Source organism: Chiloscyllium plagiosum, unplaced genomic scaffold (genome assembly GCF_037043375.1).
Source record: "Chiloscyllium plagiosum isolate Xiang-an unplaced genomic scaffold, Cpla_swu_hap1 HiC_scaffold_48, whole genome shotgun sequence".
NCBI lineage: Eukaryota > Metazoa > Chordata > Chondrichthyes > Orectolobiformes > Hemiscylliidae > Chiloscyllium > Chiloscyllium plagiosum.
Genome location: NW_028270186.1, coordinates 51,960,527 through 52,032,615, shown reverse-complemented (window position 1 = coordinate 52,032,615; position 72,089 = coordinate 51,960,527). Strand labels below are relative to the sequence as shown.

Sequence of the window (72,089 nt, the reverse complement as noted above, 5' to 3'; positions counted from 1 at the left end):
GGAGTCGATAGGTGGGAAAAAAGATGGCCAGTTAGGGCGGTTCAAGAGAGCAGTGCTGGGTCGAACGGTTGGATCTGGGAGAGGTTGGTGGAGGGGAGATTTGAAATTTGGTGAAGTCAACGTTGATGTACAGTTTGAGGGTTCCAGCTGTCCTACCACCGATAGGTGTCCTATCACCCTCCTGTCCGCCTATCACCATCACACCCCACCTGCATCTACCTATCGCCTTCCAAGCTCTCTTCCACCCAGCTCCACTCCCACCCTCAAATTTATTTCTCAACCTCCTTCCCCCTCCCTTACCTCCCACTTCCTGATGAAGGATTTATGCCTGAAACGTTTATTCTCCGGCCATCGGATGCTGCTGATGTGCTGTGCTTTTCCAACCCCACACTTTTCAACTCTGATCTCCAGCATCTGCAATCCTCACTTTCTCTCGGCCGCTAATAGTAAGAGATGAAAGTATTTTCACTCTTTCTGGCATGTTAATCAAGAGCGTGATAATTTGTAGAATGGGGACATAAATTAAGCATTCCCTTGTGTAACATCAGGATGCAGTGCCAAATCAAGATTAGGGAAGTAACAGTGACAGTGAGTAACAGAGTGTCAGTTCTCGGAATACAGTTTGTTCTTGGGAACGATTTAGCAGGAGGCGAGGTGGGAGACGCACCCCTTGTGGTGAAGAAGACAACGGAAGATTAGGGAATTGAGGTGTTGAAAGAAAAGTACCCAGGAATTTTTCCAGAGTGTGTAGTAACAAGATCCCACTTTCAAAAGTTACAGCAGGAAGGAAAAACGAAAGAAACAGGCAAATGGGTTGACGCTTAGTGAACTGACACCCTGTTTGATGTAACGGTACAGAAAAAAAACTGAACAGGCAGAGGATCAGGCAGAGGTGTTTAGTCCTGAAAGGCTAATGGACTTACAACAGATATATACGCGTTATTGACTTAAAGATAGAATCCTAAAATTAAAATGGAGACCCCAATAGGTTAGTGCAGAAGGGAAATGGGACGAAGTGCACCACGTAGTGTTATCTGTAGCATACAATGTTATGGCTAGCACATATACTAATTGCAGGCGGTCACTTAGGTGTACAGAAGACTCAGGCTAAAGTACAGAAGCATTTCTAGTGGCCTGGAATGCACAAGGATGTGTTTTTTTTTTGTACATGACATACATACCAAATGGTAGGTAAGTAACAGGCAGTAATAAAACCAGCACCTTTCTTGCCAATTACTGCATTCGAAGAACATTTCACGTGGGTTATGATTAATTGTGTAGCTCCCCTTCCTAAAATAGAAGTGGAAAACTATATTTACTGACAATAATGAATGTGTCTACCAGATCTCCAGAAGCAATTCCATTATGGAATGTTAAGATAAAAAATGAGATGGAGGGGTTGGTAGCTTTCTTTACTCGCTGTGGGCTAGGCAGTAAGATTCAGTCAGACCAATGATCTCATTTTACCGCTCAGCTGTTTATGAAGTCATGGATAGGTTCAGGATAAGCAGTTTAAATCAAGTGCGTCAGAACCTGAATCCCAGGGAGCCTTGGAAAGTTAGCACCAGACGCTGAAGACCATGTTAACAGCGTACTGTTAGGGTTACCCGAATGATTGGAATAAAGGTGTCCCATTATATTGTTTGCCATTAGAGATGCCCCAAATAAATCTCCTCAGTTTACTTCCTCTGAGTTAATATTCGTTTGTGAAGTGAGAGGACCTTTGAAATTAATAAAATATAAATTGACAGGACTGAAGTCGGAAATCTCACACTTGGATTCTGTGTGTGAGGTGAAGGAGAGAGTGAATGGAGTAGGTGAGTTAGCTAAATAGTATCTGAAGAGCACAACATAGAGTGAAGCAGGTGGCAGATAAATACTTTGAAACTTTGAGGACTTCCCGTGCGAATGACGTATTAGTATTGCCACCAGTGGTAAGAAATCTCTTCAAAGCCAGGTTTAGTGGCCCCTTTCAAATTTAAAAAAAAATGTGGAGCCAGTTAAGTTATCTAGTAAAGACACTGGAGATGACAGAAAAACTTAATCGAGTATTTCATTTGGATGAATAATGCACCAGCCAAATTTAAGACTCAGGAAAAGAGCTGTGGCCAGATGAACAAATTGTGCAGTTTATCTGTATGATGTAGTGATCTTTAGCAAGTGATCAAGAATGATTATGTTTCGCACTGGCCTGACAATATTTCAATGTGTATATGACAAACAAATTATCGGAGATGGTTGTGGACAATGACAAATCTCTCGCATTTTTTGGAACAGTTAAAGAGCAGAATATGAGACTATTTCATTGGAGTCTTACCTGACCGACTTTAAACTTACAAAATGTACATGCTGTGGCTCCTACAATGTGATAGCAGATGTGCTATCGCGGATTTAAAGGAAAAAGTGTGGATAAGATTTACCTTATTCCAGTGTTATAATGGTGTGCAGAATTAATATGAATGTTATAACTGAGATTAATACTTTCGTATTTCATATAATTGGGATTAAGAATTAGAGGAAAAGAAATGTAGCCATCTTTTCATTCTGCTGGTTCACTTTATTTCCAGAAGCGGGGAGTTGTTATGAAGCCAAAAACATGTATGGACACTTTAAAACAGAACGGGTTTTGCCGAATAGAAATTAAATCCACAGATGCCAGCTAAAGGTCAAACTGTTTCACATGTCACCATTAGCTGAGATATGGATACCTGAGTTATGGTTGCTGTTTTGACAGCCATTCAAACGCAACCAAAGAGTTTAAATAACGCTCAGGAAACCAGAAGCCAACAGAATTTGAATATTATTATTTGGACACCTGGTAAGCAACCAAATTATGAGAATTGCTATATCATGGGGAGTATGCAAACCTAGCATTTTGAACACTGGTGGGAAAGCTCCTGCCATCCAACAGCAGAGCAACTGCTGTAGAGCAGGAGTGCGAACTGGCCATCTCAAACACTCTCTATCAAAGACACATGTTCATGTAAACCTACTTGCAATATAAAAAGACCCAGGGAGATCATCAGCTGATAGAGTGAACACAGCAGGGAAGATAGAAACTATATAGTCTTGAGATTGTAATGTTTAATATGTGGGCTGTTGGAACAGCATATTTTTACAGAGTTGGAGTCAGATAGAAAGTAGCTAGGAAAAGAGGGGTTGTATTTGTGAATAGTTGCTGTTTAGTGTTCACTATTAAAGTTAAGAAACAAACTTGTTAAGTTTTGTTAAAATAGTGGAATATAGGAGATCTGTGTCGCTCATATTTTAACAGATTACGAGGTGAGGCGAGCTTTTCTGGGTGTTTGGCTTTAATTAACAGAGGGGTTCATCTCCACCTTATAAATGTCCATTCACTTTAGCCCCATTTCTCTGCAGTTGGCCCATATCCTTCCAGTCCTTTCCTATCGACATATTTATCCAAATGCATTGAAATGTTGTTAATGTAGCCCCCCAACCACGTCTGCTGGCAGCTCATCCATGTACCAGCCTCTGTGTAAAGAAGTGGCCCCTCAGGTTCCCTTTTATTCCTTCCCCTCTAACCTTAAACTGATCCCCTCTAATCCTCGATTCTGTAAACCTTGGAAAAAGTCTGAGAGCATTAACCCTATCCATACACCTCGTGATTTTATGCAGCTGTATAAGGACTCTCTCAGTCTCCTACACTCTAAAGAAAATGTCCTAGCTTGTCCAACCTCTCCCTATAACTCAGACCACTGGGTCCTGGCAACGTCTTTGTAAATTTCTTCTGCACTCTTTCTAATTTAATAACAACCTCCCTATAACAAGGGTACAAAAACTGAACACAATACTCCAAATGCGGCCTTACTAAAGTTCTGTGTAACTTCAACATAAGTTCACAACTTCTATACTCAATGTCCTGCCTGATGAAGGCCAATGTGCCAAAAGCCTTCTTCACTACCCTGTCTACCTGTGACTCCACTCTCAGAGAACCGTGCAACTGAACACCAAGGTCTCTGTGCCCACTGCACCCCTTAATCCCTCCGATTCACCGTGAAACCCCTACCTTGATTTGAGTTTCCGAAATGCAAGACCTCACACTTCTATATTAAATTCCATTTTCCATTTCTCGGCCCACCTCCCCACCTGATTAAAGTCCTGCAGCAATTTTTGATAAACTTCCTCACTGGTCCTGCAACCACTTATTTTAGTGTCATCTGCAAACTTACTAATCCTGCCTTGTACATTCTCAACCAAATCATAGATAACAAACAGCAATGGACACAGCCTCGAGTCTGACAAGCATCCTTCCACTAAACCCTCTGCTTCCTACCATCAATCCAACAGTGTATCCGATTGGCCAGTTCCCCAAGCATTCCACGTGATGGAAACTTCCAGAGCAGCCTGCTGTGTGGAACCTTATCAAAGACCTTACTGAAATCCATCGAGACCCTACGTCTCCCGCTCTGTCCTCGTAAACATTCTCGGTCACTTCATCAAAGAACTCTAACAAATTTGGGAAGCATGATCTCCCACTCACAAGTCTACGCTGACAGCTCTGAATCAAACCCTGTGTAAGTAATGGGTGCAGTCAATGGAATGCTGTCCCTCATTGTAAGATGATTCGAGTATGTAATTAAAGCCATCTTCCTTGCTGAGACAGCATTAGGGGCACTCTCTACAGATTTGATCTCCTTTGTAAGGAATGATCTCCTTCCCACAGATACAGATGGTGGTATCATGAGGGTAGAGTGAAGTACCTGAGAGTTTAATCTGCAGAGCTGTGAAATACGAAGAAATGCTGATGCTGAAACATGAGGTGTCGCAGGTGTATTTCCAAAAGACACATTGATAGGGTGAGAAATTCAATACTTTACCCAGGATTGATTGGTGTGATTTATTGTCACATGTACCTCAGTACAGGGAAACACTTTATTTATGAGCAGTGGAGGCAGATCATAGTAAGCATGGCCAGACAGATCATAGGGTGGAAATAGTCTTGGACAGAGTAAGGCATACAGGATACACTGCACAAGACAAGCACTCAACAAGATCAACAAGAGCAAGATCAGCATTATTTGAACATAGAGAGTCGATTCATCAGTTGACCGAGACTTTCCTAATAGTTTATATGTCTAAATTAACTCTCCCCATGTTATTGTGCAGTCGGCGTGTGAGCCCGTACTGAACGTCAGGTTGCATACAATCCCCAACAGCAGCTACAATACCTTCGATCTGAGCAGGTAGCCATTCCCACCAGCTTCCGCCCTACATAGAGAACACCAGGCTGGCTTCTCGGAGATGGAAGGTGCTTTCTTGAGACTTCACACAAGACATATGGCTTCCCTCCTCAACACTAGAAAACCACGTTAAAGTCCCACGTGTTTATCATGAGCAACGGAGCCAGGAGGACCAACGTGGAGCAGTCTTTCTGTGCACTACTGTGCCTCTGCTCCACTTGTTCATCATGTTGGAGCATCAATCTGGAGACAGCGAGGACTGCCGATGCTGGAGATTGTCGTAGAGAGTATAATGCTGGAAACGTACAGCAGTTCAGGCAGCTCCGAGGAGCAGGAGAATCCACGTTTTGGACATAAGCCATTCATCAGGAATCAGCATCAATTACCTCATTCTGTCCCTTTGCAAGAGCGTTGAGGGGGTACGGCCTCGTACTGTCCCTGTGTAAGTGACTCAAGGAGCTGAATGGCCTCCTCCTGTTCCTTTGTAACTGACTTTAGAGGCTGAATGACCTCTTCCTGTTCCTGTGTAAGAGACTGAAGGAGCTGAATGGCCTCACCCTGTTGCTGTGGAAGTGGCTTTAGGGGCCGAATGGCCTCCTCCTGTTCCCGTGTAAGAGACTCCTGGGGCTGAATGGCCTCCTCCTGTTCCTGGATAAGTGACTTTAGGGGCCGAATGGCCTCCTCCTGTTCCCGTGTAAGAGACTCCAGGGGCTGAATGGCCTCCTCCTGTTCCTGGATAAGTGACTTTAGGGGCTGGATGGCCTCCTTCTGTTCCTGTGAAAGAGACTGAAGGAGCTGAATGGCCTCATCCTGTTGCTGTGGAAGTGGCTTTAGGGGCTGAATGGCCTCCTCCTGTTCCTGTATACAAGACTGAACGGACTGAATGGCTTCTTTTCCGATTGGACAGGACCAAGAGCTTGATTGGGTTACCCCGGTTCCTGTTTGACAGCTCGATGTGCTGACAAGTGTGATGATGCTGCAGGCCTTGAGAGGTTATTTTGTCCTGGTTTCTTTTCAGAGAGAGATTGAATGTTCATTACCAAACTGGTTAGTGAAGGCCACTGAGTAAACAGCTAGGGAGGTCTTGGGTTAATTTTAATGCAGCCTGAATGGATGTGGCCAGCTCTCACAAATTACGATCTCTGGGTTTTGGTTTCTAAGTAGCATCAGAAACTATTGGGGTCTCCACAGAGTTGGAAGCTTCAGTGACTATCTCCAGGCTGCTACCATCTCTGAATTGTCTCTTGGTGCTGTTTTTAATTCCTGGATTGGAGAAATATTTGGGACAATCTGTGTCTGAATTTTCCTTTCTGCCAGGGGCTGTGTTTATGGGATTTTCCTATATTGGAACAGTTCATTAGTAATAGTTCCTGGATTTGTTATTCTGTTAACTTGTCCAATAGAATTACGTTTTTCTAAATTCCTCTTTCTTTGCTTTCATTTTATTTTTAGTGTTTCAATAAATAGTGTTTAGCTTCACACCGAGTAGTTTGACCTATCACATTGCATCTGGAACAGTCACGTTATATTCCCTTTAAAATAAAAATAAATAGAGTCTAGGTTACCGCCTTCAAATATTTTCGAGGGGCTCTCGTGTGGTCCATCACACTAGACTCCTTCTCTTCCTGAGTACTATGCTAGAGGCACTGAATGGGCTGTCCCTGTTCTTCTCCAATCGTGTCAATGGGCTGAATGGCTTCCTCATATTCCTGTGAAACCAGCGTGAGGTGCTGAATGAACTCTTATTTTACTGTGGCAATGTGCAGTGTCAGGCAGTGCTGGTAGATGAATGTTACGGACCATTTAACAGCACAAGTCTCAATGGAGTCTGGGTCTTGCTGCACATGGACACAGACTAGTTCAGAAGCTGACGGGGATACAAAATGTTCTGAACATTGTGGAATCTTCAGTGACAATCCCCACTTCTGATCTTATGGTGGGGAGTGTGGGGGCGGGGAGATATTGATGAAGCAGCTGAAGCTGTTTGTGAAGAGGAAGCTACCCTGAGGATCTCCCACAGAGCTGACCCAGGACTGAGATGATGAACATCTTCCTTTGTGCCATGTTTGACTCCCAACACTGAAGAGTTTTCTCTGTTTCTCATTACGTCCAGTTTTGTTAAGCTCCTTGATGTCAGCAGACGTCAACCACTGCCTTGATATCAGGGCCAGTCATTTTTACCTGAACCCCTGTCTCAACCTCTTTTGTTCATATCAATAAGCCATGATATAGGAGCAGCAAGTGTTTTCTTCAAACAGGTGGTATTGAATGTCAGGATTTCTCTTCTCAAGAGTGGTGGGGAGCAAATGACTGAAAGTATTTGAAGAGGAGGTAGATGGATATTGATCTGTCAGAGAGTTGAGGGCAATAATGAATTGGGTATGAAAGAGGATTTGAGACAGAGAGCAGATCAGTCATGATCTTAGTGAAGGGCAAAGCAGGCTTGGGGAGTGAACGACCTGTTCCTGTTTCTGATTTTCTCACATTCTGTTCTTGGAAAGTTAGTGGGTGTTATTTTCATGAATGTCTGTTATGGAATGTTGCAGGCAGGGAGACGAGAGGGTTTTGTGCGCCATCTCTGGGTAAGATATCGCGGCTGTATTCTCAGTGATTCTGGGTCTAAACATGACCAACAAATGAAGCACAAGTTGCAAAGAGGGGAAGCTCTGTAAAGAGAGATGAGGGGCCTCTTTCATATCCGTGCCTGGATTTTCCAACAGCATTTCCCAAATCACTTCAAAGCGTGTGTGACAGTCTTGAGAGGCTGAATGGTCTCCTCCGTTTCTGTACAACAGGTTATAGGAGTAAGTGGCCTCCAACCTCTCCTATCTAGCAGGTATGCGGGGCTGGATGGAATACAGAAACATGGGACTGAGGAGCAGGAGTGGGACATTAGATACTTTGAGCCTTTTCCACCACGCACTAAGATTGTGGACTCAGCCCCACATTCCTGTCTGTATACTATTACCCGTGACTCACTTCCCTGTCAAATATTTAATTAAACAGCTTTCAATCCATGTGAACATAGAGGCACGATAAACTTCCAGTGAAGAGAATTCCCACTTGAAAGGTCCTTTCAGAATGTTTCGCCATCCCTCTTATAGAATCTGACAGTCATGCAGAACGGAAACAGACTCGTTAGTCCAATCTGATAACCCCGATCAGATATCAAATCTGCTCCAGTCCCATTTGCCAGCATTTGGCCAATATTCCTCCTCTTTCAGATACTTTTTAAATGTGCGATTGTAGCCGCCATCACCACTTCCTCTGACAGCACTTTCTGTACACACACCACTCTCTGTGTGAAACATTTACCTTCAGGTCCATTCTAAATTAATCGCCCTCTCATTTTCACACTATGCCCTCTTGTTCTGGACTCCCCTACCCTGGGAAGCAGAACGTGGCTGTTCAGAATATCTATGCCCCTGATGATTCTATAAACCTCTATCATGTCACCCTTCAGCTTCTGACACTCCAGGGGGAAACACCTTAACCTAGTCAACCTTTCCCTGAAACTCAAACCTCCAGTTCTGCAACTGAGTTGTACGCAGTATTGCCTCACCAACATCCTGTACAGATACAACATACCACCACAACTCCTATACTCAATGCTCTGACTGATTAAGGCAAATGTGCCAAATGTGTTCTGCACCACACTGTCGACCTGCGACCCCACTTTCAAGGAACAATGTACCTGCAGCCCTATGTCCCTTTGATTCACAACAGGACCCAGGACCTTACAATTAGGTGTATAATTTCTGCCCTGATTTGCCTTCCCAAAATGCAAAACTTCGTATTTATCTAAATTTAACTATATCTGTCACTCCCTGTCCCTTTGTCCCATCTAATTGTGGTCTCGTTGTACTCTGAGATAATATACTACACCACCTTTCTGATGTAATCTGTAACCTTACTAAATATGGCCCAAATATTCACATCTAAATCCTTTACATAAATGATGAAATGCAGTGAACTCAGTACTGATTCTTACTGCACACTGCTGCTCACAAGCCTCCAGTCTGAAAAATATCCCTCTTCCTTCAAGCCAATTGTGACTAGCTTCCTCTCTATCTCGTGTGACCGTACCTTACTCATCTGCCTACCAATTGGAATGTTGTGAACACCTTACTGAGGTCCATGTAGACAATGTCTACCAAACTGCCTTCATCAATCTTCTTTGTCACCTCTTCATAAAACTCAATCAAATTAGTGAGACATGATTTCCCATGGAGAAAGCCACGTCGACTACCCCGAACAGCCCTTGCCTTCCCAAACGTATGAGCTGAAAAATGTGTTGCTGGAAAAGCGCAGCAGGTCAGGCAGCATCCAAGGAGCAGGAGAATCTACGTTTCGGGCATAAGTATGCATGTAAATCCTTTCCCTCAGAATCCCCTCCAAGAAGTTACCCACCACTGACATCAGGCTCACCGGTCTAAAGTTCCCCAACTTTTCGGGTCATGTTTCCTTTTCAATTCCCACTGCTCCACTGCTCACAACAAATGTCAAATGTAACCAGGTCGGTGATATGGCCGATGATATCGGTCTCAGACTGGGTCAGGGTCAGTTTTAGCAACAAGTCAGGCTAGTTTCTTTAATCTGCTAAAATAGCACGTTTATGATCCAGAGCAATGTTACTCAAACTATGGTGGAAAGATGAATGGCAAACTGTTTGGAAATTGCAAATAAAAATCGATATTTCCCTTTCTAAAAACACTGACACACACACGCACACACACACACCAATTTCAAGTTGAACGCGCTTTGTCCATATATTATTGTAACTCATGACAAAAGGAAAAATTGAGAGAAGGTTGGTAAGGACGTGTTGTGCCGAAGGGCCTGTTTGCACACTGTAGGGATTCTATAAAAATAAGAATGGGAACGATGACTGTAGATTTTTTGTTTTAGCTCGCACACATTGCTGTCATGAGGAACAATGAAGGAGAGAGAGTGTAATCAGGCAGATTACATTTTCTCTCTCTCTGAGCTGAATCACACAGTAATGTCATCCTCTCCCAACATGTGAGGTCGCCTTGTACATTGTCCAAACTATGTCTCCATCACATTCCCTGTTCCATGTCGGTGCATCATTGTTGCTGTCATACACAGTGCCATATCCTTAGCAGAAAATGGTCTCGGTCGATTTGAAGATATGTTTATATGTCGCTGCATCATTAAAAAAAATAAAATGTTTCATGTATTCAGAATATTGTGTTAAAATGAATTCATTTTGCAACAAATGCAGACCTCTGGCTCAGAGGCAGGGACATTACCCACGACACTACTATATCCAGATTTTGGGTCATATTTTAAGTGTCAGCTTTCAGCTCGGTGTGGATTTATTATAATCAGGTTACCTTTCCTGAATTACACAAAACACTTTGTATTGTTAAACAAAGGCAAAATATTTGTCTCAACTAATAAAGGGCTTTTGCCCGAAACGTCGATTTTACTGCTTCTTGGATGCTGCCTGAACTGCTGTGCTCTTCCAGCATTACGAATCCAGAATCTGGTTTCCAGCATCTACAGTCATTGTATTAACTTTGTTGAGTGTACGTGCTGTGCCATCGAAGTTAACTATGAACAGCTTTAATCGTCATTATCTGTAGTCTGCAATATTAGGGAAAGAAATCCTGCAGACACAATCTGCACAATGAAGGGTCTCAAATAGATTTTCATTACTGAACACCAGAGACGGAAAAAGATCATAATTTCCGGTCCCAAAAAACCGATCAGTATTACCCAACTCTCACGTGTGACTGCCTTCTTCCTAAAACCATGACGTGATACCAGGCCGCTGATTACTGGCCAGCCTCTCCTCCCCACTGACTGTGTCTGCAATCTGTCCCTCCTCCCCCTAACCACAGAAGGCAAACCAAGCTCAGGGTCTTTGTGAAAATCAAGGCCGGAGTGTGCAGGCCTCCTGGAGAGGGGGAGGGAATTTTAAAATTAAATGGGGAAGGTGAGGTGGCAGTAATATCACTCACTGGGCTGAGGGGTGGCAGATGGATTTTCGTTTGGATTAATGCGAGGTATTGGATTTGGTAAATCAAACTTGCGCAGGACCTATACAATTAAAAGCAGGGCCTTTGTCAGTGTTGTAGAACAGAGATCTAGGCCGTCAGCGTCCCCATTGGGCGGTGGGGGGTAAAAACCAGTGTCATTGGTACTTTGGATTTTGTTTCTTTTTTTATGTTTTTAGCTTTGGAAAGTTTTGAGAGCTTGTTAGTTGCAGTAGTTTTAGTTTGTACAGATTTAAGGCTCGATGAGTCTTTAGTCATTAATGCTCAGCGATGTGTAAGTCGATATGAAATTCTCTAGAGTTCAAATGTTGCTGCAGTGTGTTATGGATAATGATGTGCTTAAATGGTGTACCTGGAACATTAAGGGGAACCATCGTCCAGTCAAGAGGAAAATATACTTTCTCGTCTTAAAAAAAGAGAGTTGTCCTATTGCAGGAGATGCACTTGATGACAAGGAACATTTGACATTACAGCAGGGCGTGTTTGCTCGGGTTTATTTCTCGTATTTTAATACTAAGAGTGGGGGAAAAGTCATAATGGATAGGAAGAATCTTCCATTTAAATTACTAGATTGTATTAACACCCATGGAAGTATCATAATGGCAAAGTCTTGAACTACGGGAGTTAATACAGTATTTTAAATGTTTATTGCCAAGCGGTGCACCCTCTTAAAATCCTGGTAGATGCATTTTCCAAATTCAGTTATCTTGCATCATGGCACATGATTGTAGAAAGAGATTTCGACTGTCTTATGGCCCCACGATGGACAGAATGTCCAAAGGTCCCCCAATACCCTCGTTATAATGTAAGCAAATAATGGATTTGTGTCTAGAACTAGAGCTGGTGGATGTCTGGAGGCAGATCTACCTCACAAGTAGGGATTTTATTTTCTTCTTTAACCCGCAGAAATGGCACAATGGGTTGATCTCTTCCCCATCCCTGCAACAATCTTAGACTCCATTGGGAATATTATCCCAACATTCCTGTCCCAGAAGTGGGATAAAAGTCTCATAAAATTATGTTGTATGCAGATGGTCTTATGTTTTTGTCAAATGCCGCAATTTCGGCAGCTCACGTGATGCAATGCAATAATTCGCTTGTCGCCTTTTCGGGCTCTATGATTAATTTTACAACGTTGGAGGCCATGCCTGTGGGAGGTCTTGGGGAAATACCTGATGAGGGCAAATCCTGGTTTCCTTTTAAATGGTCACGGGGGGTGTGGTGGGGGAGGGCTTCCCAATTTCGGTATATTCATTACATCCGTCTTTGATCATTTATTTAACGTGAACTATGTCCATTTATTTGACAAGACCTTCAAAGATGGGAGGCACTTCCAATATCCTGGCTAGGTCGGATAGCTCTTATTAAGGAATGTCCTTCCTCATTTACAATATCTCGTGTGAATGCTTCCTTTGATGTTTCCCACATAGGTATTTAGGAGACATAATGGCGGGTTTAGCTCTTTTATTTGGCAGCATAAGCAACTCTTTATCAAGCTAACCAAATTGCATCTACCCCACAGATTGGTGGGAGTAGATCACCCAGATAAAAGCTATCAATTAAGCTCTTTTTTTTATCCTATGTTAGTGCCTGGGCTGCTGAGGACTCGGCATCAATTCTGTGAGATATTGAACCCTATCAGATAAAGTGAACCTTTATTCGTCTGTTTTTCTTAGCTAAATTGACAACATTTATGAAGTATTGTCATAACCAAATAATTATCAATATTGTTAAAGCATGAATGGCAATGCGTCAGATCGACGGCAATACAGCCAAAATCATGTTTCTTACCCCTGTAATTGGTACACCGGGTTGTCATCCGGGGAGAATGGATTCCAGGTTTAAACTGTGGGCAGTCAGGGGTGTACCATGTTTGGGTGATTTAGAATTAGTAGAATCCCTACAGTGTGGATACAAGCTCTTGGGCCCAGCAAGTCCACTTCGACCTTCTGAAGAGTAACCCACCTAGACCCATTCCCCTACCATCCCATATTTACCCTGATTAATGCCCAAACCTACACATCCCTGAACACTATGGGTGATTTATCAATGACCAATTCATCTAACATGTGCATCTTTGTACTGTGGGAGGAAACCCACACAGACACGGCGAGAATGTTAACTTCACACAGCCAGTCACCCGATGCCAGAACCAAAGCCGAGACTCTGGTGCTGTGAGGCAACAATGCTCACCACTGAGCCACCACGTGTTATTTGATGGAGAAACAATGATATCATTTGATCAAATAACTTGTACGTATGGACTACCTAGTAGGGACCTCTTCTGTATTTTTTTCCCAGATCAGAGATTTGATTTAAAAAAAAACACTTTTACCACGCTCTTACAGATCCGATAAAGGGAAGTGGGCGCTTATTGCTTAGAATACACTCGATCAGTACCCTTTATCATTAGTTGGAGAGTGTCCCCTCAGACGAGACTGTGCAGCTTTGTGATGTCTGCTAGAGAGAGTTGGGGGTTCAGAACACTTCGGAGACATGGGAGGACATTTGTGAAAATGTTTGAAGGATTTTGATCTGTAATAGGACCCATACCATGCAGTTGAAAATACTTCGTAGGGTCTATCTGACCCTAAATTGTCTCTCAAAATGCGAAGTGGGATTATTTTCAGCATGTCCGAAATGCAGAATGACTACAGGCACTCTTACTCATTGCTTGTGGTTCTGCTGCAGACTTCATCTATTTTGGAGCACTGTGTCAGATGTGATAGAGTGCGTATTGAGAACTGAATTGGAGATGGACTTGGTTTCTGTTTTCCTGGGCCTGCCCAAGGTATTTTCCACAGATGAATATGGGAAAAAATTATATCCTTACATTCCGGACTTTCCGTGCTAGGAAAAATATTCTGTTGCGTTGGATGTCTGAACTCCCCCACCCCCAGAGAGGAAGAACTGTGAACATAAAAATGTGTATCAGTTAATGCTCTTGATGAACGAGAACTGTCATTTTGTTATGCTGAGCTGTATTATTTATTCATTATTTATTGTGTAGTTTTGTTTTTTTCTTCTGTCTGTGTAGTGCTTTAAGTTGTTTTGTATGTAATTTTCTCAGTTATTTGAGTTGTGTTGTTATTGGTTTATTATAATATTTAAAAACTCTTTTTAAGTATTTTATTTTAAAATAAAATGCTAACTTTGATATAATACAGCCCCAAAAAAACTCTCATTAGAGAGACCACTCATGGTGGTTTATCCTGAGGATCACCACATCTGGGGCGATAGGGTGAGGCTGAGAGAGTGTCCCCTTCATGGTAATCTCTGTCAGTGTGAGGAACTGAACTGGCGCTGTTGCCCTGCCTCTACATCACAAACCTGCCGTCCTGCCAACTGAGTGGGAGACCGTGTAACTGTTAAAGACAGAAACTGTCACAAACAAAGGGTAAGAGAAACATTCATAGTAAGGAAAGTGGTACAGTTCAGATAACGGTCAAGATAATGCCTGAGGGTAAAAATGGTCTCTGCTCGAAATTGTATTTATAACAAGACGTGTTTAGAAGTTGTTTTTGGTTTAATATCATTAAGGTGAGTCAAGTGACTCTTATGTGTTACACATTGGGACACTACCATTTTCCTGAAACTGGGAAATATTTGGAACATTATCCCCTGTATACCTCCAGGGATTCCCTTGATGCAAGCTGCCTGAAAATGAGTCACGCCTCCTTTTTTCTGGTCAAAGCCTCAATATCTCTTGGCATCCAGGGTTCTCTCTTCCAGTCTCACATAACCTTCACCCTCACAGCAAAATGGAAACCTTGAACTCGAGCTATCTCCTACTTGCCCGAGATCCTTTTACCTGGAATCAAACAACTCCAATCATCCCCTGCAATCCCCTGTCTAACTCCAACAACATACGCCTTGCCCCAATTTAGAACTTGAATCTATGGACCAATTTTGTCCCGACCGTAACTATTTTAAAATTAATACAACTCTGATCACTTTTACCAAAATGGTCCCCCTCTTTATCTCCTTCACCTGTCCTGCCCTATTTCCCAACAGTGGGTCGAGTTTGTCCCTTCCCGAGTACGATACTCTATATATTGATTGTGGAAACTTTGCTGAACACACTTAACAACTTACGTTCCATCTAAGTTCTTAACCATCTGGAAGCCCCAGTCTATGTTCGGAAAATTGAAATCACCTATTATAACAACCCTATTGTTCCTGCAAGTCTCCCCAGTCCCCCTGCATATTTGTTCCCCTAATTCACATTGTCAATTATAGTGCAATAGTGTTGATTATAACATTACCAACCCCCTCTAACTACTTTGTTTCACGAAACCTCATTGGATATTATTTCGGGTATTTCAACTTTAAATACTGGTGTAATACTCGCCTTAATCAGAACTATTGGTATTTAAACTGTTTCCATTAACATCTCTACGTCGCAGTGATTTTCACATCCATGGCACCCCTTGTCAAGGCACAGTGGAGATATGGAGCTGGAAATGGATGGGAGCTGCACATCCTGTCACTTCCAACATTGGCTGCAAGTTTCCCCACACTGGGCAGCGATCTAACACAATGTTACCAAACAATGCAACAGCCTGGGTTGAAATATGAGTGAACCAGTGCAGTCTGCAGAGCTCCCCAAGCTGGACATTTAGACCATGATTATAGATCAAGTATTGGTGTGGGCTGCACAGATTTCCACTCTGGACATTTCTGGGTTGTATTTAGCAGTACGCTAGCCATATCTACACAGTGCTCCATCCTGAAAGTATAATGGATGGGCTGGTTATGTGAGTTGGATTGCGAATGTGAGAGAACTAAACATCTGGCAATACCTTTATTTTGTGTTTTCATTCTTGTTATTGGACCCTTCAAATCCAGACTCATCCGGTTAGACCCGACCCTCTGGATGAGTCATGGGGACTGTTGTTGCAGCATCTGGGTCCCCAACATGACCGACAAATGGAGCAGAGGCTGCAGAGAGGACAGTCTCCGTACAATGGAATGAGGGAATCACTATCAGATCGGCCGTGGTCTTAGCAAATGGTGGGGCAGGATTGTGTGGACCACGAATGCAACTTATTCATATATTTGTGTTTGTTCCAAGCAAACTCCCCTTCTCTCCCAATGTCCCACACTAGTGGGGAGTGAGTCCTCCTCCTGTTCCTGCGTAACAGGATCCTCGGGCCTCAGTAGCCTCTAGATTTCCCTGTGTCCCAGTTTCGAGCAGTTGAATGACCGCCTTCTGTTCCTGTGTCCCAGTCTCGAGCAGTTGAGTGACTGCCTCCTGTTCCTGTGTCCCAGTCTTCAGCAGCTGAGTGACTCCTCCTGTTCCTGTGCCCCAACTGATCAGGTCCCAGGGCTTTGTTCACCTTTATATGTTTTTAAATGTTCAACATCTCCTTGTAATATAGACACCTTTCAAGATATAACTACATATTTCTTCATTCTCTCGCTCTTGTAACCTCCTCCACATTAAATACTGAGGAGAAATACTTGTTTAGTATCCCTTCCATCTCCTATGGTTCAACACATAGGTAGCCTTTACTGACCTTTAATGTGCCCTATTCTCTCCCTAGTTAATCTTTTGCAATTATTAGAGTTGCTTCAATGCCTCGTTAACCCTATTTCGAAAGCCATCTCATGGCCACATTTTTCTGGTCCGATTTCACCGTTCACTATACACTTACTTACTGCCCTACACCTGTGGGAATCCAATTGATCTCAGCTTGGTTTACCTGACATATGCCTCCTTCCTTAACTTGACCAGAGCATCAATATATCTAGCCATCCAGCACTCCCTGCACCCACCAGACTTGCCCAACTCACTAATAGGAACACGTTGGCTCTGGACTCTCTTAAACCACGTTTTGATGCCCTTGCATTTTCTAACCATCCCTTTACCTGCGAATAAGGTATCCCAATGTGCCTTTCACAGGGCTCGCCTAACACTTTCACAATTGGCCTTATTCAAAGTTAGAACTTTAATATTTACATCAGATCTTTCCTATTCCTCAACTAGTTTAATACTAATATTTATGTGTAACAGACTTGAATGTTAAATAAACATTTCCTGCCCCTATGTAACAGGCTCAAGAGGCTGAATAGGCTCCTCCTGTCCCTCTGTAATAGACTAGAGAGGCTGAATGACCTCCTCTTGTCCCTCTGAAATAGACTCAAGAGGCTTCATGGCCTCCTCCTGTCCCTGTGTAACAGATCCGAGACATTAAATGAGACAGCAACCTGTGGATTACGAGCAGCCATTAAACTGTATCTTATGGAGGTCCATCCCTTCTCAGTTACAGAAACACACACAACACAATGTACTCCAGGTGCCCTCTCAGTAACACTTCATACAGCTGCAGCGACACATCTCTTTGTTTTGAATGATTCTTTCAGCAAAATGTGCCAATATTCCAGCTTTCCACCTGTTCAAAGCAACAGGCTAATATGGGTTGGATGGTCTTCTCTTATCCCTCTGTAAGAGGCCCATAGGGACAGAATTGCTTCGGCCTGTTCCTGAGCAGCAGTCTCAAGGTTCTGTCTCAAGGTTATGAAAGGATTTGAAAACAGGGCATTAAAACCAGGAGCGGTCGCACACTGGTCAATAAGTACCGTACTTTGTGTTCAGGTATCTAGAAACTTGCCCACACGACTTTTTTTATGCAGTCGATCTATTATTTTATAACTGCCTCCTTTCATAAACAGAGTGGAACATATATAGACCCCTGCAGTGTCCTGTTAATACTCTCATATACAAGTTAATTAAAAGATTTAAAAGATTTAAAGATTTATGATCCATCCCTCAGCAACCCTCATCCATTCCATCCAAAACCAGTAAATGAAAAGTGATGTTTTGAACGGGTTAACTGAGCCTACTTGTTCGGTAAGTGCGATTAATGCCAATCTCCATGGATTCTAATTATGCCAGTGGAGGATTTCCATCTTTTAATGATAAATGGGCTCCATTCATTGTGTTATCCCATAACATGAGCGGGAGCATCACCGACAGCACTGACAGGGAACAGCAGATCGAGAGAGAAGGGGAGGAGAGATCAGAATCTTAGAACAGTAGACTGGAATGTACCAACAATGGATCAGAATTTGAGAACATTAAACTAGAATATTCAAACAATGGATCAGAATCTGAGAACATTAGACTGGAATGTTCCAACAATAGACAGGAGTTTATCCGATTATGTTTGGTATCTTTCTGCATTTTATTGGTGGTCATTATCATCTCAGATCTATTACGCCCTTCTCATTATTCAATACATTTATTATCCCTTCCTGGCTATCGTTGATGTTCCTGTTGAGTGTCACTGTCCAGATTTTGATTTCTATAAACCAGTTATGACTATATTATTGTTATTTCATATAGTCTACACTTCTTGCCACAATTATTGTTCCTGTTGAATCTCTCAATCCAGATATTCACTCTACAGACCACTACTAACTACATCAATGAACGTGTTCAATTACTGTTTCGCTCTCTGCTCTGGCCGTGTTACTCACGGGTCTCTATGTTGATCTATTCAGTTTCAGGGGAGAACCACAATGCATTGTATCATTGCCTTTGCTGTTAAGAGCATGGAGGTCACCGTCTACTGCTCTGGTTACAAACTCCACTTCCTTCCACTGTTTCCATCCCATCCCTGGCCAATATCTGCAGCTGAAGCAGACAAGTCACAACTGTGGGAGAGCCCTTTGACTATGAGCTGATTCCTGACACCATGCCCTGAACATTTCTAACTTGAAATACTGACCACTCCAGAATATAACTCACTGGTTTATTCCATCTGCTGTTTGAACCTTAAGCTATGAAGTACAGTCTTAATGAAGCCAATAATGTGCTGCTGACGCTCCGGGCTTCAAACCTGCCGAAGCAAATCTGATTCGACCGCACACCAAACTCCCATCCATCTGTCATTCATGTTCACGCCGATATATATTGCTGTTGTGTCTGACACTGACTTTATTTTAACATTCTCAAACACTTTACCTCATCTGTCCATGAAACTTCCCTCATTCTCTTTGTTGACTAACAAAACGTCTGCCATTGTTCGTATTTAAAATAATTTCCTCCATGTGCGTTCCTTCTCAAACAATGAGTTTCGCATTCAACCACGCACACGCACACAAACACACAGAGCAAATCTTCCCATTGCAGGCAGTAATCTGATGCGAGGATAGTTAGCATATGATAGTAAAGTTTGCAATGCTCTCCATGCTGGGCAGATAGTGTAGTTTACTGAGCAGCACGCTCGCATGGTCTGCACAGCTCTCCATGCTGGGCTGTCATCTTGTCCCAGTTTATATTTGTTTGTGGTGGTCGGTGAAGCAGATTCAGAATTTGATGTAACAAACCATTTCAACTGAGCTGACAATGCTTTATTCAATGTTATCATTCCTGTGATTTTACTCACAAAGATCTCACTTCTCCAGTTAGTCCCACTGCCCTGTCTTTTTCCCCATATTTCCACAACATCTTTTCAGTTAATTAACTGTTCGCAGGAGGCTCCCAAGCACTGATGATGTCGCCTAGCCAGGGGACGAAACGTTTGCAATAAAAACTTCCAGCTCGGCGAACAGAACCACAATAATTAACTGTCTCTTTCTTTCTTTAATGTGACTCTTTCTGTCCCTCTGTATCTTTTCCTGGCCTTGGGTTTTGTCTCCTTAGTGTATCTAGTGCTGGCATTGTGTAACTCAGAAATACTGAAATGGTGTGTATCAAGCTGTTATTTACTTCCCGGTATGTCCCATGTGATGGTCCATGGACAGGCGTGTTTCAGAAGTTATGAGACACATTCTTGTAACTTGGTCTGTACCTGTGGTTGTCCCTCTCAGGTGACCTTGCGATCAGTAACACGAGGGAGCCCACTGAGTGAAGGACCAGGCATCTAAATTGCCTGACAATGCTGTAATTTTTTAAATAAATCATTAGTTTCTCATTTTTATTAGTAAGAGGTCTTAAAGGACAAACTGCCTAATGAAAACGTCTCAAGTAAATAACTTACGGGGCTTTTAGGGATTTTAATAAATGCTAGTAACAATGGCCAGCTCGCACAGACCACACGTTCTAGTTTGTTTTTTTCTGGAGCTGTAACAATCACCGGGTGCTTGGGGTCCCAGAGGGGTTGGAACTTTTAGTAAATTATCCCTAGCTGCTACTCTCTCTAAAGCCTCACTTGATGGTGTTTCCTCCTGGATTGGAGAACTGTATGCAAGAATGCATGTCTGAATGTTCCTTTTAGCCAAAGGGTATGTTTAGGTGATGTTAATAGATTGAACAGTCCATTTGTAGAACGCACTGTATCCATTATTCGGTCAGGTTTTCCAATAGGCGCCTCATCTTCCGCCTAGGAACCCTCCAACCACAAGGGATGAACTCGGATTTCACCAGTTTCCTCATTTCCCCTCCCCCACCTTGTCTCAGTCAAATCCCTAGAACTCAGCACCGCCTTCCTAACCTGCAATCTTCTTCCTGACCTCTCCGCCCCCACCCCACTCTAACCTATCACCCTCACCTTGACCTCTTTCCACCTATCACATTTCCGACGCCCCGCCCCCACATCCCTCCTCCCTACCTTTTATCTTAGTCTGCTGGACACACTTTCCTCATTCCTGAAGAAGGGCTCATGCCCGAAACGTCGATTCTCCTGTTCCTTGGATGCTGACTGACCAGCTGTGCTTTACCAGCAACACATTTTCAGCTCAGGTTTTCCAATAGTTAAGTTATTCTAAATTCCTCTTCACTTTGTATGGATTTTCATTAGAGGATAGTGAGGTTGAGCAACTCTATGGTAGCCAAAGGCCTGATCAGGAACTGTATAAATACATCCAGGCATTACCTAAATTTGATGAGAATGATGGGGGAGCCTTTTTAATTTAATTTCAGAAAGTGGCTAAACAAGTGCAGTGGCCAGAGAACATGTGGATTTAGTTTATCCAAACAAAGCTGATAGGTATTTGCATCCCTATCGGAGGAGGTGAAGAAAGCCAACTGAAGTGCATATGAGCTTGTGCCAGAAGCCGACAGTGTTTCAGGGATCTAAAATAGCATCCCTGGTTAAACGCACGTTGTGTTTGAAAGAATCAAACAAAGTAATTTTGAAAGGTGGGGAATGGTATTAAAAACAGAGCAAAGCTATGACACTCTGAGAGAGACTCTAATTTTGGAGAAGTTCAACAATTCACTTCCTGCAGTCGTGAGAACGCGTGCGGAAGAGCAGACTGTTAAAAAGGCAAGATTAGAAGCTGAAATTGCTGATGATGGTGATTGGGTTCAGAAATCAAAGTTTGGTTTCTGTGAGGGATTGAGATGAATGTGTGAGATCTTCTGAAAACATATCCATGTGAGAGTAAGGTTTACTGGCCTCGGCCAGGAGTAGCAGGTAAAGAGGTTACAGCATTAAGGGGTACAGAAGGATGTAACTCTTTTATGCTGAGACATAAGGAGCTATGTCATTCAGAGGGACTATTGGAGAGCTGAGAAGTGCTCCATTATGTAATGTGAGGTCAGAGTGTCCAGTGGAAACATCAACAGATTTATTCCACAGTGAGGAAGGAGGCCTTGAGCTTGGTGTTGGCATTACAACATTTCAGCAGTTAAATTGCAAATAACATACCTGAGACAAACCTTTGTCACGGATCGTGACCCCTTAAAGTTTTTGGAGAAGTTTAGTGAGAAAAATACCAGCCTGTTTCAACTGAGCTTATTATTGCTGCCATTCAATTTGAAATTATACAGGTGACAGGGCGAGAAAAAGTAAGTTTTGACACGTTGTGGAGACTTGGATGAAGAAAGACAAAAGGCATTCTGTGGCAGGAGTAAAATGACTGAAATCGAATCGAGTTGTGAACATTTGTATGCTCAGAGTCAATGTAATATATATTCGTTCCAGTCTACTAATAGAGGAAGATTAGGCGGTCTAAAATGAATCCATTTTTGTATATTGATGGATCATTTGATTAAAGGTGGAGTTGTGAGAATACTATCACTGTAAAAAGGTTATTTTTTCTTGGGTTTTGTTTTTTGAGGAGAGTTTTAAAGGCAGAGATGCAGAACTTCTGTCTGAAAACAGTTTAAGTAAATAACTGAGAAAGCCTTTATGTTTTATTAAAACGGTGGTAACGATGGAAGGGCAGTGGCCAGCTCTCCCAGACCAGGTTTTCTCGTTTTGTTTTTAGCTGCAGCATTCAGAAGCTGTTCGGGTCCCAGAATGGTTGGAAGTGTCAATACATGATCCCTAGCTGCCTTTCTCTCTGAGATCTCTGTTGATGTTGATTTCCCCTGGATCAGAAAACTTCATGTATAGATCTGTTTTTGATTATGTCTTTGTGCCAAGCGGTGTAAACCAAGAAGGTACGGGATCTATTGTTTGTGTAAGTTTTCAAACATATAAGCCATCCTGAGATGTTCTTTTCTTTGATAGTATTTTATCTAAATCATTTAAATAGATTATATTTTGCTTAATTTCGAGTGGTTTGACCAGTCACAACATATCTGGAACGCACACTTCCCATCTATATTCAAAATAACGAAAGGTTTGGGTCTAAGCGGCCTTCTTAAAATATTTTGTGGGGATCTGGTCTGGTCCACAACACTTATAGACGAGGGGTTTCTGACAGACTCCTGTTATTAAAAAGTTCGTGGAGGGGCTGGGGTTGGTTTGCTGGAAGTTGTGATGTGAGCTGCCTCAGACATTCAGGGAGACCTGAGGATTTGGTGACCCAACTTTGGATGGAGCCTGGGGACTGTAGTTACAACATCTGGGTCTGCAACATGAACAACAAATGGAGCAGAGGTTGCAGAGACGGGAAGCTCTGAAACCACGCAGTGAGTGTGTGACGAAAGGGATCTGCTGTGTCCACCCCGTATTTTCCAGGAACAGCTTCCCAAGCTCCACTTAACCCAGGAGCAGAGCGTGAAGGGACCCTGACAGAACAAGAAGCTGGTCACAGAGCGGTGTCACCTCCTTTAACACGTCCTGCAGCTTCACACCAGGGGAAGGACGGTGCTGCCAGTGGCTGTGACGGTCACAGTTTCATTCAGCTTCTATGTTCTGGAACTTTCCAAACAGGATTGGGTGAATATCCATCATCTCAAAGTATGTTGCCATCAATGTGACGGAGGATGGAGCAAAACCTCTCATGTCTGAACTGGTCTGAGTGAACCCCCCAGTACACAGTATCATTAATCTCTGTAATCCCTCTCCATTTCAGTAACATACTGAATTCCATTATTCCTGTAAATGATATGATAGAGTATATCATGTTATATTGCAGCTGCCAAATTATTATCCATTGCCTTTACCTCTCTGTATCTATCTGTATACCCTCCACCCTCTCTTGGTAATTTAATCTCTTGTTTATCACAGCAACATGACCAAACTCAGTATCTGTATATCTGTTCCATCCTCCTGATCATTGATATAGATTGTAAATAGTTGAGGACCCAGCACTGGTCACTGTGTGACTCCACTGGTGACGTTCTGTCAAACTGAATTAGACTGATTTATCCGGAGTGCCTGCTTCCTGTTTGATACATAATCCTCCCCCATTACTATGTAACACAGTCGTAAAGCTGAATATGAACAAGGAGCATCAGTCAGGAATCCAACACTTCGAACCTGCTCTGCCATGGAATACAATCATGACTGTATTTGCGGCCTCTGTTCCACTTCCCTGCCATCTCTCAATCCTAAAACTGTAGTCTCTTGTAGGAGATTGCGCGACATGAAAAAATATCCACTCCACATCGATACGTTCAATTACATTTAGCATTTTACAGACCTCAATAAGCTCTCCTTTCATTCTTATAAAGTCGCGAGTATAGACCTAAACTGCTCAATTTCTCTTCATAAGACAAACACTTCAAATATGGAATCAATCTAATGAAGCTCTTCTGAATTACCTCCAATGGAAATACCTCATTCTGCAGGACACCCAAACTGTACTCCAGTTACAGCCGCACGAATGCCTTGCATAGCTACACTAACACTCCCTACCTTTCTACTCTATCCTCTTACAAATAAACGCTGAAGTTATGCTTGCATTCCTCATTACTTCAAGTACCCGCAAGCAAGTTTTCTGTGATATGCTAGCAGACACCCAGATCCCTCTGGACTTAAGCACTTTGAAGTTTCTCTCCATTTAGATAATGATTTGCCTTTTTATTAGGCTGGCCAACTTGAATAACCCCATATTTATACGCTTTAATTTTCATTGCCAAATGTTTGCCCATTCACCCAATCTATACAAATAGTTTTTAAATCTGTTGTGGTTCTGTTCGCCGAGTTGGAAGTTTTTGTTGCAAACGTTTCGTCCCCTGGCTAGGCGACATCATCAGTGCTTGGGAGCCTCCTGCGAAGCGCTTCTTTGATGTTTCCTCCGGTGTTTATGGTGGTCTGTCCCTGCTGCTTCCGGTTGTCAGTTTCAGCTGTCCGCTGTAGTGGTTGGTATATTGGCTCCAGGTCGATGTGTTTGTTGATGGAGTTTGTCGATGAATGCCATGCCTCTAGGAATTCCCTGGCTGTTCTTTGTCTGGCTTGACCTATGATAGTAGTATTACATCAGGAGCATCTCGGAACTGACAGCCAGACTACTGCGACCCCTAGGACTCATAACGGCACACAAACCAACAGCCATGCTCAGACAACAACTCACCAGAACGAAGGACCCGATACCCAACATGAGCAAGACGAATGTAGTGTACAAAATACCATGCAAGGACTGCACTAAATACCAAATAGGACAAACAGGAAGAAAGCTAACAATCCGCATACATGAACATCAACTAGCCACGAAAAGACACGACCAGCTATCCTAAGTAGCCACACACGCAGACAACAAGCAACATGAATTCGACTGGGACAACACTACTATCATAGGGCAAGCCAGGCAGAGAACAGCCAGGAAATTCCCAGAGGCATGGCATTCATCCACAAACTCCATCAACAAACACATCGACCTGGACCCAATATACCAACCACTACAGAGGATAGCTGAAACTGACAACCGGAAGCGGCAGAGACAGACCACTATAAACACCGGAGGAAACATCAATGAAGCGCTTCGCAGGAGGCTCCCAAGTACTGATGATGTCGTCTAGCCAGGGGACGAAACGTTTGCAACAAAAACTTCCAGCTCGGCGAACAGAACCACAACAACGAGCACTCGAGCTACAAATCTTCGCACAAACTTTGAGTTTTTAAATCTCTTGCATCATCATTCCGACGTAATTTCCCACCAATGTTAGTGTCATCTGAAAATGTAGCTATAGTACTTTCTATCCCGGCAACCAAGTCATAATGTCGATCACAAATGGTTGAAGCATGAGAACTGAAATCTATGGCACCCAACAAATTGCATTTTCCAATAGAAAATGACACAGTTAATCCATCTTACTGCATTTTGTTGGTTAACCAATCCTCCATCCAAGCCAATACATTACTCCTAAACCGATGCTGTCTGATCTTACTACTCACTCTTTGGAGAAGCGACGTATCTGAATCCTTTATGAAGACCAGATATATTCCATCTCCAGGATTCCCACTATCCACCTTGTTTGTCACATCTTTAAATAACTCAAGAAAACACTTCAATCATGGTTTATCCTTTGTAAAACCATGTTGACTCCGATGAATTGTGGTTTACGTTTGCAAATGTCCACAACAATGGATTCTAATGATTTGCCTTAAATTACAATACTTTATTGTTACATTTTACTCCCTAATGTATTCAGTTATTATAAGTTCTTCCCTTTCTAAAACCTTTACGTTTTCTTTGAATTCCTGTTTGATGGGCAAAAGGGTTTTAAGAGATGTGCTCCACTTGCTGCGTAAGCGGTATGTGTGGCTGACTGGACCCATCCTCCTGCTGGTGTACAAAATCGATGGGATAAAGTCATTCTGGCGTTCCCATGTTATCATCTCCAAGGCCAGACTGACTACCTCCTGTTGATGCGTTAGAGGGTTGGGGATTACGGAATCTTCCCGTTGCTGTGTAACATTTTGAGAGGCTGATGGATCTTCTCATATTTCTCCATAACAGGTGGAGATACTGAACGGTCACCTCATGTATCCCAGTAATGGAACCGAGGGATTGATTGGTCTTCTCTTGTTCCCATACAACAGTCACGTGTCTGAATTACCTCCTCCTTTCTCATGAAATAAGTCTCAGATAATTTTTATCCTTATCCAATTCTCTTGCAACAGACTCGGTGGGTCTGAATGGCCTCCTGTTATCGCAGTGTAACAAATTTCCAGTCACTGTGTGACCGCTTTCAATTCCTATGTTACGGACTTGAGGTGGCTGAATGGGCTGATTCTGTTGCTGTGTAATAGGATACTGGTGCCGCATGGATTACCCAGGGGCCAGTGTTATAGCTTCGAGGGGCTGAATGGCCTCCTCCTGTAAATATACATTCGGCTCCAAGGGCTGAACAGCCTCGTCCTATTCTGGTGGAACAGGGTCAAAGGCCTGAATATCCTTCTGTTGGTCGTGTGTAAGAGGCTGAATAACGGAATGGATTCCTCCATTACCTGTGTAATTCTCTTCAGTTGTTGACTCCTTCCTGTCATCTATGTTGAAATATGATCTTCTTTCATTTTTATAAACTCCAATGGCTATTGGATCAACCTTTTGTTATAAGTTAGCACCTTCATTGCAGGAATCAGTTGAGGGGACCATCTCTGAGCTGCTTTCAATATAATAACATCCATTCTTCATTGAAGAGACCAAATCTGTACACACTACTCCAGATGTGATCTCACTAAGATCCTGTACAGCAGCAGCAATACTTTACCACCCTGCTGTAAGGTTCCCACCCAGGTTAGAGCAGTCTCAGCTCTCTGGGGGAAATACAGAGCATTGTTGAATGATCATTGTCCTTCTCTACTTCACCAGCATAACGGGAGATCTGGAGAAAATGTCACAATGATGCTTAAGAAGATCATAAATGATGTGGCGAGATGATCTCTACCATTAATCTCTCCAAATTCCACGTCGCTCAGATTCTACAGAATCTTGTAATGTGGAGCGTAAAAACAGCAAGAAGAAGGAAACATTGATGGGAGTTATATATCAAAGTGAAAGCTGCAATACAAATGTTGGGCAGGTCATAAAATAGGAAAATGAGATATACAACTTTGTGGCTACTGCAGTAATAATGTACTGTTTACATTATATCTAACCTGTGTTAACCCAACTGAATGCTAATGCTGGGAGAAATGGATTTCATGAGCATGTTTTGTCGAGCACTGAGCTGGAGGTCAGGTTATTTAGAAATTGATGTTGGATGATCAGAAAAGCTAATTGAAAACTTTGCTTTAAAGGACCTTTTGGGAACCGTGACCACAATGCATTGTTTTTCTTTCATGCTGTTTGAGTCCATGGTAGTTTTTGTTTTATTTGAAGTTACTGTTATAAATCTGAATCATGCAAGCCCTGAAGGTGTAAGGAGAAAGTGGGCACTGCAGCTGCTGGAGATCAGTGGCGCTGAAAAAGCACAGTCAGGCAGCGTACGAGGAGCAGGAGCATTGACGTTTCGGGCATAACCCTTTATCAGGAATGAGGCTTCTGGGTCAAGGGAGCTTAGCGATAAATGAGAAGGGGGTGTGGCAGGAGGCAGGTAGCTAGGAATGCGATACGTAGATGAAGGTGGTGTTGAAAGTGATAGGTGATGAAGGGAGACAGAACGCCTCATCTACTGCATCCTTTAAACTCAGTGTGGTCTTCTCTACATTGGCGAGACATACGTGGATCATTTCAGAGACCATCGCTGGAACAGCCACATTGACCAACTCCACCGCCTTGTGGCTGAACACTTTAACTCTCCTTTCCACACTGCCAAGGACATGAGTGTCCTGGGCCTCCTCCATCGCCAAACCCTAACCACCCGAAGCATGGATGAAGAAAGGTTCCTCTTCTGCCTTGGGACCCTCCAACCACAGGGGATTAATGTAGATTTCACCAGTTTCCCCATTTCCCCTAACTCCATCTTATCCCAGTCCAATATTCCAACTCAGCACACTCCCCCTTTTGAACTTTCCTATGTGTTCATCTTCCTTCCCATCAATCTGGTCCATCCTCCTCTCCAACCTAAACCTTTCAGCCTCACCTTTAAGTACTTATTAGGTCAAAGGAAGCAGCTTAGGAAAATGCCAAGTGTTGTAGTAAGCCAATGGATTCGGAGAAATGTAGGACACAGCAACGGATGACCAAGAAACTGAGAAGGAAATCAAAAAGCGAAACAGCATGCAAACAAAAGAAAACCATAAAGACTGCTAAAGAAAAAAAACATAAAGACTGCTAAAAAAAAAGACTGCTAAAAAACAAACACATCAGTGAATGAAACAAAAGTAAAAACAAAGGTCAAATGTGGAACAGTAGGTGTGCGAGCAGGGTAATTTATTGAAGAGAATAGAGAAATCACAGTGGAAAGAAACAGTTTCTTTGTGTCTATCTTCAAGGCAGAATATCCAGAAATTTTCCCAGAAATACCAAGTGACCATGGGACTTCTGTAAGTAAAATCTAAGATCATTCTTATCAATGTTGAGGCCATCTTTTAAAAGGAAGCTAGATTGAGTAGTTGTAAATCTAACAGATCAGATGTACTTCATACAAGAATTTCAGAGGAAGCAGCAATAGACGTATTGATTGCATCTCAGATTTTCATGTTATTTTCCAATACATTCTGGAAAGATATTTAGCTAATCTGGATATGGCAAAAGTTATAAATATTATCAAACAGTTTCAGAAAGGATGAAATGGTGAGTGGTGAACTACAGATCAGTAACTTGTAATCCGCGGTCGGGTGTCTCTTGGGCTGAATTACAAAGAACGTGTTGGTGGATATACAGAAGGTAATGGGAAAACTGGGGTAGATGATCATGCATCGATGAAACTAAAATCATAAGTGGCAAACATTTTTTGGAATGGTGTGAAGATGATTCTTGTGGACGTACGCAAAGAGGAGCTAATGGATAACGTATGGTTGGATATTCAGGAGGATCTTTTTTTAAGAACTCTCCCACTAACATAATAAGAAAAGTTAAAGTGAAAGGAATTGGGAAGAACGCATGCAAATAGGAAACGAAAAATTAGGTGTACATTCATGTGTATGTAATTGCAACATAGAAGATGTCGTGTACCAGCTGCATATAGTGTTGCTGAGACTAAATTTAGAGTATTGTGTACCATTTGGAGTCCCAATCTAAGATAGAGTAACTGACTATAGAGGAACTGCAAAAGATATTTTCCAGACTAATCCATAAAATGGCAAGATTGTCTGTTGGGGAAACTCAGTCTGTGATCTCGAGTTTCAAAAGATGAGAGGTGATTGTAGTGAAACTTAGAAACTTAGGAACATAGAGGGGACTGAATTACAAAGGGACATGGAGAAGTGCAAGTAGGCGAGATTAGGGAGAATCCCACGGTATTCTACATGGACAAGTAGAACAGAATAATCAGCAAACAGTTAGTGTCCATTAGAAACCAAAGGGGCAATCAGTGCGTCAACCCGGAGAACATTGATAGATTGTTACATGTAAACATCACAGCTGTTTTACTTGGGAGAAGGAGGATGCAGGTACAGAATTCGAGAAGATGGACTGGAAAGCTCTTGAAGAGATTCATGTAAAATACGAGCAGGGGTTTGAGGCTCTGTCTGATATAAAATTCGACCAACCCGCAGGTCTGGATACTGTTGGAGTCAAGGGAGGAGTCTTTAATTGTATTCTGACCATAGGGGAGTTGCCAGAGGACTGGAGAGCAGCTAATATGATTCCACGTCACAGTAAGGGTGGTAGAGATTTGCCAAGGTAACTATGGACGAGCGAGTATTAGATCACTGTTAGGGAAACTACTGGAGAAAAGAGAGAAGGAGAAAATCCAACTCCAATCAGAGTCGCAAGGTTTGATCAGGCATAATCATCATGACTTTATCAGAGTGAAGTCACACCTAATGAATTTGAATGAATTAGTTGAAGGAGGTCGCTTATTTAGTTTTGCAGCAAGATCTTTGACAAAGTTCCACATTGGAAACTGAAAAAAATAAAGTAAAATCTCACAGTATCAAAGATAACTTGAAAAGGTACAACGAAAATTGTCTTAGTGTCAGGAGGCAGAGGGTGGTGGGAGAAGGCTGTTTGTGTGACTGGAGACCTGTGTCCCCTGATGTACCACGGGGATCAGTGCTGTGTCCCTTATTGTTTGTAGCATTCATAAATGGTATAGATGTGAATCTGGAGGGGGGGGGGTGTTGGTGGGTGGAGGGGTGGGAGTTGTGATAAGTAAGTTTGTGTTTGACACAAAGATTGGCCGTGTGGTTGGCAGTGAGGAGGAAGTTCCGATTTTACAGGAAGATTCGAGTGGAATGATCAGATGGGCAGATCAATGGAAGATGGAATGTGATCTGATAAATATGGGGTGATGTACTTTGGAAGGAGGAACCAGACATGGGGTTTACACAATGATTGGCAGCACACTAGGGAGCTCAGAGGGTGTTTCTCCACACATCCCTGAATGTGACTGAGCAGGGTAATGGACAAGTTAAGAATTGAACCTTGGGTATAGCTTTTATTAATCAGAGAGTAGATTATAAGTGCTATACAGGGCTTGGTTTAGTCCATGATGGAGTACTGTATGTCGTTCTGGGAGCCTCATTACAGGAATGATGTGATTGTACTGGAGGGGCTTGCAGAGGAGATTCACCAGGATGTTCCCTGGGAAGGAGCATATCAGCTATGGAGAGAGGCTGGATAAGCTCGGGTTGTTTACTTTGGACAGAGAGGCTGAGGGGGATGTGATTCAGAAGGACAAGTTTACAAGGAGCATGGACAGGGTGGATAGACAGTAGCTGTTCCTTTAAGACAGAGGGTCAAGAACAAGGGAGCACACATGAAAGTGAAGGGTTTGACATTCAGAGAGGATTTAAAGATTACTTTTTTTTCACCCAGAGTGTGTTGAGGTCTGGAATGTACTTCCTGAGAGGGGAGTTATCGCGGCTAATCTCTCAACCGTTAAGTGTACTTGGAAGTGTCATAACATTCAAGGCTATGTGCCTGGTGTTGGAAAGTGGGACTAATATAGATCGTGCTGTATTTCTGTTGGTACAGAGACTATGTTCCTGTGCGTGTATGATGGGGAGCTGAGCAGCTTAAGACAGGAATTGATAGGTTTCTGAAGATAATGTTCACAAAGGTTATAAGGGTGAATTGTTATAGCTTGTCAAATTATGTCAATGTGAGAAGTATGAAAAAATAGTGTGGGTTCCTTCTAGTTTGAAACTAGAGAATGGAGAATGGGAAACAGGGAAATGGCAGAACTATGAATCCACTACTTCAGTTCTGTCTTCACAGAACTATCTGACAATACCAGGAAAACCAAGTCTGGTGTGGGAAAACGAAATAGTACACGGAACATAGAACATAGTAAGTAAATGGTTTGGGAGAAATTATTGGGACTGAAAGTAATGGTCATATACAACACTAACATAGATTTGTAAAATGGGAATTATGTTTGAGAAACTGATTGGGAGACAAATGAAAGAGAAGCAATGGAGGTAAAACACGTGGATTTTGAGAAAACGTTTGGTAAAGCACCAAGCCCAGTTTGCAAAATTAAATCTTAGTGGATTGGGGCGAATATATGGACATGCTTCTAGAATGGGACAGCTGGCAGGAAACAGTGAATAGAAATAAACAGACTTGTGAAGCAACAGCCTGACATTGTCTTTAAGGTATGATTCTGTGAGTATGACCATGTCCCAGACACCCCATCACCTTCCCTGGATATCTCCTGTTTCACCAGCAGGACAGACACAGCAGAAGTGGTGGCACAGTGGGATACAGTTGGAAGGGAATTGCTCTGGGAGTCCTCAACAGTGTCTCTGTATCCCATGAAGTCTCATGGCGTTAGTTTACACATGGGAAAAGAAACCTCCTGCTGTTTCCCATGTACCAGCCTCTCTCAACTGATGAATCAGTACTCCTCCATGCTGACCAACACTTGAAGGAAGCACTGAGGGTGGCAAAGGCACAAAATGTACTCTGGGTGGGGGATGTCAATGTCCACAAAAAGAGTGGTTCAGCAACAGCATTACTGATCGAGCTGGTTGGGTCCGAAAGGATATAACTTCTCGACTTGGTCTGCGGCAGGTGCTAAAGGAACCATCAATACGGATAAGCCATATTTGACCACAGCCTTATTAATCTGACAATTGCAGAAGTATCTGTCCATGATGTATCGGGTAAGAGTGACCACCGCATAGTCGTTATGGAGACAAAGTCACATCTTCACATTGAGAATAACCTCCACCATTTTCGGTGGTACTATCACGGTGCTAAATAGGACAGATTAGTACAGATCTAGCAGCTCAAGTCTGGGTTTCCATAAGGTGTTGTGGGTCATCAATAGCAGCAGAATTGTACTCCAGCACAACCTCACGGCCTGGCATATCCCCCTCACAACAATTACCATCAAGTCAGAGGATCAACCTCAATTCAATGGATTGTGCAGGAGGGCAGGAGCAGCACCAGGCATACCTGAAAATGAGGTGTCAGCCTGGTGAAGCCACGAACCAGGACTACCTGTGTGCCAAACAGCATAATCAATAAGTGATAGACAGAGCTTAGTGATCCCACAAGCAACGGATCAGATCTAAGCTCTGCAGTCCTTCTACTTCTAGTTGAGAATAGTTATGGACAATTAAACAAGTCATTGGAGGAGGAGATCCCTATCCTTAATGATGGAAGAGCCCAGCACATCAGTACAAAAGATAACGTTCATGCATTCGCAACAATCTTCAGTCAGAAGTGCTGAGTGGATGATCCATCTCATCCTCCTCCAATGGTCCTCAGGAATTCAGTTACCAGTCATCAGCCAATTTGGTTCACTCCATGCGATATCCAGATTCAGTTGGAGACACTGGATACCCCAGAGGGTACATACCCTGACAACATTCTGGCAATAGTACTGAAAAGTTGTTCTCCAGCCCTTGTCACTGCCCTAGCTAAGCTGTTCCAATACTGTTATAACAACGACATTTCCCCAATTACATCGAAAATTACCCCAAATATCTCCCATCCATAAAAAGCAGAACAAATCCAATCCGGCCAGTTACCACCCCAGTCTACTCTCGATCATCAGTAAAGTGGTGGAAGGTCTCAGTGCTTTTTAGCAGCACCTGCTCAGCAATAACCTGGTCAATGACACCCAGTTTGGGCTCCAGCAGGGCCACTCAGCTCCTGATCTCAGTACCTTGATTCAAACATGGACAAAAGAGCTGAATTCCAGAGGTGGGGTGAGAGTGATAGCCCTTTAAATCAAGGTTTCCTTCGACCAAGTGTGGCATCAAGGGGCCTTAGCAAGATTAGAATCAATGGGAATCAGGGGCAAACTTCCCGCTGGTTAGAATCATACCTGACACGTAGGAAGATGGTTATGGTTGATAAAGGTCAGTCAACTCAGCTCCAGGACAAGTCTGTAGGAGTTGCTCGGGCAGTGACCTAGGCCCATACATCTTCAGGGCTTCTTCATCAATGGCCTTGCCTCTATTATAAGGTAAGAAGTGGGGATGTTCACTAATGATTGTGCAATGTTCAGCAATGTTTGTGGCTCCTCAGATACTGAAGCAGGCCATGTCCAAATGCGACAAGATCTGGACAGTATCCAGGCTAACAAGTGGCAAGTAATATTCACGCCACACAAATGCCACACCGTGACCATCACCAATAAAATACAATCTAACCACTGCTGCTTAGCATTCATTGGTGTTACTGTCACTGAATCCACAGTGGGCTGCAGCGGTTCAACAAGGCAGCTCACCACCACCTTCTCAAGGGGCAACCAGGGACAGCCAATCACACCTAGATTGAGGAAATAAATATTATTTTAAAAAGTAACAGAAGAAGGTTGCTGGGATATCATAGAGATCGGTACTCAGGCCCCAACTGTTCACAGTACTCATCAAACATTTGGTTGTGGGAATCAAATGCAATATATCCCAACCTGCTGACAGAACTAAAGGATGTTGGATTGTGAGTGGGTGAGGAGGCTGTAAAAAAGCTTCAAGGCGACGAAGACAAGTGGAGTGAATGGGCAAATACGTGGCAGATGGAGAGCAATGTGGGTAGAGGTGACGGTGTGCCCTTTGTTGGGAACAATAGATTGGAAGCCTATCGTTTGTAAAGGGATTGTTTGAAACATGTTGATATACAAAGGGACATATGCTCATTTTTGTTGTTTCCTTCTTCGCAGCCCTCCGGGGTCCCTGCAGCACAGTGAGTTCTGAAGCCAGAAGTCAATACTGGGAATGGCATTGGCACGCTGACCAGGGTACATAGACCCACAAAGTAGGGAGCTGTAACATTGCAAAGGATCTGGATCTCCCTGTACACCAGTCACTGAAAGCAATATTGCAGGAAAGAAAGCAGTTAGGAAGATCAGTGGTGTGCTGACCTTAATTCCAAAGGGATTTGGGTCCAGGAGTAAGGGTGTCGTACTGCAGTTATACAGGGCCTTGGTGACTCCCCATCTAAAACACTGTGCAGTATTGTGTGCGGGTTTGGTCTCTGTACCTTCATAAAGGACAAACCTGACATTGAGGGAGAGCAGCGAAGGATAACCAGACTGATCTTTGTGATGACAGGCTTGTTGTGGGAGCAGAGTTTGGGGCGACTGGGCCTGCATTCCATGGGGTTTAGGAAAATGGATGGAGATCTCAGTGAGATATATAAAGCTCTGACAGGGTGAGACGGATTGGAAGCAGCGATGATAATTCCCCAGGCTATGGTGTCTAAAACAAGGGGCCACAGTATTCGGTACAGACAGGCCATTCTGCAATGAGATGAGAATAAATGTCTGCACTCAGCGATTGGTGAACCTGGGGAATGCACTCAAACCTGGAAGCCAGGACATTGAATATAAATAAGGATTTATAGACAGAAAAGGAATGATGGGCGAGCAGGAGAACGGTGTGGAAATAAAGGGCAAGCCATCATTATATTGAATTGGGTAGCAAACTCGATGGACCAAAGGGACTATTGCACTTCCTATTTTATAGCTTCCCAAGGTTAATCACATTAACGGATATATTCATTGTGTGGGATAAGTGCATTGTGGAGATGTTTGAACAGGAACGATGATGAGGAAGGCTCAATGTGTTGTATGGCCTACTCCATTCCTGATGTTTCTGTATAGTCTGTGGGAAAGCTCTGTAAATGTTGAGAGGGAGAGGGTACAGTCGGAAGTGACAGCATTTCTGTTGAATAAAGGGAATTATGGAGCTATGAGGGAGGAGCTGGCCAAAGTTCAATGGTGCAATACCTTAGCAGGGATGACCGTGGAGGAACAATGGCGGATATTTCTGTGTATAATGCAGAAGTTGCAGGATCAGTTCATTCCTAAAATGAAGAAAGATCCCCTTCATAAATCCATGCTGACTCTGACCTATCCTGTTACTACTATCCAGATGTGCCGTAATTTCATCCTTAATAATAGACTCCAGCATCTTTCCCAACACTGAGGTCAGACTAACCGGTCTATAATTTCCTGCTTTCTCTCTCCCACTTTTCTTAATAACATTGGCCACCCTCCAATCCGCAGGAACTGATGCCGAATCTATCGAACTCTGGAAAATAGTCACCAACGCATCCACGATTTCCCGAGCCACCTCCTTCAGTACCCTGGGATGTAGACCATGGGCGGCCGTGGTTGACGAGGGATGTTAAGAAACATATAAAGTTAAAAGAGAAAAAGTATAATATAGCAAAGATAAGTGGGAAAACGGAGGATTGGGAAGCTTTTAAAGAACAACAGAGGATTACTAAGAAGGAAATAAGCAGAGAAACAATGAGGTACGAAGGTAAACTGGCCAATAATATAAAGGAGGATAGTAAAAGCTTTTTTAGGTATGTGCAAGGCAAAAAAAATGGTTAGGACAAAAATTGGTCCCTTGAAGACAGAAACAGGGGAATATATTACTTGGAACAAAGAAATGGCAGAAGAATTAAATGGGTACTTCAGATCTGTGTTCACTGGGGAAGACACAAGCAATCTCCCTGAGGTAACAGTGGCTGAAGGACCTGAACTTAAGGGAATTTATATTTGCCAGGATTTGGTGTTGGAGAAACTGTTAGGTCTGAAGGTTGATAAGTCTCCGGGGCCTGATGGTCTACATGCCAGGGTACTGAAGGAGGTGGCTCGGGAAATCGTGGATGTGTTGGTGATTATTTTCCAGAGTTCGATAGATTCGGCGTCAGTTCCTGCGGATTGGAAGGTGGCCAATGTTATACCACTTTTTAAGAAAAGTGGGAGAGAGAAAGCAGGAAATTATAGACCAGTTAGTCTGACCTCAGTGGTGGGAAAGATGCTGGAGTCTATTATTAAGGATGAAATTACGGTACATCTGGATAGTAGTAACAGGATAGGTCAGAGTCAGCATGGATTATGAAGGGGAAATCATGCTTGACTAATCTTCTGGAGGATGTAACTCTGCAGATGGATGAGGGAGATCCAGTAGATGTAGTGCACCTGGACTTTTTTTTTAGATTACGTTACAGTGTGGAAACAGGCCCTTCGGCCCAACAAGTCCACACCGACCCGCTGAAGCGCAACCCACCCATACCCCTACATTTACCCCTTACCTAACACTACGGACAATTTGTCATGGCCAATTCACCTGACCGGCACATCTTTGGACTGTGGGAGGAAACCGGAGCACCCGGAGGAAACCCATGCAGACACGGGGAGAATGCGCAATCTCCACACAGACAGTCGCCTGAGGCGGGAATTGAAACCGGGTCTCAGGCGCTGTGAGGCAGCAGTGCTAACCACTGTACCACCGAGTCTTTCAGAAAGCTTTTGATATAGTCCCACATAGGAGGTAAGTGAGCAAAATTAGGGCGCATGGTATTGGGGGCAAAGTACTAACTTAGATTGAAAATTGGTTGGCTGATCGGAAACAAACAGTAGTGATAAATGGCTCCATTTCGGAATGGCAGGCATTGACCAGTGGGATACCGCAGGGATCCCTGCAGGGACTGCAGCTTTTTACAATATATGTTAATGATATAGGAGATGGTATCAGCAATAACATTAGCAAATTTGCTGATGATACAAAGCTGGGTGGCAGGGTGAAATGTGATGAGGATGTTAGGTGATTACAGGGTGACCTGGACAAGTTAGGTGAGTGGGCAGATGGCTGGCAATTGCAGTTTAATGTGATAAGTGTATGGTTATCCACTTTGGTGGCAAGAACAGGAAGGTAGATTACTACGTCAATGGAATCAATTTAGGTGAAGGGGCAGTACAGAGAGATCTGGGTGTTCTTGTACACCAGTCAATGAAAGTAAGCATGCAGGTACGGCAGGTAGTGAAGAAGGCTAATAGCATGCTGGCCTTCATAACAAGAGGGATTGAGTATAGAAGCAAAGAGGTTCTTCTGCAGCTGTAGGCCCTGGTGAGACCACACCTGGAGTACTGTGTGCAGTTCTGGTCTCTAAATTTGAGGAAAGACATTCTGGCTATTGAGGGAGTGCAGCGTTGATTCACGATGTCAATTCCTGGAATGGTGGGAATACCTTACACTGAAAGACTGGAGCGACTAGACTTGTATACACTTGAGTTTAGAAGACTGAGAGGGGATCTGATAGAGACATATAAGATTATGACAGGATTGGACACTTTGGCAGCAGGAAACATGTTTCCGCTGATGGGTGAGTGCCGAATCAGAGGACGCAGATTAAAAATACGGGGTAGACCATTCAGGACAGAGATGAGGAAACACTTCTTCACCCAGTGAGTGGTGGCTGTGTGGAATGCTCTGCCCCAGAGGGCAGTGGAGGCCCAGTCTCTGGATTCATTTAAGAAAGAGTTGGAGAGAGCTCTCAAAGGTAATGGAATCAAGGGTTATGGAGATACGGCAAGAAGAGGATAATGATTAGGAATGATCAGCCATGATCATATTGTATGGCAGTGCAGGCTCGAAAGGCAGAATGGCCTACTCCTGCACCTTTTGTCTATTGTCTATCGTCTATTGTTGTCACAAGCTCTCAGATGTTAGGAAGGAGGTCTCTGCAGTGTCAACAGGACTGTTTCCCGTCCCCTTTTTCCGATACTGAGGCTGGGGTCAGGTTTTCTGTCCAGGTTAATCCTTTAAGACCTCAGAGCAATTTGACACAATAGAGTGTCTTGTTGGCTGATTCAGAGATCATTGAAAAGTTTTATCCCATGTCTATGTGTCTGCAGTCACAGATAATCATAGATAATCATAGATAACAAACAGCTATAGACCCAGCCTCCAGTCTGACAAGCATCCTTCCACTGAATCCTTTGCTTCCTACCAACAACCCAACTGTGTATCCAATTGGCCAGTTCCCCCAGCATTCCACGCGATGTAACCTTCCTGAGCAGCCTGCCATGTGGAAGCTTTTCAAATGCGTTACTGAAATCCATAGAGACTACGTCTACCGCTCTGTCCTCGTCAACCTTCCTTGTCACTTCATCAAAGAACTCTAACAAATTTGGGAAGCATGATCTCCCACTCACAAGTCTACGCTGACTGTGCCGAATCAAACCCTGTGTAAGTAATGGGTGCAGTCAATGGTATGCTGTCCTCCATTGTAAGATGATTCGAGTAAATAAGTAAAGCCATTTTCCTGCAGTTGTAGAGCCTTGCTGAGAGAGTATTTGAGGCACTCTGTACAGATTTGATCTCCTTTGTAAGGAATGATCTCCTTACCACAGACACAGGTGATGGTAACATGAGGATAGAGTGAAGAAGCTGAGTGTTTAATCTGTAGAGCTGTGAGAGACGAAGAAATGGTGATGCTGAAACACGAGGAGTGGCAGCGATCACTTATTTCCAAAAGAGACATTGACAGGGAGAGAAATTCCATACTTTTCACAGGATTAATTGGTTTGATATATTGTCACGTGTATCTCAATACAGAGAAACACTTTATTTATGAGCAGTGGAGGCAGATCATAGTAAGCATAGCCAGACAGATCAAAGGGTGGAAATAGACTTGGACAGAGTAAGGCATACAGGTTACACTGCACAGGACATGCACTAGACAAGGTCAACATGAACACGGTCAGCATTATTTGAACATAGAGAGTCCATTCAGCAGTCTAACGTGACTATCCTAAGTTTATATGCCTTAATTAACTCTCCCCACGTTATTGTGCAGTCGGCATGTGAGCCCGTACTGAACGCCATGTTGCTTACAATTCCCAACAGCAGCCACAATACCTTCGATCTGAAACAGGTAGCCATTCCCACCAGCTTCCGCCCTGCATAAAGAACACCAGGCTGTTTTCTCAGAGATGGAAGATGCCTTCTTCAGACTTCACACAAGACATGAAGGTTCTCTGCTCACCACTAGAAAACCACGTTTTAGTCCCACGTGTGTATCATAAGCAATGGAGCCATGAGGAACAACATGGAACAGTCTGTATGTGAAGCCTCTGCTCCACTTGTTCATCATGTTGGAGCATCATTTAGGAGAAACTTAAGACTGCCGATGCTGGAGATCAGAGTTTCCAGCATCTGCAGTCATTGTTTTTACCTAGTTGATTTTAACCCGACTGCGAATCCTCTTGCAAGGATACCTGCCTTGAAGAAGTTTGCCTCCTCGAAGGGCTTTTGCCCGAAACGTCGATTTTACTGCGCCTCTGATGCTGCCTGAACTGCTATGCTCTTCCAGCACCACTAATCCAGGATCAGAGTAGAGCGTCGATTGCTGGAAAAGCACAGCAGGTCAGGCAGCATCCGAGAAGCAGGAGAATCGACGTTGCATGAATAAGACATTCATCAGGAATCAGCATCAATTACCTCATTCTGCCCCCGTGTAAGTGTATTGAGGTGAGAATGGCCTCCTACTGTTCATGTATAAGTAACTCAAGGGGCTGATTGACTTCTTCCTCGTCCGATTGGACAGGGCCAAGGGCCTGACTGGGTTACCCCTGGTTCCTGTTTGATAGCTCGATGTACTGACAAGTGTGATGATGCTGTAGCTTTACGAGGTTATTTTGTCCTGGTTTCTTTTAAGAGAGAGATTGAACGATCGTTACCAAGCTGGTTAGTTAAGACACTTGAGTAACAGCGAGGCATGCCTTAGGTTTATTTTAATGCAGACTGAATGGGTGTGGCCAGCTCTCACAGATTAGGATCTCTGGGTTTTGGTTTCTCAGTAACATCAAAAACTATAGCGGTCTCAACAGAGTTGGAAGCTTCAGGGAATGTCTCCTGTCTGCTACTCTCACTGAATTTTCTCTTGATGCTGTCACATTGCATCTGGAACAGACCCTTTATATTTCCTTTAAAATAATAAAACATTAGAAGCAAGGCTATTGCCTTCCAATATTTCGAGGGGCTCTGGTGTGGCCCATCACACTAGACTCCTTCTCTTCCTGAGTAATAGGCTGGAGGCACTGAATGGGTTGTCCCTGTTCTTCTCCAAGAGTGTCAATGGGCTGAATGACTTCCTCATATTCCTGTGAAGTGCTGAATGAACTCTTATTTTACTGTGGCAATAGGCAGTGCAGTTACATGAATGTTACTGACACGTTAACAGCACAACCCTCAATGGAGTCTGGGTCTTGCTGCACATGGACACAGACCAGTTCAGGAGCTGAGGGGGGACAAAATGTTCTGAACATTGTGGAATCTTCAGTGACCATCCCCACTTCTGATCTTATTTTGGTGAGGGTGGGGTCGGGAGACATTGATGAAACAGCTGAAGATGTTTGTGAAGAGGAAGCTACCCTGAGGATCTCGCACAGAGGTGACCCAGGACTGAGATGATGAACATCTTCCTTTGTGCCATGTTTGACCCCAAACACTGGAGAGTTTAGTCTGATTCCCATTAAGTCCAGTTTTGTTAAGCTCCTTGATGTCAACAGAAGGCAACCACTGCCTTGATATCAGGGCGAGTCCACTTTACCTGAACCCTTGTCTCAACCTCTTTTGTTCATATCAATAAACCATGATATAGGAGCAGCAAGTGTTTTCATCAAACAGGTGGGATTCAATGTCAGGATTTCTGTTCTCAAGAGTGTTCGGGGAGTGAGATGACTGAAATTATTTGAAGAGGAGTTAGATGGATATTGATCTGTCAGAGAGGTGAGGGCTATGAGGAATTGGGTGTTAAAGACAATTTCAGACCGAGAGCAGATCAGCCACAATCTTAGTGAAGGACAAGGCAGGCTTGGGGAGTGAACGACCTGCCCCTGTTTCTGATGCTCTCACATTCTGTTATTGGAAAGGTAGTGGGTGTTATTTTCATGAATGTTATGTTATTACATATTGCAGTCAGGGAGACCAGAGGATTTTGTGAGCTATCGCTGGGTGAGGTATGTGGGCTGTATTACAGTGAATCTGGGTCTACAACATGACCAACAAGTGAAGCACAAGTTGCAGAGAAGGGAAGCTCTGTAAAGAGAGATGAGGGGCCTCTTTCATAAACAGCCTGGGTTTTCCAATTACATTTCCCAAATCACCTCACATCGTGTGTGACAGTCTTGAGAGGCTGAATAGTCTCCTCTGTTTCTGTGCACCAGGTTATAGGAGTAAGTAGCCTCCAACTGCTCCTGTCTAGCAGGTTTGATGGGCTGAATGGAATACAGAAAAATGGGACTGAAGAGCAGGAGTGGGTCATTAGATACTTTGAGCCTTTTCCACCAGACACTAAGATTGTGGCTGATCAAGTTGGGGTCTCAGCTCCACTTTGCTCTCTATATCCCATTATCCGTGACTCACTTCTCTGTCAAATATTTACCTAATGCAGCTTTCAATCAATGTGAGCATGGAGGCACGATAAACTTCCAGTGAAGAGAATTCCCACTTGAAAGGTCCTTTCAGAATTATTCGTCATCCTTTTTATAGAATCAGAGCGTCATGCAGAACGGAAACAGACCCGTTAGTCCAACCTGTTCACTCCGATCAGATATCAAACCTGATCCAGTCCCATTTGCCAGCATTTGACCAATATCCCTCCTCTTTCAGATACTTTTTAAATGTGCGATTGTAACTGCCTTCACCACTTCCTCTGACAGCACTTTCCATACACACACCACTCTCTGTGTGTAACATTTACCTTCAGGTCCCTTCTAAATCATTCGCCCTCTCCCCTTCAACCTATGCTCTCTTGCTCTGGACTCCCCTACACTGGGGAGCAGAACGTGGCTGTTCAGAATATCTATGCCTCTGATGATTTTATAAATCTCTATAATGTCACCCCTCAACCTCTGACACTTCCAGGGAGAAACACCTCACCCTAATCAACCTCTCCCTACAGCTCAAACCTCCAGTTCTGGAACATCTGTGTCTAAATCATTTCTGCAGAAAACCGAGTTGCATGCAGTATTTTTAAAGTGGCCTCACCAACATCCTGTACAGATGCAACATACCATCACAACCCCTATACACAATGCTCTGACTGATTAAGGGAGATGTGCCAAATGTGTTCTGTCCCACTCTGTCTACCTGCGACTCCACGTTCAAGGAACAATGTACCTGCAGCCCTATCCCTTTGTTTCACAACACGCCCCAGGACCTCACCATCAAGTGTATAATTCCTGCCCTGGTTTGCATTCACAAAATTCAAAATCTCGTATTTATCTAAATTAAACTTAATCTGTCACTCTTTGCCCTTTTGTCCCATCTAATTGTGGTCTTGTTGTACTCTGAGATAATCTACTACACTGCCTTTCTGATGTAATCTGTAAACTTAGTAACAATGGCCCCAATATTCACATCTAAATCCTTTACATAAATGATGAAATGCAGTGAACTCAGTACTGATTCTTACAGCACACTGCTGCTCACAAGCCTCCAGTCTGAAAAATACCCCTCTTCCTTCAAGCCAATTGTGACTAGCTTCCTCTCTATCCCATGTGACCGAACCTTACTCATTTGTCTACCAATCAGAATGAAATACTTGCTATGAAGAGGGGCTGAGTAGGTTAGGTTTATTTTCACTGGAAAAAAAGAGATTGAGGGGGGACTTGATTGAGGTTTACAAAATCATGAAGGGTATAGACAGAGACAAGCTTTTTCCCAGAGTGAAGGATTCAATAACGAGAAGTCGTGCATTCAAGATGAGAGGTGGAAAGTTTAAGGGGGATACACACGGTAAGTACTTCACACAGAAGGTGGTGGGCATTTTGAACGTGTTGCTAGCAGAGGTGGTAGAGGCAGACACGGTAGATTCATTTAAGAAGAGTCTGGACAGATGCATGAGTAGGTGGGAGCAGAGGGGTACATATGCTTAGGAATTGACCGACAGATTTAGACAGTACATTTGGATCGGCTCAGGCTTGGAGGGCTGGAGGGCCTGTTCCTGGGCTGTAAATTTTCTTTGCTCTTTGTTCTTTAAATGAACACCTTGCTGAGGTCCATATAGACAATATCTACCAAACTGCCTTCATCAATCTTCTTTGTCACCTCTTCAAAAAACTCAACCGATTTAATGAGACATGATTTCCCATGCAGAAAGCCATGTTGTCTACCCCGATCAGCCCTTGCCTTCCCAAATGTATGTAAATGCTATCCCTCAGAATCCCCTCCAACAACTTACCCACCACTGACGTCAGGCTCACCCGTCTATAGTTCCCCGGCTTTTGGGTCACTGTTTCCTTTTCTAGTCCCACTCTTCCACTGCTCACAACAAATGTTAAATATAACCAGGTTGGTGAGATGGCCGATGATATCGGTCTCACACTGGGTCAGGGTCAGTTTTAGGAACAAGTCAGGCTAGTTACTTTAATCTGCTAAAACAACACGTTTATGATCCAGGGCAATGTTACTCAAACTATGATGGAAAGATGAATGGCAAACTGTTTGAGTATTGCAAATATATAATCAATAGCTTGGAGAGGGTGGACGCTAGGAAATTGTTTCCGCTAGGCGAGGAAACTAGGACCCGTGAACACAGCCTTAGAATTAGAGGGGGTCGATTCAGAACAGAAATGCGGAGACATTTCTTCAGCCAGAGAGTGGTGGGCCTGTGGAATTCATTGCCGCAGAGTGCAGTGGAGGCCGGGACACTAAATGTCTTCAAGGCAGAGATTGATAAATTATTGATGTCACAAGGAATTAAGGGCTACGGGGAGAATGCGGGTAAGTGGAGTTCAAATGCCCATCAGCCATGATTGAATGGCGGAGTGGAATCGATGGGCCGAATGGCCTTACTTCCGCTCCTATGTCTTATGGTCTTATGGTCTAATGGTCTAGTACTTCCCTTTCTAAACACACACACGCACACACAAACACAAACACATGCATACACACACACAGACAGATTAACAAAATTTCTGCAATTTTAATTTGAAAGAACTTTGTCCAGATATTAATGGAACTCATGACAAAAGTAAAAATTGAGGTTGTCTAAAACATTTTTCTGCTTCTGAAGATATTGTACTCATATAGCTGCTAGCAATGGGATTCCATCCTGGGAGAGTTAGATTTGGCTGCATTCCCTTTGCTTTAGGCAGTGAGTAGATTCCAATGAATTATGGTCAGGGAGCACCCAATGGGTAGTACGGTGGTTAGCACTGCTGCCTCACAGCACCAGGGACTTGGGTTCGATTCCAGCCTTGGGTGACTGTCGGTGTGGAGCTTGCACATTCTCCACTTTCCTGTGTGAGCTTCTAATGGGTGATCCAGTTTCCTACCACAGCTCAAACTGTGTAGGTTTGGTGGATTGGTCATGCTAAATTGTCTGTAGTGTTCAGGGAATTCTAGGTTAGGCGCATTAGTCAGGGGCAAATATAGGGGAATGGGTTGGGAAGGTTGGTATGGATTTGTTGGGCCGAAGGGCCTGTTTCAACACTGCAGGGATTCTATAAAAATAAGAATGGTAATGATGACTGTAGAGTTTGTTTTAGCTTGCACACATTGCTGTGGTGAGGGACACTGAAGGAGGGAGAGTGCAATAGGCCGTTCCTTCTCAGGAGGATTGCATTTTCTCCCTCTCTGAGTTGAATCACATAAAAATATCATCCTTTCCCAAACTGGACCCCATGTGAGGTCTCCTTGTACATTGTCGAACTATGTCTCCATCACATTCCCTGTTCCATGTAGGTGCATCATTGGTACTGTCATACACAGAGCCATATCCTTAACAGAAAATGGTCTCGATCAATTTGAAATATGTTTACATTGCCCTGCGTCATGAAAAAAATAAAATATTTAATGTATTGAGAATACCTGTGTTAAAATGAATGCATTTTTTTAACAAATACAGAAATTGCTGGTAAAGCTCGGCAGGTCTGTCAGTACCCAGATGCCTTTTACATGCTGCATTTTGTGGGCGGCACGGTGGCACAGTGGTTAGCACTGCTGCCTCACAGCGCCAGAGACCTGGGTTCAATTCCCGCCTCAGGCGACTGTCAGTGTGGAGTTTGCACATTCTCCCCGTGTCTGCGTGGATTTCCTCCGGGTGCTCTGGTTTCCTCCCACAGTCCAAAAATGTGCAGGTTAGATGAATTGGCCGTGCTAAATTGCCTGTAGTGTTCGGTACAGGGGTAAATGTAGGGGAATGGGTATGGGTGGGTGCGCTTCGGCGGGGCGGTGTGGACTTGTTGGGCCGAAGGGCCTGTTTCCACACTGTAAGTAATCTGTAAAGTTGTACCAGCCTCCACCACTTCCTCTGGCAGCTCATTCCATACACACACCACTCTCTGTGTGAAAAGGTGCCCTTTAGGTCTCATCAAACTTTTCCCCTCTCACTTTCAAACAATGCCCTCTAGTTTTGGACGCCCCAAACTGGGGTAAAACCCTGACTACTCACCCTATCCAGGACCGTTCCGATTTTATAAATCTTTACTGCTGCGAAATGTGACTTCAATCAACACGAATAACTGGACTTTCAGTCATCCTGGGCCTAAATTCTGAAATTGCAATACTGACACCTCTTCCTTCTCCATCAAGTCACAATTTTAAATCCATTTTAATCAGTTTGTTCAGATGTATCATGAGACACATCTGTGGGCTTTACACCCAGACCTTTGTGGCCAGAGGTAGGGACACTAGCAATACCCATAAATCTGTAACAGTATTTTCCTGTGTGTTTGCTCATCAGCCTGGTTTGACATGCTGTGTCATACCTCTGCAACAGGCAGGACTTAAATCCAGGCCTTCTAGTCTAGAGCTAGGAATGCTACCACACAAGTTCAGGAATTGGAATCAAATCCAGAGTTCTGGCTCAGAGGCAGGTACACTACCCACTACACTACCATACCCAGATTTTGGGTTATATGTTATGCCCACTTTCAGCTCGATGTGGATTTATTACAATCAGTTTACCATTACTGAACTACACAAAACACTTTGTATTGTTAAGCAAATGCAAGATATTTGTCTCAACTGTAGGATGTTGAGTGTACGTGCTGTGCCATCGAAATTAACTATGAACATCTTTAATCGCTATTATCTGTAGTCTGGAATATTAGGGAAAGAAATCCTGCAGCCACACTCAGCCCAATGAAGGGTCTCAAATGGATATTTATTACTGAACAGCAGAGACGAAGGAAGAGCTTAATTTCTGGTCCCACAACACCGATCACTCTTAACCAACTCTAACGTGCGACTCCCCTCTTCCTGGCCGGTGATTACTGTCCAGCCTCTCCTCTCCACTGACTGTGTCAGCAATCTGTCCCTCCTCCCTCTAACCACACAAGGCAAACCAAGCTCAGGGTCTTTGTGAAAATCAAGGCCGGAGTGTGCAAGCATCCTGGAGAGGGATGGGAATTTTAAAATTGAAGGGGGAGGGGGAGGTGGCAGTAATACCACACACTGGGCTGAGGGGTAGCAGATGGAGTTTTAATTGTATTTGGTAAATCAAAGAAGAGCAGGACCAATACAATTAAAAGTAGAGCCTTTGGCAATGTTGTAGAACAGAGACCTAGGCCCTCAGGTATAATTCTTTAAAATTTGCATCTCATATAGATAGCGTGTTTAAGAATGTGTTTAACACACTTGTCTTCATCGGTCAGACCTTTGAGTATCGGAATTGGGACGTCATGTTGAGGATGTACAGGACATTGGTGAGACCTCTTCTGGAATACTGTGTTCAGTCTGGTCATCCTGCCCGCTCATTCCATAGGCACACCACCCTCTGGGTGAAAAAGCTGCCCCTTATGTCACTTTAATATTTCCCCTCTCACTTTAAGCCCATATCCTCTAGTTTTGGTCTCCCCGTACCTTAGAAAACACATTGACTATTCACTTTGATATTACTGACCTTGATATTCTTAAGCTGGAGAGGGTTCAGAAGAGATTAACCTGGATGTTGCTGGGAAAGGAGGGAGTGAGCTATAAGGAGAGGCTGGATCTTTTTTCACTGAAGAATATGAGATTCTGCAGTAACTTTACACAGGTTTATAAAATAATGAGGGGTACAGATAAGCTGAAGGGCTGATGTCTTTTCCCTAGAGTTGGGGATTCAAAACTGAGGGATAATTAAGGTGCAAGGAAAAAGATTTACAAAAGTCATGAGAGGTAATTATGTTAGACAGAATCTGGCTTGGGTGTGGAATGAACTTCCAGAGGAAGTGGTGAAAGCGGGGACAGTTACAACATTTAAAGGACATTTAGATCAGTCCATGGATAAGACATCAGTTTGGATGGTGCTGTGAGCAGCTGCCCTCTCCCTCGCCCTCTCTGAATGAATCCCTGTTGGTATTCACCCTTTGCCAATGTCTGTGCAGTGGCGTGGGGAGGCCAGCAGAGGGTGGCATTGCATCACTTTAAGCCCCACAGAGACTGCCAGACCTGCCCCACACAGAGACACACAGATACACACACAGCAATTGTTAGGACACAACATTGAGCTCATCTGGTAATTTAAACTAAACATAAAGAAATGCTCAATTTGCCTTGTAAACTGGTAAAATATGAGGGACAGAGAACTCCCAAATTCCACTGTTTAAATAAAAATACCAATTTTTTTTTTCACCCTGAAACTGAACATTTTACATCAACTATTCACAACTCGGAGAGCTCATTTCTCTTAATTGCTTATTACCCTACTCCAACTCTACAGCAATATACTGTTTCAAAAAGACACGACATTAACATTACATAAACGTAATTTCAAAACCACACAGCAGCTGACCTCACACCAATATCACTTTTTCCCAACTTTCCTGGGAAGCCTGTCTCATGTTACAGGATGCTATCCAAGTGTTTACATTTCAGCATTCTGTAATCTGGGAACACATCATTCCATGACACTGCCTCTCAGTCTCCCCCTCTCTGTCTATACCCCAACCCCTCCCATGTGGTGATATTTAAACTGATTCCCCCGCCATCTCTCTCTGGCAGTGATGTTCACACCCACAGCACCCCCTTGTCAGGGCACAATGGAGATAGGGAGCTGTAAATGGGTGGGAGCTGCACATCCCGTCACTTCCAGCATGGGCTGCAAGTTTCCCCACGCTGGGCAGTGATTTATCACAGTGTTACTGAGCAATGCACTGGTGTGATGTACACAGCTCTACATGCTGGGAGGGTAACTGCTCCTGGGTTACAGATCAATGTACTGGGGTGGGGTACACAGTCCTACATGTTGGGAGGGTAACTGCTCCAGGGTTACAGATCAATGTACTGGGGTGGGGTACACAGTCCTACATGCTGAGAGGGTCACTGCTCCTGGCTTATAGATTAATTCACGGGTGATCACTGCGCAGGTCGCTGTGGTGGTCAGACTATCTGGTTGAGTTTTATAGATAACACACTGCTGTGATCTAAACAGCTCACTGCCCTGGACAGATATATGGTCTGGGTTCATAGACCAATGCCCTGATCTGATCTGCGCAGTGTTCCACTCTGGACAGATCGCTGGATTGCATTGATCAGTGTAATGGATGAATCTGGACAGATTGCTGGGTTGTACTGAGCAGGACACTGGCCTGGTCTGCACAGTGTTCCACAGTGAACTGATATCCCCTCTGGGTTGATGGTATCTGGGCTGGTTCTGTGAGGTGGATTGAGAATGTGGTATATCTAACCCTTTCAGCTGATCTGCCAATGCCTTTAGTTCCCATTCCTGAGATTGGACCCTCCGTCTCTCACCCCATTAATGTTACAGTGTTCCCAGGGACAGTACATCATGTTGGTGGGGTGGGTAGGGGGGAAAGGTGATGGACAGGTCAAGGAGTTCCCCGGAACGTTCTGTCCCCAACATTCCATAACTGCCATTCCCCAGAACGTTCTGTCCCCAACATTCCATAACTGACATTTCCCGGAACGTTCTGTCCCCGACATTCTATAACCGACATTCCCCGGAACGTTCTGTCCCCAACATTCTATAACCGACATTCCCCGGAACGTTCTGTCCCCAACATTCTATAACCGACATTCCCCGGAACGTTCTGTCCCCAACATTCTATAACTGACATTCCCCGGAACGTTCTGTCCCCAACATTCTATAACTGACATTCCCCGGAACGTTCTGTCCCTGACATTCTATAACTGACATTCCCCGGAACGTTCTGACCCCAACATTCTATAACTGACATTCCCCGGAACGTTCTGTCCCCGACATTCTATAACTGACATTCCCCGGAACGTTCTGACCCTGACATTCTATAACTGACATTCCCCGGAACGTTCTGTCCCTGACATTGTTTGTGAACGGCCGGACGTCAGTGAACTGAACAAACGATAAGATCCCGAGGGAAGAGATCCCGTTCCAGGGAGAAGGAGACACTGTTCCGAAGACCCCTCAGGCAGTTAAAGGGGTGAATACGTTTTCTCTACGTTCACATTTCTCCACGACACAGGATCGACCACAATTTAGACCAAAATACAGGAATTACCAAACTCCGTTTATCTTCAGGAAACTGGGAGAGAATCCTTCAGGACAGCAACATCCCCACCCTCCGTATTAGGAACTAGGAAGGAGTGACCTGTGTCTGCTCTCGAGTGATCGAGTGTGTGGGAATGTTCTAGAAACCATCTGTCCTTATGGATGTGTCTCTGTGTGATTGGGGAGGGAGGGTTTCTTGTGGTTTATGTCACATTTTTGTCAGTAATTACGACCTTCCCATTTGTTATTCCCGCTCCAATTGTTTTAATAAATCCCTGAATACAGGGGCACATTTGAAAATCTCACTGGGTCCCCGATCAAACGGGTCCCTTTGCCTCCAGGCTCATGGATAATGGGTTTGTTTTCCTTCCTCACAGTTAACGTAGTGACCATCTACGTCCTGCTTTATAAAGATTGTGGATTGTCTCCATGTGTCAGACGTTACCTGGGGGCCATGGCAGCGGCGGATCTCCTGGTCATTATCCTCGACCTGATCCTGAGACACATTCCCATTGTTTATTGGGAACAGTTTTATTTCCTGAGGGTCTCCGTCCCCGTGTGTAATATCCACGCCGTCCTGCTTTATGCAGCCACTGACTGCTCTGTCTGGTTCACCGTCACTTTCACCTTTGATCGGTTTGTGGCCATTTGTTGCCAGAAGCTGAAAAGTAAATATTGCAGTGAGAAAACGGCGGCTGTGGTTCTGGGAGCAGTGACTGTGCTGAGCTGTTTAAAGGACATTTCCTGGTATTTTATGTTCACGGCTCGGTATTGGCTGGGGAACGACCCCTGGTTTTGTGAGGTAACATTCGCTGTTTATGACTCCATTGTCTGGGTCACAATCGAGTTCCTCCACCACATTCTAACCCCGTGTGTCCCATTTCTCCTGATTCTGCTGCTCAATGTTCTCACCGTCAGACACATTGTAGTGACCAGCAGAGCCCGCAGGAGACTCCGCGCTCACACCAATGGGGACGCTCAGTCTGACACAGAAATGAGAAACCGAAAAAAATCCATCATTTTACTGTTTGTGATCTCGGCCAATTTCATCCTGTTATGGTCAACGTTAATGCTGTATTCTATATGGAGTCGGATGTGGGTGTTTGGGTATGACTCTGTGTATCTCGATTACTTTGTGCTGGAATTGGGCTTCATGCTCCAGCTCCTCAGTTGCTGCACAAACACTGCGATTTATGCCATGACCCAGACTAAGTTCAGGCAGCAGCTGAAGAATGTGCTGAAATATCCCTTCACCCAGATCCATCCATCCATCAAATTCCCGCATTAATCAATCCATCCGGGATTTTCTCATTTCAGTTCAGTGTTTCAGTGATGGGGCAGCCTGTCGCTATGGTAACAGACTGAGGGTAGCGCTGGGATGTCCATCCTTATCCCACAGGGTGGTTACAGGGAAACATTTCAATGCTTCTCACAACTCAGGGGCCGGTGAGAAAAGGCACCATCCCACTGACTGTGTCCATCACTTCCATTTGTAACCAATAAAAATGTTGACTAAAGCGTGCCGAGCAGCAGAGTGAGCGATGTTGTTGTGTGTCTTTGTGTTGGAGAAGCTGAGCTGGAGAGAGACAGACTCAGCCCCAAGTCCTGGTCCTCAGGGAAGGGGAGGGCACCGCGCCCTGAGCTCAGGAGCTGGGTTTAACTCCCTCTGACACCCCCCTACTCCAACCTGGCCTCCCCATTTCCTCTCCCCGACTCTTCCTCCTCAATTCTCTCCCTCTCTCTCTCTCTCTGCACACTGTCTCTCTCTCTCACCACCTCTCCCTTTCACTCTCTCTGGTCCCCTCTCAGACACCCCCCCAACCCCGGTTTCTCCACCTGCCTCCACTATTCTTTCTGCCTCACTCTGCCCCTCTCTCTCTCACACCCCAACATGAGTTTCTCTACCTGCCTCCATTCTTCGCTCTCCCCCTCACCCTCACTCTCTCTCTCTCCTGCCGTCTCTGTCTCCCTCCCGCAATTCCGTCTCTACCCCAATTTCCCCACTTCCCACATCTCTCAATCATCTCACCCCCACCCCCCACACGCAGCCTCACCACCAACACCCAGTCTCTGGGTTCGAGGGAGAGGGAAGGACCAGGGAGACAGAGTGTGTCAGAGAGAGAGGAAGGGCAGGACAGGAGGGAGAGAGATTGAGTCAGAGAGAAACGGGGAGAGAGAGAGACCAAGGTAGGGCCATCGAGAGTGGGAGAAGATGGAGAGAGAGCAAAGGAGCAGGGAGAGACAGAGGGAGAGAGAGAGGGAAGGGAGAGATAAGGTGAGGGAGGGAGAGAGAGAAATAGGGGAGGATATAGTGAGAGAGGGGTCAGAGAGAAGGGGACAGAGAGAGGGGGGACAGAGAAAGGGGGGAGATAGAGAGGGCGACAGAGAGAGGGGCACAGAGAGTGGGGGGAGATAGAGGATGTAAGAGAGAGGGGGACAGAGAGAGGGACACCGAGAGTGGGGGAGATAGAGTGGGGTCAGGGAGAGAGGGGGTCAGAGAGAGAGGGGGGACAGAGAGAGAGGGGGACAGAGAGGGGGGGAGATAGAGGGGGGTCAGGGAGAGAGGGGATCAGAGAGAGGGGGGGGCCAGAGAGAGAGGGGGACAGAGAGATGGCGACAGAGAGAGTGGGACAGTGAGAGGGGTACAGAGAGAGAGGGGGACAGAGAGAGAGGAGGGCAGAGAGAGAGGGGGGCAGAGTGTGGGGAAGATTGAGGGGGACAGAGAGAGAGGGGGACAGACAGAGGGGGACAGAGAGAGGGGGACAGAGAGAGAGGGGGTCAGTGAGAGGGGGGAAAGAGAGAGGCGGGTGGGAGGGTGAAGGGGCAGAGAGAGGGCGACAGAGAGAGGAGCACAGAGAGAGGGGGATATAGAGGGGGACAGAGAGAGGGGTACAGAGTGGGGGGGAGAGAGGGGGGTCAGAGAGAGGGGGACAGAGAGTGGTGGATGGAGAGATGGGGGATAGAGAGAGAGGGGGGACAGAGAGAGAGGGAGCAGGGAGAGGGCGACAGAGGGGGGCAGAGAGCGGGGGAGAGATAGACGGGACAGAGAGAGGGGGACAGAGAGAGGAGGCAGAGACAGAGGGGGCAGAGAGAGGGGGACAGAGAGAGAGGAGGCAGCGAGAGAGGGGGGCAGAGAGAGAGGGGGACAGAGATAGAGGGGGACAGAGAGGGAGAGACAGTGAGAGAGGGGGACAGAAAGAGAGGGGTGACAGTGGGAGAGGGGGACAGTGAGGGAGTACAGAGAGAGGTGGGTGGGAGAGAGTGGGGGTAAGAGAGTGGGGGAGATAGAGGGGGTCAGAGAGAGAGGGCGGCAGAGAGAGAGGGGGGCAGAAAGAGCTGACAGAGAGAGGGGCACAGAATGTGGTGGAGATAGAGGGGTCAGAGAGAGGGGGACAGAGATGGGGGAGATAGAGGGGACAGAGAGAGGGGGACAGAGAGAGGGGGACAGAGAGTGGGGGACAGAGAGGGGTACAGAGTGGGGGGGAGAGTGGGGGTCAGAGAGTGGGGGACAGAGAGTGTGGGGATGGAGAGAGTGGGGGACAGAGAGAGAGGGGGACAGAGAGGGGGGCAGAGAGAAGGGGGCAGAGAGAGGGTAACAGAGAGGGGGTCAGAGAGTGGGGGAGATAGAGGGGGTCAGAGAGAGAGGGGGGCAGAAAGAGGTGACAGAGAGAGGGGCACAGAGTGTGGTGGAGATAGAGGGGTCAGAGAGAGGGGGACAGAGAGGGGGGAGATAGAGGGGACAGAGAGAGGGGGACAGAGAGAGGGGGACAGAGAGTGGGGGACAGAGAGGGGTACAGAGTGGGGGGGGGAGAGAGGGGGTCAGAGAGAGAGGCACAGAGAGTGTGGGGATGGAGAGAGAGGGGGACAGAGAGAGAGGGGGACAGAGAGGGGGCAGAGAGAAGGGAGCAGAGAGAGGGTAACAGAGAGGGGGTCAGAGAGCGGGGGAGATAGACGGGACAGAGAGAGGGGATAGAGAGTGGGGGACAGAGAGAGGGGGACAGAGCGGGGGGCAGAGAGAAGGGGGCAGAGAGAGGCTGACACAGACGGGGCCAGAGATAAAGGGGAACAGAGAGAGGGGGACAGAGAGAGGGGGACAGAGAGAGAGGGAACAGAGAGAGGGGCACAGAGAGAGAGGGGGACAAAGAGGGGGATACAGAGTGGGAGAGAGAGAGGAGGACAGAGAGAGGGGGCAGAGAGAGGGCGACAGAGAGGGGGTCAGACAGTGGGGGGAGAGAGAGAGGGGACAGAGAGAGGGGGACAGAGAGAGGGGGGGACAAAGAGGGGGATACAGAGTGGGAGAGAGAGAGGAGGACAGAGAGAGGGGGCAGAGAGAGGGCGACAGAGAGGGGGTCAGACAGTGGGGGGAGAGAGAGAGGGGACAGAGAGAGGGGGACAGAGAGAGGGGGACAGAGAGAGGGGGCAGAGACAGAGGGGGCAGTGACAGGGGGACAGAGAGAGAGGGGGCAGAGAGAGAGGGGACAGTGAGAGAGGGGGACAGAAAGAGAGGGGTGACAGAGAGAGAGAGGGGGACAGTGGGGGATACAGAGAGAGGTGGGTGGGAGAGAGTGGGGGTCAGAGAGTGGGGGAGATAGAGGGGGGCAGAGAGAGAGGGGCAGAAAGAGACGACAGAGAGAGGGGCACAGAGTGTGGGGGAGATAGAGGGGTCAGAGAGAGGGGGACAGAGAGAGGGGGACAGAGAGTGGGGGACAGAGAGGGGTACAGAGTGGGGTGAGAGAGGGGGTCAGAGAGAGGGGGACAGAGTGTGGGGATGGAGAGAGTGGGGGACAGAGAAGGAGGGGGACAGAGAGGGGGCAGAGAGAAGGGGGCAGAGAGAGGGTAACAGAGAGGGGGTCAGAGAGTGGGGGAGAGAGACAGGGGACAGAGAGAGGGATACAGAGAGAGGAGGACAGAGAGAGGGGGAGATAGACGGGACAGAGAGTGGGGATAGAGAGTGGGGGATAGAGAGGGGTACAGAGTGGAGGGAGAGAGGGGGACAGAGAGTGGGGGGATGGAGAGAGTGGGGGACAGAGAGAGGGGGCAGAGACAGAGGGGGCAGTGACAGGGGGACAGAGAGAGAGGGGGCAGAGAGAGAGGGGACAGTGAGAGAGGGGGACAGAAAGAGAGGGGTGACAGAGAGAGAGGGGGACAGTGGGGGGTACAGAGAGAGGTGGGTGGGAGAGAGTGGGGGTCAGAGAGTGGGGGAGATAGAGGGGGAGAGAGAGAGAGGGGCAGAGAGAGAGGGGACAGTGAGAGAGGGGGACAGAAAGAGAGGGGTGACAGAGAGAGAGGGGGACAGTGGGGGGTACAGAGAGAGGTGGGTGGGAGAGAGTGGGGGTCAGAGAGTGGGGGAGATAGAGGGGGAGAGAGAGAGAGGGGCAGAAAGAGACGACAGAGAGAGGGGCACAGAGTGTGGGGGAGATAGAGGGGTCAGAGAGAGGGGGACAGAGAGAGGGGGACAGAGAGTGGGGGACAGAGAGGGGTACAGAGTGGGGTGAGAGAGGGGGTCAGAGAGAGGGGGACAGAGTGTGGGGATGGAGAGAGTGGGGGACAGAGAAGGAGGGGGACAGAGAGTGGGCAGAGAGAAGGGGGCAGAGAGAGGGTAACAGAGAGGGGGTCAGAGAGTGGGGGAGAGAGACAGGGGACAGAGAGAGGGATACAGAAAGAGGAGGACAGAGAGAGGGGGAGATAGACGGGACAGAGAGAGGGAATAGAGATTGGGGGATAGAGAGGGGTACAGAGTGGAGGGAGAGAGGGGGGCAGAGAGTGGGGGGATGGAGAGAGTGGGGGACAGAGAGAGAGAGAGGGGGGGACAGAGAGAGAGGGGACAGAGAGGGGGGCAGAGAGAAGGGGGCAGAGAGAGAGTGACACAGAGGGGGCCAGAGAGAGGGGGACAGGGAGAGAGGCGGGTGGGAGAGAGAGGGGGTCACAGAGAGAGGGAACAGAGAGAGGGGTACAGAGAGAGAGAGAGAGGGGGACAAAAAGGGGGGATAGAGAGAGGCGGGTAGGAGACAGAGGGGGACAGAGAGAGGGCGACAGAAAGAGGGGGCAGAGAGCGGGGCAGAGGGAGAGGCAGGTGGGAGAGAGACAGGGTAAGAAGGAGGGGGACAGAAAGAGGGCGACAGAGAGAGGGGGCAGAGAGCGGGGGAGAGAGAGAGGCGGTTGGGAGAGAGAGGGGGTCAGAGAGAGGGCGACAGACAGAGGGGGACAGAGAGTGGAGGACAGAGAGTGAGGTAGATAGAGGGGGGCAGAGAGAGGGGGACAGAGAGTGAGGGGGACAGAGAAAGGGGGCGACAGAGAGAGAGGGGACAGAGTGGGGGAGACAGAGAGAGAGGTAGACAGAGAGAGGGAGACAGAGAGAGAGGGAGACAGAGAGAGAGGGGATAGAGAGAGGGGGAACAGAGAGAGAGGAGGGGATAGAGAGAGAGGGGACAGAGAGAGTGGGACAGAGAGAGGGGGGTCAGAGAAAGGGTGACAGAGAGTGGTTGAACAGAGAGAGGGGGACAGAGAGAGTGGGAGACAGCGAGAGAGGGTACAGAGAGAGAGGGGGACAGAGAGAGAGGGTACAGAGAGAGGGGGGGACAGAAAGAGAGGGTACCGAGAGAGACAAAGGGGCAGAGAGAGAGCGGGGATCAGAGAGAGAGGGGCAGAGAGAGAGGGGGACAGAGAGAGAGGAGGACAGAGAGAGAGAGGGGGGCAGAGAGAGAGGAGGAAGAGGGGGGGACAGAGAGAGGGGGACAGACAAAGGGGGAACAGAGAGAGGGGGATAGAGAGACGGTGACAGAGAGAGGGGGGCAGAGAGAGGGAGACAGAGACAGAGAGGGACAGAGAGAGAGGGGGACAGAGAGAGGGGTCGGCAGGGCAGAGAGAGTGGGGGCAGAGAGAGGGCAACAGAGAGGGGGTCAGAGAGCGGGGGAGAGAGAGAGGGGACAGAGAGAGAGGGACAGAGAGAGAGGGGGACAGAGAGAGGGGGGGACAGAGAGAGGGGGGGACAGAGAGACCGTGACAGAGAGAGGGGCGACAGCGAGAGAGGGGGACAGTGAGGTGGTACAGGGAGAGGCGGGTGTGAGAGAGTGGGGGTCAGAGAGAGGGCGACTGAGAGCGAGCGACAGAGAGACGGGGACAGAGAGGGGGTCAGAGAGAGAGGGGGCCAGAGAGAGAGAGAGGGGAGAAAGAGAGAGGAAGGACAGAGAGAGGAGGACAGAGAGAGAAGGGGACAGAGAGAGGGGTACAGAGTGGGGGAGAGAGAGGGGGTCAGAGAGTGGGGGGACAGAGAGTGGGGGGATGGAGAGTGGGGCAGAGAGAGCGGGAGAGAAAGGGGGGCAGTGAGAGGGGGATAGAGAGAGGGGGACAGAGAGAGGGGGACGGGGACCAGAGAGAGAGGGGGCTGAGAGAGAGGGCAACAGAGAGGGGGTCAAAGAGCGGGGGAGAGAGAGAGAGGACAGAGCGAGGGGGACAGGAGTGAGGGGGAACAGAGAGAGGGGGACAGAGAGAGGGGAACAGAGAGAGAGAGGTCGGGGGAGCAGAGAGAGTGGGGGCAGAGAGAGCAACAGAGAGGGGGCAGAGAGCGGGGGAGAGAGAGGGGACAGATAGAGGGGGACAGAGAGAGAGCGGACAGAGAGAGAGGGGGACAGAGAGACGGCGACAGAGAGAGGGTGACAGAGAAAGAGGGGGACAGAGAGTGGGGAAGATAGAGGGTGTCAGAGAGAGAGGGGGTCAGAGAGAGAGGGGGGACAGAGAGAGAAGGGGGCAGAAAGAGGAGACAGAGAGAGGGGGACAGAGACAGAGGAGGACAGAGAGAGAAGGGGTCAAAGAGAGGGGGCGACAGAGAGGGTGGGGACAGAGAGAGAGGGGGGCATAGAGAGGGGGAACAGAGAAAGGTGGGACAGAGAGAAGGGGGATAGAGAGACGGTGACAGAGAGAGGGGACAGAGGGAGACAGAGAGAGGGGTACAGTGTGAGGGAGAGAGGGGGTCAGAGAGAGGGGGACAGAGAGTGGGGGGATGGAGAGAGTGGGGTATAGAGAGAGAGGGGGGGACAGAGAGAGAGGGGGCAGAGAGAGGGTGACAGAGAGGGGATCAGAGAGCGGGGGAGAGAGAGGGGACCGAGAGATGGGGACAGAGGGGGGGACAGAGAGAGAAGGGGCAGGGAGAGAGAGTGGGCAGAGAGAGAGAGGGGGCAGAGAGGGGTGGTCAGAGAGATGGCGACAGAGAGAGGGGCGACAGAGAGAGGGGACAGTGAGGTGGTACATGGAGAGGCGGGTGTGAGACAGTGGTGGTCAGAGAGAGGGCAACAGAGAGAGGGGGACAGACAGCGGGGGAGAGAGGGGGCAGAGGGAGAGGGGGACAGAGAGAGAGGGGGGCAGAAAGAGGCGACAGACAGAGGGGGGCAGATAGGAGGACAGAGAGAGAGGGGGCCAGAGAGAGGGGGGGGCAAAGGGAGAGGAGGCCAGAGACAGGGGGGCAGAGAGAGAGGGGCAGAGAGAGAGGGGAAACAGAGAGTGGGGGAGATAGAGAGAGAGGAGACAGAGACAGGGGGGGACGGAGAGAGAAGGGGCAGAGAGAGAGGGGGACAGAGAGGGAGAGGGGCAGAGAGAGGGGGGGCAGAGGGGGGGACAGAGAGAGGGGGGACAGAGAAAGGGGGAACAGAGAGAGGGGGGATAGAGAGACGGTGACAGAGAGGGGGGGCAGAGAGAGGGAGACAGAGAGAGAGGGGGACAGAGAGAGAGAGAGGGAGACAGAGAGAGGGATCGGGGGGGGCAGAGAGAGTGGGGGCAGAGAGAGGGCAACAGAGAGGGGGTCAGACAGCGGGGGAGAGAGAGAGGGGACAGAGAGAGGGCGACAGAGAGAGAGGCGGACAGAGAGAGGGGGAACAGAGAGACGGCGACAGAGAGAGGGGCGACAGAGAGAGGGGGGGGACAGTGAGGTGGTACAGGGAGAGGCGGGTGTGAGAGAGTGGGGGTCAGAGAGAGGGCGACTGAGAGAGGGGGACAGAGAGCGGGGGACAGAGAGGGGGTCAGAGAGAGAGGGGGTCAGAGAGAGGGCGACAGAGAGAGGGAGCCAGAGAGAGAGGGGGCCAAAGTGATAGGAAGCCAGAGACAGGGGGGCAGAGAGAGAGGGGGAAAAGAGAGTGGGGGACATAGAGAGAGAGGGGACAGAGAGAGAGGGGGACAGAGAGACGGCGACAGAGAGAGCGTAACAGAGAGAGAGGGGGACAGGAAGAGGAGACAGAGAGAGGGGGACAGAGAGAGAAGGGGTCAGAGAGAGGGGGGACAGAGAGGGGGGACAGAGAGAGGGGGGCAGAAATAGGAGACAGAGACAGGGGGACAGAGACAGAGCAGGACAGAGAGAGAAGGGGTCAGAGAAAAGGGGGGACAGAGAGAGGGGGGACAGAGAGAGGGGGGACAAAGAGAGGGGGGCAGAGAGATAGGGGACAGAGAGAGGGTGACAGAGAGGGGGTCAGAGAGCGGGGGAGAGAGAGAGGGGACAGAGAGAGGGGGTCAGAGAGCGGGGAGAGAGAGAGGGGACAGAGAGAGGGGACAGAGAGAGGGGGGACAGAGAGGGGGGCAGAGAGATAGGGGGCAGAGAGAGGGCGACAGAGAGGGGGTCAGAGGGCGGGGGAGAGAGAGAGGGGACAGAGAGAGGGGCACAGAGAGAGGGGGCAGAGTGAGGGAGTGACAGAGAGGTGGTCAGAGAGCGGTAGAGAGAGGGGACTGCGAGAGGGGGATAGAGAGAGGGAGCAGCGAGAGAGGGGGCAGAGAGAGAGGGGGACAGTGAGGGGGTGAAAGAGCAGGGGAGAGAGAGAGGGGGCAGAGAGAGGGGGACAGAGCGAGGGGAACAGTGAGAGAGGAACAGAGAGAGTGGTACAGAGAGAGAGGGGGACAGGGAGAGGGGGACGGGGGTCAGAGAGAGGGGGGCAAAGAGAGAGGGGGCAGAGAGAAGGGGCAGAGAGAGGGGGCAGAAAGAGAGGATGACAGAGAGGGGGTCAGAGAGCGGGAGAGAGAGAGAGGGACAGTGAGAGGGGATAGAGAGAGGGGGACAGAGAGAGGGGGGCAGAGAGAGAGGGGGCAGAGAGAGAGGGCGACAGAGAGGGGGTCAAAGAGCGGGACAGAGAGAGGGGGGACAGAGAGAGGGGGATAGAGAGAGGGCGACAGAGAGAGGGTGCCAGAGTGAGGGCGGACAGAGTGGGGTGGACAGAGAGAGGGGAATAGAGAGAGTGGAACAGAGAAAGAGAGGGGGACAGAGAGAGGGGTCGGGGGGGGCAGAGAGAGCGGGGGCAACGAGAGGGCAACAGAGAGGGGGTCAGAGATCGGGGGAGAGAGAGAGGGGACAGAGAGAGTGGGGGACAGAGAGAGATGGGGACAGAGAGACGGCGACAGAGAGAGGGGTGACAGAGAGAGAGGGGGACAGTGAGGTGGTACAGGGAGAGGCGGGTGTGAGAGAGTAGGCGTCAGAGAGAGGGCGACTGAGAGAGGGGGACAGAGAGCGGGGGAGATGGAGGGGGTCAGAGAGAGAGGGGGCAGAAAGAGGCAACAGAGAGAGGGGGACAGAGAGAGAGGGGGACAGAGAGAGAGGAGGACAGAGAGAGAGCGGGGCAGAGAGAGAGGGGGACAGAGGGAGGGGGGCACAGAGAGAGAGGGGGGCAGAGAGAGAGGAGGACAGAGAGAGAAGGGGACAGAGAGAGGGAGGGACAAAGAGGGGGGAACAGAGAAAGGTGGGACAGAGAGAAGGGGGATAGAGAGACGGTGACAGAGAGAGGGGACAGAGAGAGAGGGACAGAGAGAGAGAGGGGACAGAGAGAGAGGGGGACAGAGAGGGGGTCAGAGAGCGGCGGAGAGAGAGAGGGGACAGAGAGAGAGGGGGTACAGAGAGGGAGGGCAGAGAGAGAGGGGGCAGAGAGATCTGGACAGAGAGACGGCGACAGAGAGAGAGGGGCGACAGAGAGAGGGGGACAGTGAGGTGGTACAGGGAGAGGCCAGTGTGAGAGAGTGGGGGTCAGAGAGAGGTCGACAGAGAGAGGGGGACAGAGAGGGGGTCAGAGAGAGAGGGGGTTAGAGAGAGAGGGGGGCAGAGAGAGAGGGGGCGGAAAGAGTCGACAGAGAGAGGGGGGCAGATAGGAGGACAGAGAGAGAGGGGCAGAGAGAGGGCGACAGAGAGAGGGGGGGCCAGATAGAGAGGAGGCCAGAGACAGGGGGCCAGAGAGAGAGGGGCAGAGAGAGAGGGGGAACAGAGAGTGGGGGAGATAGAGAGAGGGGCAGAGAGAGATGGGGGCAGACAGAGGGGGACAGAGTGAGGGGGGGCAGAGAGAGAGGGACAGGGAGAGGGGACAGAAAGAGGGAGGCAGAGAGTTGGGGAGATAGAGGGTGTCAGAGAGTGGGAACAGAGAGAGGTGTACAGAGTGGGGGAGATGGGATGTCAGAGAGAGGGGGACAGAGATTGGGGGGATGGAGAGAGATAGGGGGACAGAGAGGGGGGAGAGATAGAGTGGACAGAGAGAGAGGGACAAAGAGCGCGGGCAGAGAGAGGGGGCAGAGAGAGAGGGGGACAGAGAGAGAGGGGACAGAGAGAGAGGGGGACAGAGAGAGAGTGGACAGAGAGAGAGGAGGACAGAGAGAGGGGGGACAGAGAGAGGGGGGACAGAGAGAGGGGGAGACAGAGAGAAGGGGAGACAGAGAGAGAGGTGGGTGGGAGAGAGAGGGGGACAGAGATGGGGGAACAGAGAGAGCGGGACTGAGAGAGAGGGGGACAAAGAGGAGGGATAGAAAGATGCGGGTGGGTGAGAGAGGGGGACAGAGGGGGACAGAGAGTGGGGAGATGGAGAGAGTGGTGGACAGATAGAGAGAGAGAGGGGGACAGAGAGTGGGGAGATGGAGAGCGTGGTGGACAGATAGAGAGAGAGAGGGGGACAGAGGGGGACAGAGAGTGGGGAGATGGAGAGAGTGGGGGACAGAGAGAGAGAGAGAGGGGGACAGAGAGAGAGGGCGACAGAGAGGGGTCAGAGAGCGGGGAGAGAGAGAGGATACAGAGAGAGGGGGACAGAGAGAGGGGGACAGAGAGAGGGGGACAGAGAGAGGGGGGCAGAGAGAGAGGGGACAGAGAGAGTGGGGGCAGTGAGAGGTGGCAGAGAGGGGGCAGAGAGAGGGGACAGAGAAAGGGGGACAGAGAGAGAGGGGGACAGAGAGAGGGGGACACAGAGAGGAGGGCAGAGAGAGAGGGGGACAGAGAGAGGGGGCAGAGAGAGGGGACAGAGAAAGGGGGATAGAGAGAGAGGGGGACAGAGAGTGTGGGACAGAGAGAGGGGGACAGAGCGAGGGGATATAGAGGAGAACAGAGAGTGGGGGACAGAGAGAGGGGTACAGAGTGGGGGAGAGGGGGGTCAGAGAGAGGGGGACAGAGAGTGGGGGGATGTAGAGAGTGGGGGACAGAGAGAGAGAGGGGGAGACAGAGAGGGGTCAGAGAGAGAGGGAGAGAGAGAGGGGACAGAGATGGGGGAACAGAGAGAGCGGGACAGAGAGATAGGGAGACAAAGAGGAGGGATAGAGAGAGGCGGGTGGGAGAGAGAGGAGGACAGGTGGGGACATAGAGTGGGGAGATGCAGAGAGTAGGGGACAGAGAGAGAGGGGGGGAACAGAGAGAGGGTGACAGAGAGGGGGTCAGAGAGCGTGGGAGAGAGAGAGGACACAGAGTGAGGTTGACAGAGACGGGGGGACAGAGAGGGGGGACAGAGAGAGGGTGACAGAGAGAGGGAGAGAGAGTGAGGGGGCAGAGAGAGGGGGCACAGAGGGGGCAGAGAGAAAGGGGGACAGAGAGAGGGGGGACAGAGAGAGGGGGCACAGAGGGAGGGGGTGACAGAGAGAGGGGGACAGAGAGAGGGGCAGAGAGAGGGGGGCAGAGAGAGAGGGGGACAGAGAGAGTGGGACACAGAGAGGAGGGCAGAGAGAGGGGTACAGAGGGAGAGGGGACAGAGAGAGAGGGGGACAGAGAGAGAGGGGGGCAGAGAGTGGGGAGATAGAGGGGGTCAGAGAGAGTGGAACAGAAAGAGAGGGGGACAGAGAGAGGAGTCAGAGAGAGGGGGACAGAGAGAGGGGGACAGAGAGAGAGGTGGACAGATAGAGTCGGGACACAGAGGGGGGACAGGGAGAGGGGACAGAGAGAGGGGAAACAGAGAGGGGGGACAGAGAGAGAGGTGCAGATAGAGGGGGCAGAAAGAGGGGGGATAGAGAGAGGGGGACAGAGAGACGGTGACAGAGAGAGGGAGAGAAAGGGCGACAGAGAAATGGTGATAGAGAGGGGGGGAGAGAGAGGGCGACAGAGAAGGGGGAATGGAGAGAGGAGGGCAGAGAGAGGGGGGACAGAGAGAGGGTGACAGAGAGAGAGGGACAGTGAGAGGGGGGACAGAGAGAGAGGGGGACAGAGAGAGGAGGACAAACAGAGGGCGGACAGAGAGGGGGCCACAGAGAGAGGGGGGACAGAGAGAGGGGGGACAGAGAGGGGGAGAGAGAGAGAGGGGGGGCAGAGAGAGGGGGGACAGAGAGAGGGGGGACAGAGAGTCGAAAACAGAAAGGGGGAGAGAGAGGGCGACAGAGAGAGAGGGGGACAGAGAGAGGGTGACAGAGACGGGGGAAAAGATAGGGCGACAGAGAGAGGGGACAGAGAAAGGGGGGTCAGAGAAAAGGGGGACAGAGAGAGGGGGTCAGAGAGAGAGGGGAGAGAGAGAGGGAATAGAGAGAGGGGGACAGAGAAATGGTGACAGAGGGGGGGGGAGAGAGGGCGACAGAGAAGGGGGAATGGAGAGAGGAGGGCAGAGAGAGGGGGACAGAGAGAGGGTGACAGAGAGAGAGGGACAGTGAGAGGGGGGACAGAGAGAGAGGGGGACAGAGAGAGGGGGACAAACAGAGGGGGGTCAGAGAGGGGGGCACAGAGAGAGGGGGAACAGAGAGAGGGGGGACAGAGAGGGGGAGAGAGAGAGAGAGAGGGGGGTCAGAGAGAGGGGGGACAGAGAGACGAAAACAGAGAGGGGGAGAGAGAGGGCGACAGAGAGAGGGGGACAGAGAGACGGTGACAGAGAGGGGGGAAAAGATAGGGCGACAGAGAGAGGGGACAGAGAAAGGGGAGTCAGAGAAATGGGGGACAGAGAGAGGGGAAACAGAGGGGGGGGACAGAGAGAGAGGGGCAGATAGATGGGGGTAGAAAGAGGGGGGATAGAGAGAGGGGGGACAGAGAGACGGTGACAGAGAGGGGGAGAGAGAGGGCGACAGAGAAATGGTGACAGAGAGGGGGGGGAGAGAGGGCGACAGAGAAGGGGGAATGGAGAGAGGAGGGCAGAGAGATGGGGGACAGAGAGAGGGTGACAGAGAGAGAGGGACAGTGAGAGGGGGGAAAGAGAGAGGGCGACAGAGAGAGGGGGACAGAGAGATGGGAGAACAGAGAGGGGGAACAGAGAGAGGGGGGAAGAGAGAGAGGGGGACAGAGAGAGGGGGACAGAGAGAGGGGGGACAGAGAGGGGGACAGAGAGAGGGGGGACAGAGAGAGGGGGGACAGAGAGACGAAGACAGAGAGGGGGAGAGAGAGGGCGACAGAGAGAGAGGGGGACAGAGAGAGGGTGACAGAGAGGGGGGGAAAGATAGGGCGAGAGAGAGAGGGGACAGAGAAAGGGGGGTCAGAGAGAGAGGGGAGAGAGAGAGGGGATAGAGAGAGGGGGACAGAGAGAGAGGGGAGAGAGAGAGGAGACAGAGAGAGGGGGCAGAGAGAGAGGGGGGTATAGAGAGAGGGTGACAGAGAGAGAGGGACAGTGAGAGGGGGGACAGAGAGAGAGGGGGACAGAGAGAGGGGGACAAACAGAGGGGGGTCAGAGAGGGGGGCACAGAGAGAGGGGGGAACAGAGAGAGGGGTGACAGAGAGGGGGAGAGAGAGAGAGAGAGAGGGGGGACAGAGAGAGGGAGGACAGAGAGACGAAAACAGAGAGGGGGAGAGAGAGGGCGACAGAGAGAGGGGGACAGAGAGACGGTGACAGAGAGGGGGGAAAAGATAGGGCGACAGAGAGAGGGGACAGAGAAAGGGGGGTCAGAGAAAAGGGGGACAGAGAGAGGGGAAACAGAGAGGGGGGGCAGAGAGAGAGGGGCAGATAGAGGGGGGTAGAAAGAGAGGGGATAGAGAGAGGGGGGACAGAGAAATGGTGACAGAGAGGGGGGAGAGAGAGGGCGACAAAGAAGGGGGAATGGAGAGAGGAGGGCAGAGAGAGGGGGGACAGAGAGAGGGTGACAGAGAGAGAGGGACAGTGAGAGGGGGGAAAGAGAGAGGGGGACAGAGAGAGGGGGACAGAGAGATGGGAGAACAGAGAGGGGGAACAGAGAGAGGGGGGAAGAGAGAGAGGGGGACAAAGAGAGGGGGACAGAGAGAGGGGGGACAGAGAGGGGGACAGAGAGAGGGGGGACAGAGAGAGGGGGGACAGAGAGACGAAGACAGAGAGGGGGAGAGAGAGGGCGACAGAGAGAGAGGGGGACAGAGAGAGGGTGACAGAGAGGGGGGAAAAGATAGGGCGACAGAGAGAGGGGACAGAGAAAGGGGGGTCAGAGAGAGAGGGGAGAGAGAGAGGGGATAGAGAGAGGGGGACAGAGAGAGAGGGGAGAGAGAGAGGAGACAGAGAGAGGGGGCAGAGAGAGGGGGGTATAGAGAGAGGGGGGACAGAGAGAGGGAGAGAGAGAGAGAGGGGGGACAGAGAGAGGGGGACAGTGAGTGGGGGGACAGAGAGAGGGGAACAGAGAGAGGGCGACAGAGAGAGGGGGACAGAGAGAGGCTGTACAGAGAGAGGGGAACAGAGAGAGGTGGACAGAAAGAGTTCGAAAGAGTGAGGGGGTCAGAGTGAGGGGGAATGGAGAACGGGGGTCAGAGAAAACGGGGGGACAGAGAGAGGGGGTCAGAGAGAGAAGGGAGAGAGAGAGAGAGCGAGAGGGGACAGAGAGAGGGGGACAGAGAGAGAGGGGACAGAGAGTAGGGTAGATAGAGGGGGGCAGAGAGAGGGGTGACAGAGAGAGGGGGACAGAGAGAGGGGGTCAGAGCGAGGGGGGACAGAGAGAGAGGGGGAGAGAGAGAGGGGGACAGACAGAGAGACGGGGAAAGAGAGAGACGGTGACAGAGAGGGGGCAGAGAGAGGGCGACAGAGGGGGGGCAGAGAGAGGGGGTACAGAGTGAGAGTGAACAGAGGGGGGGACAGAGAGACGGTGACAAAGAGGGGACAGAGAGAGGGCGACAGAGAGAGGAGGGACAGATAGGAGGGGGGACTGAGAGATGGTGACAGAGAGGGGACAGAGAGAGGGCGCAGAGAGAGGGGGGTAGAGAGAGGGGGGACAGAGAGAGGGGGGACAGAGAGGGCGGACAGAGAGTGGGGTAGATAGAGGGGGGCAGAGAGAGGGATGACAGAGAGAGAGGAGAAAGTGAGGTCTGCAGATGCTGGAGATCAGAGCTGAAAATGTGTTGCTGGAAAAGCGCAGCAGGTCAGGCAGCATCCAGGGAACAGGAGAATCGACGTTTCGGGTATAAGCCCGAAGAAGTCCTGAAAAAGGGCTTATGCCCGAAACTTCGATTCTCCTGTTCCCTGGATGCTGCCTGACCTGCTGCGCTTTTCCAGCAACACATTTTCAGCTCTGACAGAGAGAGGCAGAGAAATGGAAGGTACAGAGAGAGGGGAACAGAGAGACAGGGGACAGAGAGAGGGCGACAGAGAGAGGGGGACAGAGAGAGGGCGACAGATAGAGGGGGGACAGAGAGAGGAGGGACAGAGAGAGGGGGAACAGAGAGAGAGGGGAAGAGAGAGAGGGGGGACAGAGAGGGGGTCAGAGATGTTGACAGAGAAGGGGGAGAGAGAGACCGCGACAGAGAGGGGGGACGGAGAGAGCAGGGCAGAGAGAGGGGGTGACAGAGAGAGGGGCGACAGATAGAGGGGACAGAGAGTTGGGGAGACAGAGGGATTCAGAGAGAGGGGGACAGAGAGAGAGGTACAGAGAGAGAAGGGGAAAGAGAGAGATGGTGACAGAGAGGGGGCAGAGAGAGGGCGACAGAGGCGGGGGCAGAGAGAGGGGGTACAGAGAGAGGGTGGACGTGGGGGACAGAGAAACGGTGACAGAGAGGGGACAGAGAGAGGGCGACAGAGGGGGGGACAGAGAGAGGGGGTACAGAGAGAGAGTGGACAGAGGGGGGGACAGAGAGACGGTGACAAAGAGGGGACAAAGAGAGGGCGACAGAGAGAGGAGGGACAGAGAGGAGGGACAGAGAGCGGGGAGGACAGAGAGATGGTGACAGAGAGGGGACAGAGAGAGGGCGCAGAGAGAGGGCGTCAGAGAGAGAGGGGTACAGAGAGAGAGGGGGACAGAGAGGGGGGACAGAGAGTGAGGTAGAGAGAGGGGGCAGAGAGAGGGATGACAGAGAGAGGGGAGAAAGTGAGGTCAGCGGATGCTGGAGATCAGAGCTGAAAATGTGTTGCTGGAAAAGCGCAGCAGGTCAGGCAGCATCCAGGGAACAGGAGAATCGACGTTTCAGGCATAAGCCCTTCTTCAGGACTTCTTCGGGCTTATACCCGAAACGTCGATTCTCCTGTTCCCTGGATGCTGCCTGACCTGCTGCGCTTTTCCAGCAACACATTTTCAGCTCTGACAGAGAGAGTGGCAGAGAAATGGGAGGTACAGAGAGAGGGGAACAGAGAGACAGGGGACAGAGAGAGGGCGACAGAGAGAGGGGGACAGAGAGAGGGCGACAGAATGATCGGGGACAGAGTGAGGGAGGACAGAGTGAGGGGGACAGAGAGAGGGGGACAGATAGATGGGGGACAGAGAGAGGGGGGACAGAGAGAGGGGGGACAGAGAGAGAGAGAGGGGAAGAGAGAGAGGGGGACAGAGAGAGAGGGGGCTGAGAGAGTGGGGACAGAGAGAGGGGGTTGGAAATGTGTTGCTGGAAAAACGCAGCAGGTCAGGCAGCATCCAGGGAACAGGAGAATCGACGTTTCGGGCATAAGCCCTTCTTCAGGGCTTATGCCCTGGAAATGTGTTGTTTCCAGCAACACATTTCCAGCTCTGATCTCCAGCATCTGCAGATCTCACTTTCTCCACAGAGAGAGGGGGGACAGAGAGGGGGGACAGAGACGTTGACAGAGAAGGGGGAGAGAGAGACCGCGACAGAGAGGGGGGACGGAGAGAGCAGGGCAGAGAGAGGGGCGACAGAGAGAGGGGCGACAGATAGAGGGGACAGAGAGAGGGGGACAGAGAGAGAGGTACAGAGAGAGAGAGGGGGAAAGAGAGAGATGGTGACAGAGAGGGGGCAGAGAGAGGGCGACAGAGGGGGGGCAGAGAGAGGGGGTACAGAGAGAGGGTGGACAGAGGGGGGGGACAGAGAGACGGTGACAGAGAGGGGACAGAGAGAGGGCGACAGAGAGAGGAGGGACAGAGAGGAGGGACAGAGAACGGGGGGGACAGAGAGATGGTGGCAGAGAGAGGACAGAGAGAGGGCGCAGAGAGATGGGAGACAGAGAGAGGGCGACAGAATGACCGGGGACAGAGTGAAGGGGGACAGAGAGAGGGGGGACAGAGAGACGGTGACAGAGAGGGGGCAGAGATAGAGGGCGGACAGAGCGCAGTGGGGGACAGAGAGAGGGGGAGAAAAAGGGGATCAGAGGGAGGGGGGACAGAGAGTGGGAGACAGAGAGAGGGGTACAGAGTGGGGGAGAGAGAGGGGGCAGAGAGAGGGGGACTGAGAGGGGACAGAGAGACGGTGACAGAGAGGGTTAGAGAGTGGGCACAGAGAGAGGGGGGCAGAGAGAGGGGGATAGAGAGAGGGGGATAGAGAGAGGGTGAGAGAGAAGGAGGGGTCAGAGAGAGGGGGGACAGAGAGTGGGGCGACAGAGAGAGGGGGCCAGAGAGAGGGGACAGAGAGAGGGGGGACAGAGAGACGGTGACAGAGAGGGGGCAGACAGAGAGAGGGGACAGTGACGGGGGGACAGAGAGATGGGGGACAGGGAGAGGGGGGGACAGAGAGAGATGGGGACAGAGAGAGGGGGGCAGAGAGAGGGGACAGAGGGAGGGGGGACAGAGAGACGATGACAGAGAGGGGGCAGAGAGAGGGTGACAGAGAGGGGGGACAGAGAGCGGGGGAGAGAGAGGGGTACAGAGAGACGGGTACAGAGAGACGGGGACAGAGGGGGGGACGGGGGAACAGAGAGAGGGGTGGACAGAGAGAGGGGGACAGAGAGACAGGGACAGAGAGACGGGACAAAGAGGGGGGACAGAGAGGGGTGAGGACGGAGAGGGGGGGACAGAGAGGGGTGAGGACAGAGAGAGGGGAGGACAGAGAGTGGGGGGGACAGAGAGAGATGGGGACAGAGAGGGGGGACAGAGAGACGGGGACAAAGAAAGGGGGCAGGGGGGGACAGAGAGAGAGAGGGGGGACAGAGAGAGGGGGTACAGAGAGAGGGGGAACAGAGGGGGGGACAGAGAGGGGGGACGGGGGGGACAGAGGGGGGGACAGAGGGAGGGGACAGAGGGAGGGGTGACAGAGAAAGTGGACAGAGGGAGGGGTGACAGAGAGGGGGCAGAGAGGGGGGTACAGAGAGAGGGGATCAGAGAGAGGGGGCAAAGGGGGAGAACAGAGAGGGGGGGCAGAGAGAGGTGGGGACAGAGGGGGGGGGGACAGAGAGAGCAGGACAGAGAGAGGGCGACATGGAGAGGGGGACAGAGAGCGGGGGAGATAGAGGGCGTCAGTGAGAGGCCGTCAGAGAGAGAGGGGGACAGAGAGAGGGGGTACAGAGAGTGGGGGACAGAGAGAGGGGGTCAGAGGGAGTGGGGACAGAGAATTGGGGACAGACAGAGAGAGGGAACAGAGACGGTTGGACAGAGAGACGGGGACACAGAGAGAGGTGACAGAGAGTGTGTCAGAGAGAGGGGAACAGAGAGAGGGGGATGGAGAGAGGGCGACAGAGAGAGGGGGACAGAGAGAGGGCGACAGAATGATCGGGGACAGAGTGAGGGAGGACAGAGTGAGGGGGACAGAGAGAGGGGGACAGATAGATGGGGGACAGAGAGAGGGGGGACAGAGAGAGGGGGGACAGAGAGAGAGAGAGAGGGGAAGAGAGAGAGGGGGACAGAGAGAGAGGGGGCTGAGAGAGTGGGGACAGAGAGAGGGGGTTGGAAATGTGTTGCTGGAAAAGCGCAGCAGGTCAGGCAGCATCCAGGGAACAGGAGAATCGACGTTTCGGGCATAAGCCCTTCTTCAGGGCTTATGCCCTGGAAATGTGTTGTTTCCAGCAACACATTTCCAGCTCTGATCTCCAGCATCTGCAGACCTCACTTTCTCCACAGAGAGAGGGGGGACAGAGAGGGGGGACAGAGACGTTGACAGAGAAGGGGGAGAGAGAGACCGCGACAGAGAGGGGGGACGGAGAGAGCAGGGCAGAGAGAGGGGCGACAGAGAGAGGGGCGACAGAGAGAGGGGCGACAGATAGAGGGGACAGAGAGAGGGGGACAGAGAGAGAGGTACAGAGAGAGAGAGGGGGAAAGAGAGAGATGGTGACAGAGAGGGGGCAGAGAGAGGGCGACAGAGGGGGGGCAGAGAGAGGGGGTACAGAGAGAGGGTGGACAGAGGGGGGGGGGGGTACAGAGAGACGGTGACAGAGAGGGGACAGAGAGAGGGCGACAGAGAGAGGAGGGACAGAGAGGAGGGACAGAGAACGGGGGGGACAGAGAGATGGTGACAGAGAGAGGACAGAGAGAGGGCGCAGAGAGAGGGGGACAGAGAGAGGGGGGACAGAGAGACGGTGACAGAGAGGGGGCAGAGATAGAGGGCGGACAGAGCGCAGTGGGGGACAGAGAGAGGGGGAGAAAAAGGGGATCAGAGGGAGGGGGGACAGAGAGAGGGGGCAGATAGAGGGGGACAGAGAGAGGGGGGACAGAGAGACGGTGACAGAGAGGGGGCAGAGATAGAGGGCGGACAGAGCGCAGTGGGGGACAGAGAGAGGGGGAGAAAAAGGGGATCAGAGGGAGGGTGGACAGAGAGTGGGAGACAGAGAGAGGGGTACAGAGTGGGGGAGAGAGAGGGGGCAGAGAGAGGGGGACTGAGGGGGGACAGAGAGACGGTGACAGAGAGGGTTAGAGAGTGGGCACAGAGAGAGGGGGGCAGAGAGAGGGGGATAGAGAGAGGGGGATAGAGAGAGGGTGAGAGAGAAGGAGGGGTCAGAGAGTGGGGGGACAGAGAGTGGGGCGACAGAGAGAGGGGGCCAGAGAGAGGGGTACAGAGGGAGGGGGGACAGAGAGACGGTGACAGAGAGGGGGCAGACAGAGAGAGGGGACAGTGACGGGGGGACAGAGAGATGGGGGACAGGGAGAGGGGGGGACAGAGAGAGATGGGGACAGAGAGAGGGGGGCAGAGAGAGGGGGACATAGGGAGGGGGACAGAGAGAGGGGGGACAGAGAGAGGGGGAACAGAGAGAGGAGGAGCAGAGAGAGGGGACAGAGGGAGGGGGGACAGAGAGACGATGACAGAGAGGGGGCAGAGAGAGGGTGACAGAGAGGGGGGACAGAGAGCGGGGGAGAGAGAGGGGTACAGAGAGACGGGTACAGAGAGACGGGGACAGAGGGGGGGACGGGGGAACAGAGAGAGGGGTGGACAGAGAGAGGGGGACAGAGAGACAGGGACAGAGAGACGGGGACAAAGAGGGGGGACAGAGAGGGGTGAGGACGGAGAGGGGGGGACAGAGAGGGGTGAGGACAGAGAGAGGGGAGGACAGAGAGTGGGGGGGACAGAGAGAGATGGGGACAGAGAGGGGGGACAGAGAGACGGGGACAAAGAAAGGGGGCAGGGGGGGACAGAGAGAGAGAGGGAGGACAGAGAGAGGGGGGACAGAGAGAGGGGGTACAGAGAGAGGGGGAACAGAGGGGGGGACAGAGAGGGGGGACGGGGGGGACAGAGGGGGGGACAGAGGGAGGGGACAGAGGGAGGGGTGACAGAGAAAGTGGACAGAGGGAGGGGTGACAGAGAGGGGGCAGAGAGGGGGGTACAGAGAGAGGGGATCAGAGAGAGGGGGCAAAGGGGGAGAACAGA

The 72,089-nt window shown here is 48.8% G+C and overlaps 1 protein-coding gene across 1 annotated transcript; it reads left to right on the top strand.

The window, feature by feature from the left end:
• The first annotated feature begins 50,399 nt into the window (after positions 1 to 50,399).
• Positions 50,400 to 51,302, top strand: LOC148135951 (putative G protein-coupled receptor 139). The gene has a single exon (XM_087984254.1). It carries the CDS (start codon positions 50,469 to 50,471, stop codon positions 51,300 to 51,302), a length of 834 nt encoding a protein of 277 aa, XP_087840380.1. The 5' UTR covers positions 50,400 to 50,468.
• The last annotated feature ends 20,787 nt before the right edge of the window (positions 51,303 to 72,089 follow it).

Excerpts from the sequence above, each read along its gene's own strand:
- LOC148135951 (XM_087984254.1), top strand. The coding sequence starts at position 50,469 with ATGGCAGCGGCGGATCTCCTGGTCATTATCCTCGACCTGATCCTGAGA.